Below are 50,937 nucleotides of genomic sequence, written 5' to 3'. Positions count from 1 at the left end.
TTGAGTCTTTTTATCACCTTTGAAATCTACATCACCCTTAAGTCCAGCATTAGCCGTCAACGTTCCTGCTGCTGTATAATTTACTCCTCCAGTCAATAACCCATTAGCTGTAACATTCGCACCAGCATTAGCTATGGTAAGAGTAGTAGCCTTAACGGTATTGCCTAAATTAACTGCTCCTGCACCATTAAAATTTACAGCTAGTAAAGTATTAGTACTACCTATAGCTGCCGAAACTCCGCCGCTACCTGCAAAAGTTAACGTACCATTATTCGTTGCACCAGTATTATTCACGGTACTTGCAAATGTTACTCCGTCATTAAGCAGCAAAGTTGAGTTTTGACCTAGAAAATCTACCTTGGAAAATTGAAGATTGTTAGTAAAAGGGGTGGCTAGAGTAGCAGTTGCTCCATTATTTGAAAAGTTAATAGGACCAAGCTTGGTAAGTGGTAGCAATGTGCTAAGTTTTGATACTGTTACTGATTTAGATACGTTAAGTGTAATAGGATTAGCAGAAAGGTCAACTAATGTTGAAATACTTACCTGGGCATTAGGCTTATCAGCTGATATTTGATTAAAGCCTATAGGTAATGCTGATGGTATAACAAGATTATCTCCATTATTAAAAACACCCCCTAGAACACCTACACCAGTGTTTAAGCTTACATTACCAGTAACTACAAGATCTACACCACTAGCATTAGAAGCTGCTAAAAAAGTTGAGCATAATGAAGCTGTGGCTAGAAAATTTCTTAACGTTTTGTACTTTTTGCTCATATTAATCCTACTTCTCAAATCATTATCTATTGCAAATAATCTTTTTTAGTAAATTTTAATAATTTATTTAAGCGTAGGTTATTAATTGATATTAATCTATTAATTTATATAGCTTCTAGACTGACTTAATAAAATAACGAGGTGTTTTTATCACATTAATTTAATTTTCTTATTAGATGAGAGGCACGAATTTATAGATGATAATTAAAGGAAAGGATTTAAGCTGGGGGGGTGTGTACTAGTTGAGTTTTTAACAAGCTATAAAGCTTAATACAAATGAATTTTTACTTGCTGGTGTTCATATATTTTTAATGGCTTTCGCAGGCTTATCTTTAAATTTATTGATGTCAAGTTTCGTGAAATATGCTATACAATAAACTTGTAAAGCGTTTTGTTGTTATAACGTGAACTGCTCACAATATTTTGAATCCTTTGGTTAAAGTCGGTATCGTTGCATGGAGCATAAAAGTGTCAATATATCATTCATGCAAGACATTATTGCATAGATATCCAGTTGTCATTGCGAACCGCTGCAAGCAGCATGGCAATCTAGAAAATAATATTTTTAAATATCTTTTATTTTTTTCTTAGATTGCCCCGTTGGGATTATATCCCACAACTGTCGAAAGTGTATAAGAGGATCGTAATATCTTCTTTAAAGTTACAACCAATAATACTACAATATTATAGTTGTTCTTCCTTTAATTAGTGAAAATTGTAATAAATTTATTGCTATTTTTACACTTTCGACAGCTGTGGGATTATGTCCCTTCTCGCAATGACATCAAAAATTCGATCCATGCAACAACGCCCAAAGGCAGGAACCCAGGAAAAATACTTAATAGAAATTTATTACATAATTCGCTTAAATATCTTTCTGGATTCCCGTTTGAACTAGAATGCCACCAAAAATTCGATTCCTGCAACAACACCACTTACCCCGTAGGTATTAGTTATATAGGAATTTAAAAGGAAAGAATTAGCAATTTTATTTAATGAAATTCCAGCAAAAACCCAGCATATGGGCATTGAATAGAAATTAAGAAAATTTTGAAAAGCTAAAGGGAAGCTAAGAATGGGTAGTGGTGGGCGATGACAGACTCGAACTGCCGACACTCTCGGTGTAAACGAGATACTCTACCAACTGAGCTAATCGCCCATCATATATATAATATGGATTTATATTATGTTATTATCCATTAGGTAATAAAAGTTTGAAAAAGTTTTTATTAAAGTTAAATTTTCTCTTTAGTCATCTGTTTAATTCTTTGAGATAATTGACTAATTTTTCGTGACGCAGTATTTAATTTAATAATATTTTTTTTCACACCTTTCATTATTTTAGATTGAGCAGTAATAAAAGCAAGATTAGCATTATCCTTTGCACCATTATTAATTTCATGTAAAACTTTCTTAATATAGGTTTTTATTGCACTCGATCTTTTTTTATTAATTAGTGTTTTTTTTATCGTTTGCCTTGCAGCTTTTTTTGCTGAAGAATGATTAGCCATTGTTTAATTCCTTTACAGAGTTATTACTTGTTTTTAACATTTTTTTGAGTATCAATATCTTGACTTGTGCATCCTTTAGCATTGACATCTCTATCAACAAACTCAATATAAGCTATAGGGGCTAAATCACCATATCGAAAACCAGCTTTTATAATTCTAGTATAACCACCTGGTCGGTCATTATATCTTTTCCCTAGAACATTAATAAGTTTCTCTACTGCAACTTTATCTTTTATTTTAGCTAATACACTTCTTATAGTTGCTAAATTATTATTTTTAGCTTTAGTAACTAGTGCTTCTATGTAAGGCCTTAACTCTTTAGCTTTTGGTAATGTTGTTTGTATCTGCTCATGCATAACAAGTGATACTGCCATGTTAGCAAACATTGCTTGCCTGTGGCTGCTAGTTCTATTGAGTTTTCTACCCTTAATTTTATGTCGCATTTATTTTATATATCCTCAAATTAATAGAGATCCTCATAACGCTTAGATAATTCTTGTATATTTTCTGGTGGCCAATCAGGCAAATCCATACCAAATCTTAAATTAACTTTTGCTAGTATTTCTTTAATTTCATTTAAAGATTTTCTACCAAAATTTGGAGTTCTTAGCATTTCAATTTCTGTCCTTTTTACAAGATCACCAATATAAACTATATTTTCATTTTGTAAACAATTCTGTGATCTAACAGATAATTCCAACTCATCCACTCTTTTAAGTAAATAAGGAGAAAAAGGTAAAGATTCCGCTTTATCTTGTTTAGTTTCTTCTTGCTCTTCAAAAGAAATAAATGGTTGTAATTGTTCTTGTAAAATACGTGCAGCTAAACCAAAAGCCATTTCCGGAGAAACACCGCCGTTAGTTTCTACAATCATAATTAATTTATCATAATCTGTAGTTTGACCAACCCTAGTATTTTCAACTTTATAATTAACTCTTTTTACAGGGCTGAACAAAGCATCTATAGCAATTTCACCAATGGGTAAGCTATCTTCATTATTGCTTTTACTAGGTACATAACCTTTACCGGTTCTACAAGTTAATTCGATTTCAAGCTGCTTACCTTTAGCCAAATTGCAAATCACATGCTCCGGATTTAATATTTCTACATCATGACCAGTTTCAATCATTCCAGCAGTTACTACACATGGCCCCGAAACTTTCAGCTTAATAACTTTTTTATCTGCAACATGCATTTTTACTGCTATAAACTTAATATTTAGAACCATGTCCACTATATCTTCTTTTACACCGGGAATAGAAGAAAATTCATGCACTACTCCAAGAATTTTGATAGAAGTTACAGCAGCTCCTTGTAAAGAGGATAGTAAAGCTCTTCTCATAGCATTACCTAAAGTTAAGCCAAAACCTCTTTCTAATGGCTCAACTATAATTTTTGCAATATTGTTCGTTTCAGGAGAACTTTGATAAGCTACCTTATGTGGCTTTATTAAAGAATTCCAATTTTTACTTAACGATAACATCCTATACCTATATTCCTTATACTCTTCTTCTTTTCGGTGCCCTTACTCCATTATGCGCAACGGCTGAAACATCCAAAATTGATGTGATAACAAAATTCTGACCAAATAAAGCTCTCATTGCTGATTCACGTTGTGCTCCTGGTCCTTTAATTCTAATAGAAATAGTTTTAAGACCGTATTCTTTTGCTTCTTCGGCAGCTTTATCTGCAGTTATCTGAGCAGCGTAAGGCGTTGCTTTTCTTGCTCCCTTAAATCCACTTCTTCCTGCAGAAGATGAAGATAGTGCATTACCTTGAACGTCAGTAAAAGTAATAATAGTATTATTAAAAGTTGCTTGTATATGCACAACCCCAAGCGTAATGGTTCTCTTTCTTTTCTTAATTTTAGTCTGACTCATCTTTATACTCTACTCTATTATTTTACAGCTTTTTTCTTACCAGCAATTGCTACAGCTTTCCCTTTTCTCGTACGAGCATTAGAATGAGTATTTTGCCCTCGAACTGGTAATTTACGTATATGCCTAAGCCCTTGAAAACATCTTATATCTTTTTTCTTTTTAATATTAAGGTTAACTTCTCGCCTTAAATCACCTTCAACTTTATATTCATTTTCGATAATATTACGTAAACTAATTAGCTCTTGATCATTAAGATCTTTAACTTTTTTACTTTCCGGTATTTTCGTTTTATCACAAATTTCCTTTGCGATAGTATTACCAAGTCCATAAATATAAGTTAAACTTATTACCAAACGTTTATTATCCGGAATGTTAACGCTCGCAATTCTTGCCACAAATAATCTCCAAAATTTCACTAATAACTAAAAAAATAATATAAAAATCTTTTATAAAGTCAATTTATTTTTAGTATTTTATATAAATCACTTTCTATTTCTTCTTCTTTTTTGTTTGCATCAATAGTATAAAATTCACCATTATTTTTATAATAATTTATTAATGGAGAAGTTTCGACTTTATACTCTTCTATTCTTTTCTCTATAGTTTCTTTATTATCATCTTTTCTATAAGTAAATATACTTAGACCACAGTCATCACAAATATCTTCAACCTTAGGCTTTAAGAAATAACTATTATATATTTTTCCACAATTTTCACAGCTATATCTACCTAATATTCTTTTAACTATGATTTCATTAGAAATATCAAAATAAATAATTTTTATTTTTTGCTTTGCAATAGTTTTAAAAAATTCAGCTTGTTCCAAATTACGAGGATAACCATCTAATATATAACCATCTTTATACTTACTAGATGCCAAAGTTTTTTCAATTGTTTCATTTACCATTTTACCAGGAATAAGCTTCCCTTGTTTTATATAATTATTAATTATAACATTTTCTTCACTTGAGGACATAGTAATCGCTCTAAATATATCACCAACTGATACATGAGGTAAATGACATTTTTCAGCTATTTTTTTTCCTTGAGTTCCTTTTCCTGCACCTGGGGGACCTATAAGAACTATGATCACTTCTGACTCATTTTTAATTTTTTAATTTCACTTTTTTCATTAATCCTTCATATCTACTACTAAATAAGTAAGTTTGGATTTGAGTAAATGTATCAAGCACTACATTAACTACAATTAAAAAACTTGTACCTCCTAAAGAAAGCGATACAACATATTTATTCATTAACAATTCTGGAATAACGCATATCAGACTTAAATATATCCCCCCTATAACTGTAAGCCTAGTAAGCATATAATCAAAATATTCTGCTGTATTTTTCCCTGGTCTCTTACCTGGAAGATAAGCACCATATTTTCTTAAGTTGTTAGCTGTTTCTTCAGAATTAAATACTATTGCTGTATAAAAAAAGCTAAAAAACATTATTAATGTAACATACAGTAATATATATATAGGTTTTCCATGCCCTAAATAGAACGTTAACATTCCCATAATTTCTGAGTTACTAGTAGAAAAATTTGCTAGCGTTGCAGGGAACAATAAAATTGAACTAGCAAATATCGGCGGAATAACGCCTGCAGTATTAAGCTTAATCGGCATGTGCGTTGCTTCACCGCCATAAATCTTATTTCCTACTTGTCGTTTAGGATATTGCACTAATAACTTCCTTTGGGCTTTTTCAAAGAAAATTATTATCGCTATTAGCATGACTACACCAATACAAACAGCTACCCCTACTAAGGGCGACAAAGCTCCTTTACGGGATAATTCAAACATACTAATAATAGCACTAGGTACACCTGATACTATACCTATAAATATAATTAATGAAGTACCGTTTCCTATTCCACGGAGTGTAATTTGCTCACCCAACCACATTAAAAACATCGTTCCAACAACTAAAGTAATAACTGTAGTAACCTTAAAGAAAAGACCAGGTATAATTACTACTGGTCCAGTACCGGTCACAATCGACTCAAGGCTTATAGCTACTCCATATGCTTGAAAAGAAGCTAATAAAACAGTTAAATATCTTGATAGCTGATTAACTTTTCTTTTTCCTACTTCACCTTCTTTTTTTAAGTTTTCTAGAGGTTTGTAGGCTACTGACATCAATTGAATAATAATCGACGCAGTTATATAAGGCATTACTGCTAAAGCAAAGATAGACATCCTACCTAATGAACCACCTGATAGCATATTAAACATACCGAGTATTCCAGATTGATTCTGCTCGGCAACGCTATTTAGAGCTATCGAATCAATACCTGCAATGGGGATAAATGATCCAAATCTACACACTACAAGAACTAAAATCGTAAAAATAATACGATTAAAAAGATCATTGCTATTTTTTTTAGAAGAATTTGAACTCATAAATTACAATATCTGACCACCAGCTTTTTCAATCAATTCTTTAGTTTTAGAAGAATAACAATCTAACTTAAACGATAGAGGTTTAGCAAAATCTTCACTACTGACTGATAATAACTTAACTAATGATTTACTGTTTTTAATTAACCCAATCTCTACCAGTTTTTCTTTAGTAATTATTTCTTTTTCATCCAAACGTCCATCCAGCAATAAAACTTCAATATCATAAATATTTACAATATTATATTTTTTACGAGACAAAGAATTGAACCCTCTTTTTGGTAATCTTTTTATTAGGGGAGTTTGACCACCTTCAAAGCCTTTTATAGCCACTCCTGATCTAGATTTTTGACCCTTCACGCCTCTTCCGCAAGTTTTACCTTTCCCGCTTCCAATGCCTCGCCCCACTCTTTTTCTATTTTTTTTAGAACCAAAATTATTATATAATTCGTTTAATTTCATTTTGAGACTCTAATTAATATTTTCTATTTTTAATAAATGCTCAACTTTCTTAAGCATACCTTTAATTGAACTAGTAGCATCAATAATAACGACCCTACCGATTTTATTTAAACCTAATCCAATTAATGTTTGCTTCTGATCGTATTTGCGACCTATGCTACTTTTAACTTGAGTAACTTTTAGTTTTACATTTACATTTATGTACATTTAGGTACGTTTATGTACATTTAGGTACGTTTATGTACATTTAGGTACGTTTATGTACATTTAGGTACATTTATGCAAATTTAGGTACATTTAGGTACATTTATGTACATTTATGCAAATTTAGGTACATTTAGGTACATTCATGTATATTTAGGTACATTTAGGTACATTTAGGTACAATTAGGCACATTTATGTACATTTAGGTACATTTATGTACATTTAGGTACATTTAGGTACATTTATGCACATTTAGGTATATTTATGTATATTTAGGTACATTTATTTACACGTATGCACATTTAGGTACATTTATGTACATTTATGTTCATTTTTGTTCATTTAGGTACATTTAGGTACATTTATGTACATTTAGGTACATTTATGTACATTTAGGTACATTTATGTACATTTATGCACATTTAGGTACATTTAGGTACGTTTATGTACATTACGGTACATTTATGTACATTTAGGTACGTTTATGTACATTTAGGTACGTTTATGTACATTTAGGTACATTTATGCAAATTTAGGTACATTCATGTACATTTAGGTACATTTAGGTACATTTATGTTCATTTAGGTACATTTAGGTACACTTATGTACATTTATGTACATTTAGGTACATTTATGTACATTTATGCACATTTAGGTACATTTAGGTACGTTTATGTACATTTAGGTACGTTTATGTACATTTAGGTACGTTTATGTACATTTATGTACATTTATGCAAATTTAGGTTCATTTAGGTACATTCATGTACATTTAGGTACATTTAGGTGCATATATGCACATTTAGGTACAATTAGGCACATTTATGTATATTTAGGTACATTTATGTACACTTAGGTACATTTATGCACATTTAGGTACATTTATGTACATTTATGCACATTTAGGTACATTTATGTACATTTAGGTACATTTATGCACATTTAGGTACATTTAAGTACATTTAGGTACATTTATGTACATGTATGCACATTTACGTACATTTATGCACATTTAGGTACATTTAGGTGCGTTTATGTACATTTAGGTGCGTTTATGTACATTAAGTTATATTTATGTACATTTAGGTACATTTATGTACATTTAGGTACATTTATGTACATTTATGCACATTTAGGTACATTTATGTACATTTATGCACATTTAGGTACACTTATGTACATTTAGGTACATTTATGTACATTTAGGAACATTTAGGTACATTTATGCACATTTAGGAACATTTATATATATTTAGGTACATTTATGTACATGTATGCACATTTAGGTACATTTAGGTACATTTATGTACATTTATGTTCATTTATGTTCATTTAGGTACATTTAGGTACATTTAGGTACGTTTATCTACATTTAGGTACATTTATGTACATTTAGGTACGTTTATGTACATTTAGGTACATTTAGGTACATTTAGGTACGTTTATGTACATTTAGGTACGTTTATGTACATTTAGGTACGTTTATGTACATTTAGGTACGTGTATGTACATTTAGGTACATTTATGCAAATTTAGGTACATTTATGTACATTCATGTACATTTAGGTACATTTAGGTGCATTTATGCACATTTATGAACATTTAGGTACATTTATGTACATTTATGCACATTTAGGTACATTTATGTACATTTAGGTGCGTTTATGTACATTTAGGTACGTTTATGTACATTTAGGTACATTAATGTACATTTAGGTACATTTAGGTACGTTTATGTACATTTAGGTACGTTTCTGTACATTTAGGTACGTTTATGTACATTTAGGTACATTTAGGTGCGTTTATGTACATTTAGGTGCGTTTATGTACATTAAGTTATATTTATGTACATTTAGGTACATTTATGTACATTTAGGTACATTTATGTACATTTATGCACATTTAGGTACATTTATGTACATTTATGCACATTTAGGTACACTTATGTACATTTAGGTACATTTATGTACATTTAGGTACATTTATGCACATTTAGGAACATTTATGTATATTTAGGTACATTTATGTACATGTATGCACATTTAGGTACATTTAGGTACATTTATGTACATTTATGTTCATTTATGTTAATTTAGGTACATTTAGGTACATTTAGGTACGTTTATGTACATTTAGGTACATTTATGTACATTTAGGTACGTTTATGTACATTTAGGTACATTTATGTACATTCATGTACATTTAGGTACATTTAGGTGCATTTATGCACATTTAGGTACAATTAGGCACATTTATGTACATTTAGGTACATTTATGTACACTTAGGTACATTTATGCACATTTAGGTACATTTATGTACATTTATGCACATTTAGGTACATTTATGTACATTTAGGTACATTTATGAACATTTAGGTACATTTTTGTACATTTATGCACATTTAGGTACATTTATGTACATTTAAGTGCGTTTATGTACATTTAGGTACGTTTATGTACATTTAGGTACATTAATGTACATTTAGGTACATTTAGGTACGTTTATGTACATTTAGGTACGTTTCTGTACATTTAGGTACGTTTATGTACATTTAGGTACATTTAGGTGCGTTTATGTACATTTAGGTGCGTTTATGTACATTAAGTTATATTTATGTACATTTAGGTACATTTATGTACATTTAGGTACATTTATGTACATTTATGCACATTTAGGTACATTTATGTACATTTATGCACATTTAGGTACATTTATGTACATTTAGGTACATTTATGAACATTTAGGTACATTTATGTACATTTATGCACATTTAGGTACATTTATGTACATTTAGGTGCGTTTATGTACATTTAGGTACGTTTATGTACATTAATGTACATTTAGGTACATTTAGGTACGTTTATGTACATTTAGGTAAATTTGTGAGACGAGACGATAGTGTTAACACTGCAAACCAGTTGTGAGTGTAGCTATCAGAATATAGGGTAATCAGCTGAAGCGTAGAAAATTGGGCCTTTACGAAGTCATGAAGGTTATATCTCTCCAAAATTTATACACTTCATTTCCTGTTCTTTTCCCCATTGACTGATATGTGTCCAAGATTTATCCTTATTGGATGTAAAATGTCGTCTGCTTTACTGTGTATTCGCTATGCTTGTAATACTGATTCAATATTTCGTAAATTTTTACTTCAAAAAATAGAAATAATTCCATATCTAGGTAAATAAGTTTGTAGTAGGAAACCTCTTCCGCTAGGTCTTTGATGTGTCCGGAGTTAACCTGAGAGTTGACTCTAGGCTCGCCCGCTCGTTTGAGATCCAGCGTCATATGCAATGTTATAAGCGAAAGCTTCCATTCCCTTCATTAATTTTCTCTGCTCTACCAGTCGCCGAAGAGCGGCAAAATTATTCCGATCAGAATATGTTTGACGTCTGGGACCTTGCTTTCGTATAGGTTGTCTTACAGCTTTTGAAAAGCCTTCTTAGCGTGATTCAGCCAAACACGATTCTTAATTGGAGGTCCAAAACGCTTTAATTAAAAAGCGAGAAAACCGTTAGCTGTTTTCAACAGTATTTTCTGTAAATTTTCCAACCGAATCTGAAAGAATCGTAGAAAAATTGAGCAAAGTACAAATTTGTACGTTTTTCTTGGCAAAATTAAATAAGGAGAGCCAAAGTTCCTCTAAACTGAGCGGATTGAAATAAAAACATCAAAAATCCTGCCGAGTACAAATTTAGTACTTTTTATCGGAGAAAATAAGCTAAATTTTAAAACTGAACGTTATCAAAGAGCCAGTTAATTGCATTTCGTTTTGAATGCTCTAAGCTATAAGGAGACTCCCGGAAACGAAACAGGAAGCCAAGCGTTTCAAACGGGAGTAGACGAAGGCACTGTAGACCGTGAATACACTTTGAATATTTTCAAGAGCGTGATTGACGGGTCTTATGAAGGAAAGTTGCTTTCTAGCATTCCCAAAGAAGGTGTAAAGGGGGGGGGTGAAGTTTATGTCGTATCAAACGACACATTAAGTGAGAAAGAATTGTTAATGGAAGATGACATGTCTTGGCGACTAAAGCAGACAATTGGCAAGAACGATAACAGTTCAGTCATCCAAAGATACTACTGTCTCAAACTAGGCAAAGGTCGTGACAATTACACAACTGAATTTAAAAGACACGTCTTCACATTAAAAGACTCCATACATCACCCCGTGGTGTACCTCGCTCACTATTTGGGAAGCCAAAGCCTAGGTCAAAGATCAACTGCCGAAAACATCCCTCAAAAAACTGATAAAAGAAAAGGTCCTATCAAAAATGACCAACAACATCTATCTGCAGCAAACGAAGGCCTCTTGCTCAGAAACGAGGAAGAGTTATTTCACATAGATAACACTGAGCTACCTGTCGATAATGGATCAGAGACACATTTTCCTCGAGATTTAGAAAGCAATGATAAAAGGGAAAATATTGAAGACATTCCAGATGAACGCAGGTTAACTAAACCCTGGATTAGTCAAGATTCTCTCTGTTCATTGATGTCCTTGAGATCTACCGTTTTTGAAACCACAATAAATCAAATTAAGATTGACCGTGAACTAGGGGTTATAATTTCAAACCCCCAAGGAATTGAGTTGGCGAAACGACTTTTAAAGAGAAAAACATTTGTCAGTTTGCAATGCATTTATTGTAGTACATTTATGAACTTTGGGGGTTTCAATGTCACCACCTTTTCAATGCGAAATACACAGTTAGAAAGCGATCTGTGTTTTGACTTATGCCACGTCCTTCACGAAAACATATATCCCGAGAACACGTTGAAAAACGTTTGGGAAGATTATTTGTGCAAAGAGTTGCAATTGTTTCAATATGGCGTTGTCGAAGCTGAAATTCCTATTCTCATGCAGTACAGTAATAAGACGTTTTTAGAGTCAATCAATAACAATTTGACCCAAAATAATTTGTTGTTTTGTCCAACACAAATTAGGGATAACATCCGCCACTTTTTGACAAAAAAATATGTGTATAACTCCTCGCTAATTGAAGAACAAATATGCGAATTTATCGAATGCCTAACGTTGCTGGATTTTGACAAGCTGTACGAAAGTTTTTTTTGGATTGGCCATTAGAATTTCAGGTATTTGCTGAAACAATCTTGAAGAATGATCATGGAACCACCGCCCATTTCAAGAAATTTCGAGCTTTTCAAGATAAAATTCCAAACCTGGGAGAAGATTTTGAATACTTCTCGGCAACTTTGAAATTGTTGCTCGAAGACATTGGGAAACTCACGTACGACTAAACTGCTCTGATTTACATCATGAAACCAAAACAAAGAGCCTCGCGTACATTCTTTAAAACCCAAAGTAAAACCGAAACCGCTTGACATTGCAGTGCGAGTCAAATCTGGATCTATCAAAGCCACCGTAGAGTCGGTCATATCGGAAACCTACACCTACCCCGAAAATACAGAGAAGCATTCTGGAGCACCCTTAGTGTCAGATGCCACCTTAGCCAAACTCTGCCTCGAAAGGCACTTGGTACATAAGTGCAATGACGTATATATGGTTTAAGATCCAAATAAACGGTACAGAGTAAATGTTGCCAATTCGAAAAGTGCAATGCCTTGTAGTTGCGGTTCACGTAAAAAATTTACTTTCATTTGTTAGCAGTTACAAACATCGAAAAAGATAATCCTCCTTCGGTTAAAGAACCGTCTATTATTCCTCATAGCGAATTGAGGATGAGTAGGAAGAAAAACCCAAGAAAGGACACTGTACTTTCTTCCCTGGGTGAAGGTGCTGGTTTAATTGATGAAACTGTTGATAAGTCGAAGAATCAGCTATTTTCGACTCCGCGGAGTTAAATGGGCGATAATAAGTATCCGTTCATACCTAGTGGCTTATCTGTTGATGACGTTCTGAACAATTACAAATCTAAAAAGGTCAGTTTTCTTGACATTGAAATGAAAAGTGATTCGTGTGATGCGAATAGTGATAAGGAAATCTGCGTTCAACCGAACAATGGAAAAGGACAATCTTCTGACATTCATAGCTTTTATAGCTACATAAATCTGGATGAAATATGTAGGGACACAAAGTATGAGACCCGAGAAGTCGGAAAACATATATCGTCTCTTATACTAAACAACGCAATGACAACATTAATCAATGAAATGAACGCGAACGAAACCGTATTAGCTGTCAGCAATGACCAATATGTTAAAGGGTTCAATAGCTTCACTAAAAACAAAACAGAATTGAACGATATATTTGGACACTTCTTCGTCAATGAAGCCTGGAGAAAAGAAATGATAGTCGTCCAATTTCTAGGACACCCGGCACAACAGGACATTGGATGTTAGGGCTCATTTGCCTTAACTCAGAAGAGATACATATATTGGATTCCTCAAAAAACGCCGAAAGAAAATTTTTAAGACCACTTTGAAGCGTTGACTGTTTTGCGTTTGTTAGCCATTATAGCTATAGCTTCGAGGAATCAGAGCAGCTTGGAAATAAGTGATTGGAGCTACTTTGATCCCTCGGAAACTTTAAAACAAAGGAACACTTTTGACAGCGGTTTATTTACTCAGGTAGCTATATGTTACCTTCTTAAGGGTGAAGAACCCCAGCCAATAGCTAGTGAAATGGGAAGAAAATGATTATATAAAACGTATAATAACCGATCGGCCTATTTGGACCCAGAAAATGATTCGCTAAAGCCGGAAGTTATCGGTCCGTGACATTTAGGCGCCGCCACTTAGGCGCTGGTTATTTAGGCGCCGCCATTTAGCCGCCGAGACAATTAGGCGCCGTGACATTTAGGCGCCGCGACATTTAAGCGCCGTGACATTTAGGCGCCGTGACATTTAGGTGCCGCGACATTTAGGCTCCGCGACATTTAGGCGTCGAGACATTTACGTGCCAATAATTTTTCCATTATTTCTTCAAAAACCGTAATGACCTCTCAATTTGGCAACCCGTGTATTGTCCCTGTGCGTCACTGCATGACTATGTTCGCAATCCCCATTAAAGGACACGAAAACTTACTGGTTTTTACAAAAAAATCCGAAAATAATAAAAAAAAACATAACCTAACCTAACCTAAGTTGGGAAGTCAATAAAAATAAACAACAATAATTTGGAAAAGGCATATTATTTTGGGAAGTCAAAGAAGATTAATCAAAAATGTCTTGATTAGAATCAAGTCCTAAAAAGTATCGATAAGACTGAGGTTATCACTTGACTGAAGGATCAAATATTAATTTTTTTTTAATTGAAACTAAAAGGCATGCTTAAGAAAAAACGTTCCATTACCGTTTCCCGTTGAAATAACTTATTTTACAGGTGATCAATTTCAAAAATTTACTTATCTCGGGTTTTCGAGCGCAATTCCATTCCCCCAAAACATTTTATCATTACATTAATTACTTTTGAGAGAGTACGTGTATGACATTGAGTTTTAAAAGGTTCCCTCATTTGTGCCCGGCATGCTTCGCAGTGGATACGTTTTAAAACAATGGCGGAAAATTAAGTAGGGACAGTTAGATTTTTACTCGTGGTTATGCAAAATGATGTAATGTCTAGTGTACTTCAGTCGACAGACACACTGTTAATTCTCATAGCTCAGGACATGATTAATGCTGCTCACTATTTCTCTCTCTAGTTTCAAACAATGGTTAGAGACCATTCAGTGCCGCAGGTTGCACATGAATATATTTCAACTACAGTTCACATCAATTCTCCGTGGTCGTACTATTAGCGGGTTAAGAACTAATTTGTTCAGAACATGTCTCGAAAGGGTGCTTGTTGTAATTTTTTAAAACAGTGTTGCCAATGTGTGGGTAATTTCCCACATCGTGGGAAATTTAGGTTTGGTTTTAGGCTCTGTGGGGAAAAAGTAATATTTTTCCGAAATCAATCAAATGTCGGAATTTTCCTGTTCAAGGGTTAATGGTGCAAAATTTTCAAAAATGCATTTCGAAAATTTTATCCGGTTTAATAATTTCAAGCGACATTTTGAAATAAATTCCATATTAAACTTAGTATGATAAAATAGTCCAGATAAATATGACTGTAAAAAAGGGGTGTGGCAAATGCGGCAAATTTTTAAAATGGAAGTGGGAAAATCCACTTTCAAACATTAGCAACACTGGTTTTGGTCATGGCTAAACAGACCGCTCATTCAGTTTTTTATTGTTTTAAAGCTTATTTTGACACGTTATCTCTCAAAAGTAATTAATGTAATGATAAAATGTTTTGGGGGAATGGAATTGAGCCCGAAAACCCGAGATAAGTAAATTTTTGAAATTGATTACCTGTAAAATAAGTTATTTCAACGGAAAACGGTAATGGAACGTTGTTTTTTCTTAGGCATGCCTTTTAGTTTCAATTAAAAAAAATTAATATCTGATCCTTCAGTCAAGTGATAACCTCAGTCATATCGATACTTTTTAGGACTTGATTCTAATCAAGACATTTTTGATTAATATCTGCTCCTTCAGTCTTCATTTTAATTAAGATTGTTAAGAAACTGTTTTACATTTTCAAAATCTACACCAAGCATATATAAAGGGGACCGTAACTTTAGCTCAATCAGTCATTATTTATAATGATACTCCAAAAAATAAAAACGTAACTCATTGAAAGTTTGTATTCTTATTGCGATTGGGAAACCACTAGGAAAATTTTGTACACCTGATTTCAGATTTCAAATGACTTCAATTGAACTATCATAGACTTCATTTGACTTCAAAGACTTCACTAACTGTATTTGATTTCAAATGACTTCAATATAATTTATAAAGACTTCAAGTGACTTCAATATAATTTATAAAGACTTCAAGTGACTTCAATATAATGTATAGACTTCAATATGACTTCAACATAATTTAAAGACTTCAAGTGACTTCAATATAATATGTAAAGACTTCTAGTGACTTCAATATAATATGTGAAGACTTCTAGTGACTTCAACAAAAGTTAGTGACTTCAATAGAATTTATAGACTAAATCCGATTTCTATTTTTTCTCAAGACTTCATTAACTTGCAATAATTGAAAAGTATCTCTGTACTTTGCTATTAAGTACTAAGGTGCCGAATTATATGGCGCAGATACAAGCCCGAATAGTATTGGTCCATTTGATCGCCGCTTTATGTCTCACTCTCAAGAGTTCTGTGGCGTTATAAGAGGGAAAAATATGATCACGTGATCGGCCGCCATTTACGGAAAGAAGATTTTATATGGCATAGCTAACTCGATCATGTTCCTGAGCGCGTGGGCTGTGTTTTTGTAAGTGATTATCGTCTGATTCATACTCGGATTCATGGTTCAGAGAACTAGATGGCGCAATTTTTAAATAGACAGCTTCTATGTCGTATTCTCTGACTTTTTATAATTTTCTTACACGTTTTGAAATTAAGGTTCCCTATTTAGTTAAAGAATAGTTTATTAAGCCAATAGGTGATTGTATAAAGTATTTGGTCTTGCTGAACTTGTTGAAAATAAGAAATCGTCATCACGCCGCGATTTTTTGCGTGAATTGAGTCATGGATACGTGAAGCCATGGATAAAGAATGCGCGAGACGAAATTTGTTTTCAAACTATCCTACAACATGAAAACAAATTTTAAAACTTTCGATGTCCATGGTATTTTTAACAATAAGACTAATTTAGAACATAAAGAGAATCACATGGATATAAACAAAAACTATTTTATTCGGGTGTAAATAATTCCGATAAAATACAGAGAGCTTTCGGCTCGAGAGCCTTTATCAATCTGAGGCGTTAATTTCTAAATTTTAATTTTACAAGGTAAGTTATTTTTTAAGCGCAAAATGTTTTTTGTTGATAACACCCCATAATCCGGACTCTTCACATCCTTCGTCTAGGTTTAAAACACCCTGTTTTTTTATAAACAATCCTTCGACAAACTTCCGTTTGTAGTACCGCCCTTCTTTGTGTAAGATTTTTACATTGTCAAGGTTAATGCTATCAGAAGAAAATAGGGGAAGTGGGTAGCCGTAGCCTTGAGCCATACAAGTCGTCCAGTGTTTCTCACTTACAATGGTCGATTCCCCTACCACCCTTAAAATTTGAATCTGGCCAATCGGCGCGAAGCATAAAATAGTACCAGATTTCATTGCGAACGCCACCATGTAGCGAACTGTGGAACTAGCTTGTGTAGTCTGCTTATATTTCTGCTGTGCGTCAGTTTGAGTTAGGGTTACGTCAGGCAACGGGTTAATGCGGATATTGGTTTAATTAAGGACGAAAATTCGGTTATTTAATAAAATGAATGTCGTTAAGAGTACGCAGTGTGATTTAACGTACAAGGAAACAACCGATAAGAAAACTCAGGCTGTGTTGAAAGGAAAAGTAAGATCTACCCAAACCAATTCCAATGTTAAAAATCAAATAACAACAACTTGGATACAACTTTATTACATTGAACTCTTCCCTATCACAGTTTAAAACTTCGGACAAGTTAATTTTTTCCCTGGAACTTAGAAATAACATTGTATTTAAAAATAAAGACATATTTTAAAATAAGTTATGAATTTAGTACTTACCACTCGATTCCAGCCTCTCCCATTCTGCCTGAGTGCCTCACTGCCTCTAGCAGACGCCTCTAGTCAGTTGGAAGGCGTAGGACCGTACTGTCCACAGAATCACGTCACTCGTGTGTTAATGCGCGTAAAAATCCTATCTCTCTTCACCCCCACGGGGAGGGAAATGGCGCGAAAAATCCGTAAACGGGACGCCTCGCGAAGTTGCCCAAGCTACCCACTTCCCCTATTTTCTTCTGTTATTACTTACTAGTATTTTCAATCCACCATAAGGTCATAAGGTATGTTCCATAAGTTTTTCACCGGTAACTGAGAGTTTGTCTTGAAGTGACGCTGGCAAAACGTCATAGATTCTGTAAAAGGCTTAACAAAGACTAAATAGGAAGATGGACTGAAAAACCGAGTGCACTCAATTCTCGCGTCGTTCGCGATAGCTCTAAGTAAGTCTCTAGCATAAGTTTCATACTTATGGAACATATCTTCTTAACTTATGATCCACCTTATTCCCTATCGCCAGAACATAGTCTTATCTCGGGATTCGTGGAGGAGAGGAACGGGAAGAAATTCATCTGTCGGCTGCTACTTTAGCATACGACAGACGAATTTGCCTATCTTCCAACGATAGGGAATAAGGTGGATTAGCTGGCATCCTTATTGTTTTCTCATTTGAGAATGATTCGCGATCCTAAAGTAATAAATCTAACCTTGATATCTCACAAATGTCTGCGGTAATTCAAATTAAGCTGGGAACCAGTTTTCATTTAAACGACCCTTTATTTAATAAGGATTATGTTAAATTTGTGTAATTAGTCCAAAATTAACATATTGCGAGGGAATTCCAAAATACATGCGAACAGACTAGAAGCCTTCCAGAAGCTATATTAAACCCATAATTCTTCCAATTAGTTGCAACAATTAATTCTTCTTTTCAACAGAGAGACACTTTGCTTGTACGCGACTCTAAAATCACATAACACAAGCCTGCAAAGTACCACGTGACCACGTCCACGTGTTTAGTTATTCGTAAACCTTCGGTTGAGAAACCCAAAATGTACCCAAAGAGAACCGAAGAGTGAAACTTGCTTGTCCACTTTTAAAAATAAATTTAGCCCAAGTCCCAAAGGCCCCACGTCAAGTGATGCTATCTGTCTCTGTTATCTGAACTATTTTATTTCTTTCATGAACTATCATTATATATAAATCCGCCTACAATTCATCACGTAGATTTTCTCGTCAGAAGTAAATGAACTTAAAGCTACGACTCTATGTTAAATTTTATTTTCAACAAGCCGTTAATATAATTTTAAACATATTTAGCCTTATCAAACACAATTAGAAACTCTCCCAGATAATAATAAATACATTTCAACCATAAGATTTCTGGAAATTAGAGCCGAAATTCAAAAATAAAGTTTTCGCGCCACGCTAATCTACTTCTGTCTCCTTTTTTCCAGTCTTTGAACACCCCTCCTACCCCAAACCCGATTTCCATCTGTTTCCTTCATGTACATGTAAAGAACCTACAGTAGTTGGCAGAACAAAAATGAAGGTGTATAATTCTCCCCTACATTCGCTGCACTGTCATAATGGATGACAACCAGACAAGACTCTCTCCTCTCGTTTTGTTGGGAAATCATAAACGCGTGAGAAAAATTGTTTTCTCGCTATAGGATAGGCGACTCCGAGGGGTCGGTCATTCACGAAATCCAACTTAAGAAATCCGAAAACAATAACAAAATCACAAATCCGGAAAGAAATCAAACTTATTTCGCTGATTTCGAAATCTCACAAAAAAAGCGAAATCAGTAACGAAATCACAAAATCAGAAACGAAATAACAGAATGAAAAAACTAGTAAATAATACATAAAATCTGTAAAGAATTCGCGAAGTCCATTACTAAATTCACGAAAAAGTCTCAGAATCCAATAAAATCACGGGAAATATCTCAAAATCCGTGGAAATCACGGGGAAAATCTAACAAAATCCATGGTATTTTATCGAATCTTGAAATGAATCAAAATCCGACTAAATCAAACGATACCCGAAGAAATCAAATTGTATTTCAAAATCCCGTACATTTTATTCAAAACGTCCGACCCCTCGTTCTACTCCTTATCTCGGACGGCAGCTGATGCGATATACACACTGTTCCAGCTTCAGTTGTCAGTAAGCGCAGTGCTAGGTCTCTATGTGAGGTAGGTTTTTGCGTACTGCCAACAGAATAAAGTAATACTGATATTTAGGATTTTAAAACGCGATATTCTGTATAGATAGTTTTCACACATGGAGGATTCATACCATTTACACAAGGAAGACGGGCTATCTGGAGGACAAAAGCAGACGGGTTTTTGTCCGCCAGATAGCCCGGTCTCCTGGTGTAAATGGTATGAATTCTCCATGTGTAAAAACTATCTATACTGAAAAAAATATTTGTTCGTCGTTACATAGAGACCTAGTTTGGCTTGTGCTGATAACCAATGCTGGAACAGAGTACATATCGAATAATCATAGTAGGTTGCCATCGAACGGTTTAAAAATTTATTTACAAAAATCCTTCCTCGTCATTCAAATCAATAAAACCACAGGAACATATGAATCTAATCTATCAAACAACAAAATACATCCTCCTCTCGCAAAGACTAAATAACTCATACTCTTACACAAAAAACTTCTTCTGCTATCAACAAATGTTTAGCCATTAAAACAAAAATTAAAAATAATAAGAATGGTGAAAATGGAGCTTAAAGAAAAAGTTAGGCATTGACTTAAGACGAACCTCAACTTAAACTCCACAAATTAAAACTTAAAAATTATATAAAACCCAAGGTTTACTCGTTCAGCACACGCAAAGTGAATTTGTTTACATTAGGTTCGGTGCTAATAGGTCGCGGGAATCTCAGAGCAGGATTCTAGCTATGTCAATATCAGGTTAATGTCAATATTCATTATGCATGACGTCACGAGTGTCGACTTCTACACCTGCCCCCATTAATTGACGCAGAAAGACCCAGAAAACGGCTGTTTAAGATTCCAAGCAGATGAAATCTATGAGTTCCTCCCAATATATTTGGGGAGAATTCTTAACAAACGCTTAGATTTTGAATTTGTGTCAAACCCTATACGATTGTTTTAGGTATTTCAACAGACAAGTGGGGTCTATTAAACACAATTTATCTAATTTCATGTATATTATAATTTCATAGTTAAAATATTGATTATCAGAATGAAATTTAAGTAATCAGTCCTATTTCTAGCTTAACACTTAAGTTTTGAGCTAATTTGAGGTTTTCAAGTGGGGACCTAAACCGTCTTCCAACCTTATATCTGGGGACATTTGTGTATAAATTTTTAGATTTTGAATTAGTGTCAAAGCCCATATGGTTACATGAAGTATTTCAAGATAATTTTTTACACTTGATAAATTTACAAGTGGGGACCTTGGCTGTCATTTCAACTGACAAGTGGGGTCTTTTAAACACACATTTTCAAATTTCATGTATATTATAATTTTATAGTTATAATATTGATTATCAGAATGAAATTTAAGTAATCAGTCCTATTTCTAGCTTAACACTTAGGTTTTGAGCTAATTTCAGGTTTACAAGTGGGGACCTACACCGTCTTCCAACCTTATATCTGGGGACATTTGTGTATAAATTATTAGATTTTGATTTGGTGTCAAAGCCTATATGGTTCCATCAAGTATTTCAATTTCATTTTTCACACTCTAAAAATTTACAAGTGGGGACCTTCACTGTCATTGTAACAGACAAGTGGGGTCTTTTAAACACACATTTTCAAATTTCATGTATATATAATTTTATAGTTAAAATATTGATTATTTTAATAAAATTTTGGTAATCAGTCCTATTTCTAGCTTAACACTTAAGTTTTGAGCTAATTTCAGGTTTACAAGTGGGGACCTAAACCGTCTTCCTACCTTGTATCTGGGGACATTTGTGTATAAATTATTAGATTTTGTACTAGTGTCGAAGCCTATATGGTTCCATCAGGTATTTCAATTTCATTTTTCACACTCGATAAATTTACAAGTGGGGACCTTCACCTTCATTTCAACAGACAAGTGGGTTCTTTTAAACACACATTTTCTAATTTCATGTATATTTAAATTTTATAGTTTAAATATGATTATTATAATGAAATTTAGGTAATTGGACCTTTTGAAGGCTTAACACTTAAGTTTTGAGCTGATTTCTGGTTTACAAGTGGGGACCTAAACTGTCTTCCAACCTTAAATCTGGGGACATTTGTGTATAAATTATTAGATTTTGAATTAGTGTCAAAACCTATATGGTTCCATCAAGTATTTCAATTTCATTTTTCACACTCGATAAATTTACAAGTGGGGACCTTCACCGTCATTTCAACAGACAAGTGGGGTCTTTTAAACACACATTTTCTAATTTCATGTATATAATAATTTTATAGTTAAAATATTGATTATCAGAATGAAATTTAAGTAATCAGTCCTATTTCTAGCTTAACACTTAAGTTTTGAGCTAATTTCAGGTTTACAAGTGGGGACCTAAACAGTCTTCCAACCTTATATCTGGGGACATTTGTGTATAAATTATTAGATTTTGATTTGGTGTCAAAGCCTATATGGTTCCATCAAGTATTTCAATTTCATTTTTCACACTCTAAAAATTTACAAGTGGGGACCTTCACTGTCATTTTAACAGACAAGTGGGGTCATTTAAACACACATTTTCAAATTTCATGTATATATAATTTTATAGTTAAAATATTGATTATTTTAATGAAATTTTGGTAATCAGTCCTATTTCTAGCTTAACACTTAAGTTTTGAGCTAATTTCAGGTTTACAAGTGGGGAACTAAACCGTCTTCCTACCTTATATCTGGGGACATTTGTGTATAAACTATTAGATTTTGAATTAGTTTCAAAGCCTATATGGTTCCATCAAGTATTTCAATTTCATTTTTCACACTCGATAAATTTACAAGTGGGGACCTTCACTGTCATTTCAACTGACAAGTGGGTCTTTTAAACACACATTTTCAAATTTCCTGTATATTATAATTTTATAGATAAAATATTGATTATCAGAATGAAATTTAAGTAATCTGTCCTATTTCTAGCTTAACACTTAAGTTTTGAGCTAATTTCAGGTTTTCAAGTGGGGACCTAAACCGTCTTCCTACCTTATATCTGGGGACATTTGTGTATAAACTATTAGATTTTGAATTAGTGTCAAAGCCTATATGGTTCCATCAAGTATTTCAATTTCATTTTTCACACTCGATAAATTTACAAGTGGGGACCTTCACAGTCATTTCAACAGACAAGTGGGGTCTTTTAAACACACGTTTTCAAATTTCATGTATATTATAATTTTATAGTTAAAATATTGATTATCAGAATGAAATTTAAGTAATCAGTCCTATTTCTAGTTAACACTTAAGTTTTGAGCTAATTTCAGGTTTACAAGTGGGGACCTAAACCGTCTTCCTACCTTGTATCTGGGGACATTTGTGTATAAATTATTAGATTTTGTACTAGTGTCGAATTCTATATGGTTCCATCAGGTATTTCAATTTCATTTTTCACACTCGATAAATTTACAAGTGGGGACCTTCACCTTCATTTCAACAGACAAGTGGGTTCTTTTAAACACACATTTTCTAATTTCATGTATATTTAAATTTTATAGTTTAAATATGATTATTATAATGAAATTTAGGTAATTGGACCTTTTGAAGGCTTAACACTTAAGTTTTGAGCTGATTTCTGGTTTACAAGTGGGGACCTAAACTGTCTTCCAACCTTAAATCTGGGGACATTTGTGTATAAATTATTAGATTTTGAATTAGTGTCAAAACCTATATGGTTCCATCAAGTATTTCAATTTCATTTTTCACACTCGATAAATTTACAAGTGGGGACCTTCACCGTCATTTCAACAGACAAGTGGGGTCTTTTAAACACACATTTTATAATTTCATGTATATTTAAATTTTATAGTTTAAATATTGATTATTATAATGAAATTTAGGTAATTGGACCTTTTGAAGGCTTAACACTTAAGTTTTGAGCTGATTTCTGGTTTACAAGTGGGGACCTAAACTGTCTTCCAACCTTATATCTGGGGACATTTGTGTATAAATTTTTAGATTTTGAATTAGTGTCAAAGCCCATATGGTTACATGAAGTATTTCAAGATAATTTTTTACACTTGATTAATTTACAAGTGGGGACCTTGGCTGTCATTTCAACTGACAAGTGGGGTCTTTTAAACACACATTTTCTAATTTCATGTATATAATAATTTTATAGTTAAAATATTGATTATCAGAATGAAATTTAAGTAATCAGTCCTATTTCTAGCTTAACACTTAAGTTTTGAGCTAATTTCAGGTTTACAAGTGGGGACCTAAACAGTCTTCCAACCTTATATCTGGGGACATTTGTGTATAAATTATTAGATTTTGATTTGGTGTCAAAGCCTATATGGTTCCATCAAGTATTTCAATTTCATTTTTCACACTCTAAAAATTTACAAGTGGGGACCTTCACTGTCATTTTAACAGACAAGTGGGGTCATTTAAACACACATTTTCAAATTTCATGTATATATAATTTTATAGTTAAAATATTGATTATTTTAATGAAATTTTGGTAATCAGTCCTATTTCTAGCTTAACACTTAAGTTTTGAGCTAATTTCAGGTTTACAAGTGGGGAACTAAACCGTCTTCCTACCTTATATCTGGGGACATTTGTGTATAAACTATTAGATTTTGAATTAGTTTCAAAGCCTATATGGTTCCATCAAGTATTTCAATTTCATTTTTCACACTCGATAAATTTACAAGTGGGGACCTTCACTGTCATTTCAACTGACAAGTGGGTCTTTTAAACACACATTTTCAAATTTCCTGTATATTATAATTTTATAGATAAAATATTGATTATCAGAATGAAATTTAAGTAATCTGTCCTATTTCTAGCTTAACACTTAAGTTTTGAGCTAATTTCAGGTTTTCAAGTGGGGACCTAAACCGTCTTCCTACCTTATATCTGGGGACATTTGTGTATAAACTATTAGATTTTGAATTAGTGTCAAAGCCTATATGGTTCCATCAAGTATTTCAATTTCATTTTTCACACTCGATAAATTTACAAGTGGGGACCTTCACAGTCATTTCAACAGACAAGTGGGGTCTTTTAAAAACACGTTTTCAAATTTCATGTATATTATAATTTTATAGTTAAAATATTGATTATCAGAATGAAATTTAAGTAATCAGTCCTATTTCTAGTTAACACTTAAGTTTTGAGCTAATTTCAGGTTTACAAGTGGGGACCTAAACCGTCTTCCTACCTTGTATCTGGGGACATTTGTGTATAAATTATTAGATTTTGTACTAGTGTCGAAGCCTATATGGTTCCATCAGGTATTTCAATTTCATTTTTCACACTCGATAAATTTACAAGTGGGGACCTTCACCTTCATTTCAACAGACAAGTGGGTTCTTTTAAACACACATTTTCTAATTTCATGTATATTTAAATTTTATAGTTTAAATATGATTATTATAATGAAATTTAGGTAATTGGACCTTTTGAAGGCTTAACACTTAAGTTTTGAGCTGATTTCTGGTTTACAAGTGGGGACCTTAACTGTCTTCCAACCTTAAATCTGGGGACATTTGTGTATAAATTATTAGATTTTGAATTAGTGTCAAAACCTATATGGTTCCATCAAGTATTTCAATTTCATTTTTCACACTCGATAAATTTACAAGTGGGGACCTTCACCGTCATTTCAACAGACAAGTGGGGTCTTTTAAACACACATTTTATAATTTCATGTATATTTAAATTTTATAGTTTAAATATTGATTATTATAATGAAATTTAGGTAATTGGACCTTTTGAAGGCTTAACACTTAAGTTTTGAGCTGATTTCTGGTTTACAAGTGGGGACCTAAACTGTCTTCCAACCTTATATCTGGGGACATTTGTGTATAAATTTTTAGATTTTGAATTAGTGTCAAAGCCCATATGGTTACATGAAGTATTTCAAGATAATTTTTTACACTTGATTAATTTACAAGTGGGGACCTTGGCTGTCATTTCAACTGACAAGTGGGGTCTTTTAAACACACATTTTCTAATTTCATGTATATAATAATTTTATAGTTAAAATATTGATTATCAGAATGAAATTTAAGTAATCAGTCCTATTTCTAGCTTAACACTTAAGTTTTGAGCTAATTTCAGGTTTACAAGTGGGGACCTAAACAGTCTTCCAACCTTATATCTGGGGACATTTGTGTATAAATTATTAGATTTTGATTTGGTGTCAAAGCCTATATGGTTCCATCAAGTATTTCAATTTCATTTTTCACACTCTAAAAATTTACAAGTGGGGACCTTCACTGTCATTTTAACAGACAAGTGGGGTCATTTAAACACACATTTTCAAATTTCATGTATATATAATTTTATAGTTAAAATATTGATTATTTTAATGAAATTTTGGTAATCAGTCCTATTTCTAGCTTAACACTTAAGTTTTGAGCTAATTTCAGGTTTACAAGTGGGGAACTAAACCGTCTTCCTACCTTATATCTGGGGACATTTGTGTATAAACTATTAGATTTTGAATTAGTTTCAAAGCCTATATGGTTCCATCAAGTATTTCAATTTCATTTTTCACACTCGATAAATTTACAAGTGGGGACCTTCACTGTCATTTCAACTGACAAGTGGGTCTTTTAAACACACATTTTCAAATTTCCTGTATATTATAATTTTATAGATAAAATATTGATTATCAGAATGAAATTTAAGTAATCTGTCCTATTTCTAGCTTAACACTTAAGTTTTGAGCTAATTTCAGGTTTTCAAGTGGGGACCTAAACCGTCTTCCTACCTTATATCTGGGGACATTTGTGTATAAACTATTAGATTTTGAATTAGTGTCAAAGCCTATATGGTTCCATTAAGTATTTCAATTTCATTTTTCACACTCGATAAATTTACAAGTGGGGACCTTCACAGTCATTTCAACAGACAAGTGGGGTCTTTTAAACACACGTTTTCAAATTTCATGTATATTATAATTTTATAGTTAAAATATTGATTATCAGAATGAAATTTAAGTAATCAGTCCTATTTCTAGTTAACACTTAAGTTTTGAGCTAATTTCAGGTTTACAAGTGGGGACCTAAACCGTCTTCCTACCTTATATCTGGGGACATTTGTGTATAAATTTTTAGATTTTGAAATAGTGTCAAAGCCTATATGGTTACATCAAGTATTTCAAGATAATTTTTCACACTTGATAAATTTACAAGTGGGGACCTTGGCTGTCATTTCAACAGACAAGTGGGGTCTTTTATACACACATTTTCTAATTACATGTATATTACACTTTTGTAATTAAAATATAGATTATTATGATGAAATTTTAGAAATAGGATCTTTACGGTTCCTTCAAATATTTGAAGATATTTTTTTAAACTCGAAAATTTTACAAGTGGGGACCTTCGCTGTCATTTCAACGGACAAGTGGGGTCGTTAAAATACATGTTTTCAAAATTCATTTTAATTCACTTTTTTAATTAAAATATTGATAATTATGATGAAATTTACATTATATGTAACGTTAGTCCCATTTTAAAATGTGGGGAACTTGGCCATCTTTTTAATGTACATCTGGGGACATACAGTTTTTTTAAATCGAGTTAATGTTTTAAACGAAGTTAGTTTAATGACGCCTAAAGAATTAGGAAAAGTAGTTTTCGTAGGTCAAGTGTAATTAAATTATAAAAAATCACAGTTCGGTCTGTGAGATACAAGATTTTATATTGTTATCGCTGAATAATGTATATTTTGTATTTTTAAAGTAGCGACATCTATCTGTGCTTATTGTAATGAAAACCCATTTTTGTGCCCCCACATGTACGCCGAAGAGACCATATGGTCCTCATTTCGTACAACTGGGTACCCGGGTGTGTGAAAACCTCTGGCGACATCTCTCGGATATGTGTTAATTTCCATGGTCCCCACTTGTAATGTGAAAAGACCAAGTACCTTACAAGTGGGGACTTTTTCAAAAAAATTAATTTGGGCTCTAATTAATCTAATTATATCATTTATCTAATTACTTACATGTGAGGACTTTAAAATGTCCCCACATGTAAGTCGGGTCCCCACTATGTGGGTGAAAAGATTGTCAGAATCCCCACTTGTCAATCGTATGCAGACGCACCCTAACACACACACAAACAGACACACACGATCGTTACAGAACCTCTCCGTGACATACGTCACTCGGAGAGGTAAAACAAGTTGGGAAAGCCAAAATATTACCTCTCCGAGTGGAGATGACTATCACTACCCCTTAAACCACCTAAATATATGCATCTATCGCTTTTTTTATTTCTTTGCAAGTGCAGCAATTCAATTTTAAAATAGTCAATTGTTCAAGCCTTTTCAATATCTCTCAATTGCTGTGGAGACTCTACTCTCTCGCTATACCTCAACCGTATTCTTAGTCTACCAGTATGATTTGTAACATTTGTCCATATCAAAGCTGAATCATACCTCGCCACACAAAAAGCAAATGTCCCCAAAACATGGAAGCCACAACGCAATCACACATAAGCTAGGCTCCCACTTAACAAAAATAATTATTAAACAGTTAAATACTCACAAAGATTGGCAAAATCTCCTTCAGTAACACGTAGCGCTTAAATATATTATTTTCGGAACAAAATTAATCGAGCAAATTTAACGCTTAACTTCTTCTCTTGAAATTCGATCAAAGAGTGATTCAACTGTTTAAAAAAAGGTTTTTTCCCAAATAGGGCGCTATCATATCAACCGCAATTCCGTCATATTTAAAAAATATACATTGCCAACAACTTTTTTAGACACAATAGTGGAAGTTTTAGCCTCATTTAAAACATGTAAAACATTATCTCATCTACAAATAGCTTACACATGTCTTTTTTACCAATACCTAGCCGTTTGGATTTTTCTAAAGCAATCTTAGCACCAAAATATTTTTTGATACAAAATAAATGTTCTATATTCTTCATTTTTGAAAATATATTTTTAAGCGTTTATAATGATTACTCTCTACACCTACACTAACCTTACACAAACAAGGAGTATAAATCCACTAGTGGAAGCGGTGTTTTTATTGAAAATATATATTTTTAAACCTTTACTATGATTACGCTCTACAGCTACACTAATCTTACACAAACAAGGAGTACTATAAACCCACTACTGGAAGCGGTATTTTTATTTAAACGTAAAACAATTTCGCTTAAGTTAATCATCTCTAGGCATCGTTAAAAGTGTCTCTATCACTCCTAGGTAACTAATGGTGGAAGCCCTGCCATTGGGAGGCTAGAAGTTTCTCGTAACCCTAGCCGATCGCCGCGTATATCTTGAAACCAAACGGTGACGAAGGAAAAGAAGCCGGAATGGACTGACTGGCGTCCATGTGGAATGGACAAAGACCTGAAGATGGTGGTGCATAGAAGCTGGTGTCAATGTGGAATTGACGAAGAACAGAAGATGGTGGTGCATAGAAGCTGGTGCAAGGTGAAATTGACGAAGATCAGAAGATGTTTGTGCTAGGAAGCTAGCAAGTACAGACTAGTGTCCATGTGGTGGTGTTGGAACTCAAGTAGAATTGCCAGAGGAGACAAACCCAAATTTCCGTGAACTGTCAATGCAGTCCGGAAATTGGGAACACGTTTGCTCCGATACGCAAACTGCGAACGCGGTCACGTGTGGCGTGACAGACAGACACACACACTCACGTCCAGTGTAATACCTCTCCATGACATACGTCACTCGGAGAGGTAAAAAGAAACCCTGTTTGCTTTTCTCATATCTGGTGGATTTTAAACAAGGAAACTAAAATGTAAAAGACAACGACACGCAGTGTTCCTAAGTGGTCTCCCTTCCAAGTACTGTCTGCGCTCGACGCTGCTTAACTTCGGTGATCGGACGAGAACCGGTGTTTTCAGCGTGATATGGCCGTTGCCGACAACTCTCGAGTTTTAATCTAATTAGAGAAATAACCCTTCTGCATGTTTTTTAAAAAAAAACTCAGTTTGCTTTTCTCATATCTGGTCGATTTTAAAAAAGGAAACTAAGGCACTGACTGCGCTCGACGCTGCTTAACTTCGGTGTTCGGACGAGAACCGGAGTTTTCAGCGTGATATGGCCGTTGCAGAGTGGAATAGTTAATTATTCGAACCTAAAACCAATTACAGAAATTACCCCTCTGCATGTTTTTTTTAAAAAAAAGAAACTCTGTTTGCTTTTCTCATATCTGGTGGATTTTAAAAAAGGAAACTGAAGTGTAAAAGCCAACGGCATGCAGTGTTCCTAAGTGATCTCCCTCCCAAGTACTGACTGTGCTCGACGCTGCTTAACTTCGGTGATCGGACGAGAACCGGAGTTTTCAGCATGATATGGCCGTTGCCGAGAAAACTAGTTAATTATTCGAATTTTAATCTAATTATAGAAATTACCCTTCTGCATGTTTTTAAAAAATAAAAAAAGAAACTCTGTTTGCTTTTCTCATATCTGGTGGATTTTAAAAAAGGAAACTAAGGCACTGACTGCGCTCGACGCTGCTTAATTTCGGTGTTCGGACGAGAACCGGAGTTTTCAGCGTGATATGGCCGTTGCAGAGTGGAATAGTTAATTATTCGAACCTAAAACCAATTACAGAAATTACCCTTCTGCATGTTTTTTTTTAAAAAAAAGAAACTCTGTTTGCTTTTCTCATATCTGGTGGATTTTAAAAAAGGAAACTAAGGCACTGACTGCACTCGACGCTGCTTAACTTCGGTGTTCAGTCGTGAACCGGAGTTTTCAGCGTGATATGGCCGTTACCGACAACACTAGTTAATTAATCGAATTTAAAACTAATTAGACAAATTACCCTTCTCCATGTTTTTAAAAAATAAAAAAAGAAACTCTGTATGCTTTTCTCATATCTGGTGGATTTTAAAAAAGGAAACTAAAGTGTAAAAGAAAAAGGCACGCAGTGTTCCTAAGTGGTCTCCCTCCCATGTACTGACTGCGCTCGACGCTGTTTAACTTCGGTGATCGGACGAGAACCGGAGTTTTCAGCATGATATGGCCGTTGCCGAGAACACTAGTTAATTATTCGAATTTTAATCTAATTATAGAAATTACCCTTCTGCATGTTTTTAAAAAATAAAAAAAAGAAACTGTGTTTGCTTTTCTCATATCTGGTGGATTTTAATGAAGGAAACTAAGGCACTGACTGCGCTCGACGCTGCTTAACTTCGGTGTTCGGTCGTGAACCGGAGTTTTCAGCGTGATATGGCCGTTGCAGAGTGAAATAGTTAATTATTCGAACCTAAAACCAATTATAGAAATTACCCTTCTGCATGTTTTTTAAAAAATAAAAAAAGAAACTCTTTGCTTTTCTCTTATCTGGTGGATTTTAAAAAAGGAAACTGAAGTGTAAAAGCCAACGGCATGCAGTGTTCCTAAGTGATCTCCCTCCCAAGTACTGACTGTGCTCGACGCTGCTAAACTTCGGTGATCGGACGAGAACCGGTGTTTTCAGCGTGGTATGGCCGTTGCCGAGAACACTAGTTAATTATTCGAATTTTAATCTAATTATAGAAATCACCCTTCTGCATGTTTTTAAAAAATAAACAAGTTGGGAAAACCAAAATATTACCTCTCCGTGTCGAGATGATTATATAAACTTAAGTATCCAATGAAAACGTCGACCTTTTTGCCCTCATCCTTTCCCGCGCTTTGCGCTTCCGCATTTCATCCTAACTCTCAACATTATGTTCCTCCATTTTACATACAAAAATCAAATACTCACAAAAAGAAGCGGCAAAAAACTGCTGGCTCTTTATAACGACTTAATTTGACTTAATATCCAACTTCCAAACACAAATATTTTCTGGTAGATAACAACCTACAAGCAAAGTAAATTCTCAAGAATGTCTCCTGCAAATTTAAAAGGTCTATTTTCAACTACGTTGGCGTATCTGATTAGATTTAAAAAATGTATTTTTGAAATTTTTGGTCTGGCTGTTATCTACACCTACATGGTTTTCAGTGAAACAAACAAGGAGCATAAACACAATAGTGGAAGCTTCAGTCTTATTTAAAACATGTAAAACAATTATCATCTCTGCAAATAGCTTACACATGTCTTTTTACCTCTCCGAGTGACGTATATCACGGAGAGGTTCTAATTTCGACGTGTCTGTGTGTGTGTCTGTCTGTCTGTCTGTCTGTTGTTATTGACTTACACCCCAGGGGACCGCGTTCGCAGTTTGAAAATCGGAGCAAACGTGTTCTCAATTTCCGGAAATTTCGGAAATTGTATTACACTTGCAGGCTATTACTCCATTGCCTGTCTAACACCACCAGCCTCTGGTCTTTGTCCATCCCGCATGGACACTAGTCTGTACACACTGGCCTCTAATCACCACCCTCTTATGGTCTTTGTCTATCCCACATGGACACCAGTCTGTACTTACTGGCTTCTAACACCACCATCTTCTGGTCTTTGTTTTTGTCCATCCCACATGGACACCACTCTGTACACACTGGCTTCAACTCCATCATCATCCTTAAGGTTAAGACATACGCGGCGATCGGCCAGGGTTACGAGAAACGTCCGGCCTCCCTAAGGTGGGGCTTCCACCAAAGGTTCACGCAATTGCGCTGTTCTTATCCATAGCTGCGATTCGAAACCCTTATATACTACCTATTTAAGTAAGGGGAAGCAACCGTCGTATGCTTCATTTCAAACGCCAATATTAGTCAAGTCTCTCAAGAATGTTTAATTGTTCTTTTTTAAAACGATGTAACGCTCAATAAGGCGAATAACTAACGAAGAAAATGTTAAATATTAATTATATTTATTTTAATATTTAAGATAATCTTGTTTCTCAATTCAAAATTAATACGGAAAGAATTAAAAAGCAGTCTATGTTTTAGTCTGTGTGTGTCCGTCCGTTGTTACAGTAGTGCGCTGCGTTAGAAGTTCGTTTTGTTTTGATGTGTAAAGAAATCCTACAGAACCATAATATTCCCTTTATCCTTAATATAAAGTGAATATGTGGAAATATTTTTCGTAATTATGATGCATTTAGTACTTTTGTAGCTTTAAAGCTCTATTTCATTTTGATATTCCAAAGATTTTTTTTAATATTATTATTTAAAATGGAAGTTTTTATATTACTTAAGCTATACTACATCTGTTTATAGCATTATCCTTTCTATAGTGAATACAAGAACAACGCTACTATGTTGGTCAAATGAACCAAAAAGTAAACGCTTGGGTTTGGTTTTCGTTTCTGTAATGCAGAGATATTAACGGTTCAGAGTGAGCCGAAAGTTAAATACACTTTTAAATTATTAGGCTTAGGTTTTATAATCACGGGGGAAATCTGGGCCGCGTTCAGCAGAGCCCAGCGCTGTTAGCAGTGTCCTACATAACGGGATTTTGTTTTTGAATTTTGACGTCACGGTGGTTAGCGCTGAGCTAGCGCGGTCTTCCAAGAAAATAGTTGGGTTTTGGATAACGTGGCGTAAAACGCGTAGTTTTCAGCTTGGCGAAAAGAACATGGAGGAATTAATACAAATAGCTCTTGCTGATTCTGATGGGGCTATAGCTATTCATTTGACGTGAAACCAGTTGATCACGCGAGAATTTTAAGAGATATGTTAGTTTCTATGTTTAATTATAAAAGTTGTTCTTATCAATCTCCATAAATATGTTATCATACAATTTTTGTTAAGCCTTTGTACCTTGCACGCTTTATTGCGCTAGCTTATTTTTAAAACACCGATGACCGGAGAAAAGCTATGACGACAGATCTCACCGGTAAACGTTTTCCAAAATGTTGTGAATATGGCTTTGAACATAGAGGATATACAGTTGAGGAGTAGCAAATTGGGCCTTTACAAACAGGTAAAGGTAATATCCCTCCAAAGTTTTATCTCTTTATTTCCCGTTTTTCCCCCATCGGATGATTTTAATGTGTACAAGTATATCCTTATTGGATGTAAAATGTCGTCTGATTTACAGTATATTTGCTATGCTTTGAATACTGCTTTAATATTTCATAAATTATAACTTCAGTATTTGTTCATAAAAAAAGAAGAAACATTTCCATATCTGGGTAAATAAGTTTGTAAGTAGTTCTTCTCTTGACTTGGAGAGGTAATATTTTGGTTTTCCCAACTTGTTCAGAGCTGTGCTAATTAGCTGACAACTAATTGAATTAGAATTAGCAATTAGGGAAATATTTATGAACTAATTAATTAGCCAATTAGCAATTATACATAGAAACTAATTCAATTCAATTAGAAATTAGGCATTTATTTATCAAACTAATTAATTAGAATTACTAATTTCTAATTAATTACTTGTCTAATTAAGGTAAAAAATAGACCTTAAGTAAACATAAAAGTTTAAAAGTGCCCATGGATTTAGTACTTTGGTAATGCAAAGTTTAATGTTTTAATGCCATTGAACAACGGGTACGGAAGCCATGAATTATTCTCGAAAAATGAGACAAGCCTCGAGCCTTCCGCCATGTTAAAATTTGTCTCATTTCTTCATTTTCTTGCCACAGTTCCTATAATGGACTCCTGAGTAGTAGATACATGCGCACTGCTATTAATTCGAGTAGGTAAAACAGTCAAAATTTCGAAATGGGGCAGTTGCGAACGACGAAGTTTTCTACTAAGTTCAGCTAGCTAATTGGACCAAGTCATCTTGCGACTTATTGCCACTTATCTAACGCCTTTACAATGCACTAGAGGGGTGGTGGCTAGCCCATATGCCACAGCTAACCGACAGCGCCCTATACTAACTATTACCGTTAACCTCTAAGTTTTGATGGAAAGGAGAAACCGGGTTAGACCGCGGAGGAAAACTCCTTTAACAAGCGGGGAGAGAACTTGCAAACTCTACGCAGAAGGATTTCTTCCCAGACTTTTCACCCGGTGCCACAGTCCGGGATCGAACCCGGGATCGTCTTGCTGCAAGGCGAAAGCGCTAACCGCTACGCCACCCCACTAGTACTAGTATTCCTCATGTTTGAGGAGCTGAAAAATTTAGAGTAGCACTAAGGTTTCCTCATCGATATAATAAGGCTTTTTCATATTCAAATAGATGAATCAAGAGTTAATTCCTCGATTTACAACAAATTGGCGTAAAAGATTAATTGAAAATTCAATTGGCTAATTAGTTAATACTAAATCTAATTAAATTTTAATTAGATAATTACCTTTCCGGTTCATACTAATTAATTAGAATTACTTCTCAATTAGCACTAAGGTAATTAAAATTCAATTACCATTTTCAATTAGTAAATGCTGCTAATTAATTAGAAATTCAATTAGCTAACTAATTAATTAGCACAGCTCTGGACTCTTTTTTACCAATGCCTAACCGTTTGGATTTTTCTAAAGCAATCTCAGCACCAAAAAATATTTTTTGATACAAAATAAATGTTTTATATTCTTATTAAGAATAAAACAAGAGGATAAAAAAGGTCTGTCCTCTCGTAACTTTTTTAAGCTTTTATCATGATTACTCTTTACAACAGTAACAAGGAGTATAAACCCATTAGTGGAAGCAGTATTTTTTTTTCGAAACAATCTCGCTTATGTTTATCCTCTCTAGACATCGCTAAAAACGTATTACTCCTACGTAAAATATTAATAGACAGGCAAGGATTCATACCATTAAAGAAGGAGCTCAATATTATCCATATTTTCATTTCATATACAGAGAAAAGAAATTATTATGTTTCTGAGAGGAGCTTCCCATTTTGGTTGTTGTTTTGAAAAATATATCACACTGCACGGGCCTTGATAGATATAGGAGGCAATGAAGGAAATATATCGCATGCACGGGCCTTGGTAGATATAGGAGGCGATGATAATCTCTCTCTTTGCACGAGAGGTTTATCTTTAATATTTAAATAAATATAATTATTTTTAATTATTTTAATCTTCAATAAATAACAATAATAATAGTTTAATCGTTTAAAATATAGTTATACCTATTATCATCTCAAACTTTGCTAATATTGACGTTTAAAGTGAAGGGTACCCCTCTTGCCCGCTTTCTTCAAATTTTGGGGTGTATATACGATTCGTTTCCATTATAATAGTAAGGAAAAAGCGCAATTGCGAAAACCTTTGGTGGCGATCCCACCTTAGGGAGGCTTGACGTTTCTCGTAACCCTAGCTGATCGCCGCGTATATCCTAAAACCAAACGATGATAATGGAGTAGAAGCCAATGATGCAGATTGGTGTCTATGTGGAATAGACGGAAGACCAGTGGATGGTGGTGTTAGAAGCCAGTGTAAGTGCAGACTGGTGTCAATGTGGGATTGACAAAGAACAGAAGATGGTGGTGATTAGAAGCCAGTAAGAACAGACTAGTGTCCGTGTGGGATGGACGAAGACCAAAAGATGGTGGTGATTAGAAGCCAGGAAGAACAGACTGGTGTCCGTGTGGGATGGACAAAGACCAGAAGATAGTGGTGTGAGAACTCAAGTAGAGGAGCCATTTCCGTGACTGTGAAAGTAGTTCGGAAATGGCGAACACGTTTGCTCCGATACGCAAACTGCGAACGCGGTCACGTGGGTGTAAGAACAGACAGACAGACAGACACACACAGACACGGCCGTCACAGAACCTCTCCTGGACTATGTCACACGGAGAGGTAAAAACTAGAAATGGGCCGATACCAGTTTAAACCGATAGCGATATGATCCGATACTTGGGAAACCGATACGTACCGATACCGATATTTTACCCGATCCTTCGATTAAACCGATATCAAACCGATACCGATATGTTATCGGTATCGGCCCATCTCTATAGATGATTCTCGATCCAATTTCGGTACTTGAAACTATAAAACTGGCTTTTCATACGAAAAACCCATTTTAGACACTAGTTACGTTATCCAAAAATAGATGAAAATCTGTGCTGTGTCAGAGTTTAGGTCTTATGGCGCCATCTACTCTCAACATAAGTATTTATTTTCTTCAAAAAATATCGGGTAGAAATATTGGTTCATTTTTAACCGATACCGATATATCGGTTAAAGCCAAATATCGGTATCTATACCGATATGGTATCGGTATCGGCCCATCTCTAGTAAAAACAACGCCCATTCAGGCATACTTCTTCTTAAAAAAATTCAAATTTTTTGTCGCGTGTTCGCGTGACATCACAAGGAGACGATTTTTCAAGCTTTCACAGCAAAAAGCAAATTTGGATGATGTAAAATTCTGAAAATACCTACTACGTATTCACTTTTTGCGCGTTGGTTACGTACTTTGTAACCCCTATTGGACACAAGGTTATTTTACAGAGGTTAAGCTAATAGACCTTTCTTAAAAAGGGGTGTCTGGCTATCTACCCAAAAAAGTCTATTTGGTTTAAGTCATATCTAAGGTCTTTGTTGTACACATTCAAAGAAAACAAGCTGGGCAACCACCAGACTAATTATTTTACCTACAACTTTTGAAAAGGTTTTGGTTCTGTAATGTTTCACGCATTCTGTTTTAAATACCCTTGATCCACGAACCTTTTATTTCAAAGAAAAACCAGCTGCACGCTAAAACTCTTCATAAGAATATCTAATTTGCATATACCTTTTTTTTGGAACTTTCACATCTTGGCGCCTTGGGTGAAATGATTTACAAAACAGTCACGTGGAGAATATAATAAGATCAAGGACGGTGCAAAAAGGGACTTAAATTTTTTATATTATGTCCCTATCATAACTTTAGATCAAAGAGAATATTTAGACAAAAAAAATTATTATTTTTTGATATTTTAAGTTAACTTTAGCTTTTTAGCGTTAGTTCATGAGAAGATGGCGTTGGGGTATTTTTAGGATGACTTGTTACACATAGGCCCAACGCATAGACTCTAACTAATAAAGTTTTGCTGGGACATTACACTCAAGTAGTAGATACACCGTAAGAAATATTTTGCCAATCTACAGCCATCTTGGAAAATGGCAGACACTAATGTAAAACAAAACCTGTCTTAAACATAGCTGATAGATTATCATATTCGGAAAGCAGGAGCCCTTATATTGACAAATAGTTTGAAGATCATTTTCAAAACTAGCATAGTCTACTTTATTTAGGGTTAAGACGGGACATTGATGGGTATGTGGATACAATGACTTTAGATGGGACTTTAAGGCTACCAGTCCATTCTTTTTGAAGACATATCCAACGTCTTTGTTGTTCACATACCGGACGTCAAACAAAAGACTCCATTTTACCGTATACTTTTGGAAAAGGTTCTGTTTCGGTTCACCAAACTGTATTAAGAACAAACCCGTAGCTAAATAAATAAAAAGTTCAAGTGGATCTAAAATTAAAAGACTTTTTGCGTAGTTGGCAATTTCCAAAATGTTCCATTCTTTTTTTCACGAATCAGTAGGTGCACTGACGATAAGAAGTGATGCTTTAAAAAATATCTCTCAAAGATGAAAGAGAAAATAGAAAGGAATCCATAACGTTCTGGAGATACATGTTCGAGACTCTTAACTCAAAAGTTCGGGGGCTTTTGAGGGTCAACTCAAAGTTTCGGTATTTGAAACCTGAAACTGAGAGGCATCCTTTGGGCTTCCACTTTTAAGGAGTCAAACTGTATCAAGCAGGAAACTGCAAAAAAGAAAAGATTCTATGCTCTTTTTTCTTTGAATGAAGCTTTCGTTCAACGTTTCAAGTTTTCACTCATTCCATAATATGATAAGTTTATAATATAAGTTATGTTCCACAAGTACAATGTATTCCAGGAATTTGTATTTAAAAAAAAGAGTCATAGTTAACGATTCTATTCTATGTGACGCTGGTACTAATATATACATGACGCTTTCCTACGTCACTCCATGGACAAGAAGCTCTCAGTTACTTGTGTCTAACTTATACAGAACCTTTATTTTATACTTATAAAAATATCGACATATTTTCGTCTATATCTTTAGGCAAAAAGCCTTGACAAGACCTGATAAGGTTTCCATGAGTACACACTTTTGCTTGCAAATATGGCAAGATCACGGATACAGCCCAATTCTATCTTCTCGGGTGTTATATGGATATGTCGCACCCACTAAGTGTACAAGGCTACTCAATATTTTACGATTTCGTCAAAGATCACGTGATCTCGTGATTTCACGAGAAATGTAATGTGTTGAGGACCTTTCGTTGTAAATTTCCAACTCTCGCAACTTGTTCGTAAAATTAATTATTACACTACGGAGTTTTGACCTAAGTTATGCTTTTAGAGGGATTTGCGCTTGGGTGCATAGTTTTATTTGTTTCTTCTTTCGGTTCAAATCAAGTTCCCTACTTATCACATTAGTTGCGGGTCCCTAAACAAATTATCGGAGCCGCGAAAAACAAAAAAAAAAGTTCAAACTTCAAAGTAACTTTTAAATTTTCAATTAAGCAGCGATGCGTACAATCTGAGATTAAAGAGAAACGTACCTTCTGATGCAAAAACAATTTTTTCTGGCCGTTTTCCTTTGCTTTCAATAGATGGAAAGCGTACTTTTCCTCATATTCAATTATATGATACAATCCCTTTAACAAAATATAATTATGAAAATAAAACCGTCGTGATATTAATTATACAAATAACCTCAAACAATTTTTGCAATAACAAATAAAGTAAGTCTTTAGAAAACGCCGTAAAAGAAGTAATACCTTAGAAAAAAGGATGAATCTCTAATAGATCAATATACAGTCGAAAAACAGACCAATTCGAACGATTGCTGATCGAATTTTCCCACTTTACCTAATATAATAGTGTTATGATCATGTGCCAAGAAAATGTTTCCCTATAGTTGACACATGGTCAAATGGAAGTATATTTTCATTCGTACAAAATGCATTCCGTTCAATTCATAAAAAAGTGTAACTCTGCCAGAATTATTACCAATTAAACGGTTTTTGATTACTGTTCGCGATCATTAGAACATAATATATTGCTAAAATCAACCCCACTTAAATGCAATACACTGTCCACAGATCTTAAGAAGTACATTGCATAAAATAGATCTTATTGATCTTAGGTAATTGTTACAAATGATCAGGGAAAAATCTCTCCTTTGCCGAAGAGACTAGCTCTCAGAGAATTAGAAATTTCCAAAGTCTTTTCTATTAGATCTTTAAGAACTAAGAAAGAGTTTGGAGAGAGAAATTTCTTTATCGACAGTTTCCCCCTTGTACACTTGCTTTCCTGTTTAATTAAAAACGGAAACTATCGACGTCTTCGCGAGGTATTTGGTGAGTCCTTAAGAGATGCATCCATTTTTGAATAAAGTTATCGAGAAATCAGTCGCGCCAAGAGAAATTGGAAACCCAAGATTTTGTCAGGTGGAAATTCCTGGTGAAGTCAAACATGAAAAACTCGATCAGTATCGATCTTCATGGACTCCTAATCTGGGAGTCCACCTAGATGATACTTGACTTAAGAAAGCCACATTTCTGCAGTGTCAAAGTAGGGGAGTTTCGGGTGCGGACGCCTAAAAATGCATTTTTTAAATTTAGAAGTCCATTTCAAGAATCTTTGGGAACTTATTCGCCAGATTGGATTTTATTTTTTCGCGATGAGTTACCCAAATCCTTTTAGATTTATAAAGTAAAAATGGAGACTTAATATTATACTTTTTTCTTGCAGATTACCTTATCATCATTCGACATTCTTACTTGAAAAGGACAGATTGAAGAATTTGTGAGGATTTAATTACCATTCAATTATTTTTCAATTAATCTAATAATGTGTTGAGAAGAATATTTGTATACGTATATTTGCTACAAATAATTGCACTAAGATACTATGTTTGGAATAAATAATAATAGACATTTATTAATAGTACAATATGGTTAAAAGCTAGAATCAGAATGATAATTTAATACTACAATTTGTTATTTATTTAAGAGAGAATCAAAATATTTGAATATTTAAAAAGCAATTTATAACCATTCCGTCAAAGGACTTAGTTGTACGTTTAAAAGTATACCAAAGGCTAAAATTTTTAATCGAAAGAGCGTAAAAATAATGAATGTATCAATTGGAACCATGTTTCTATATACAATATCAAAGGAGATACGAGTAATTAAGTTTCCGTAATGCTGCGCATATCAGTTTCCGTAATGCTGCGCATATCAGACCCTAAGTAATAGACTTTCCCACAAAGCACTCACTAAGGTGTACCCCCATTCGAAGAATTTTAAGCCGTTAAAGTTTTAGATTAAGATTGTACATAATTATCAAACTTTAGGTATTTGTGTATTTACAATCCTGTTTGTTTTAGCAGAAACGTTATGGTGTCATCCAGTTTAAGCACCAGAGTTGTGCTTGCTTAACATTAGAAGTGAGAATTTCGTAATGTTAATTTAATCTTAAATTATCATTATTTAAACCCGAGACACCCTTGTTTTTTGAAGATACCCAAGTGCCGTCCAAGAAGATCATTATAATGTAATACAGAAAAAGGGTATTCTCTATTTATCGATAAAAGGTGGGATTTTATTCCATTTCCAAACGAATGTCGCGTGGTTTCGATTTCGGTTCCTTTTGTAGTATTTTACCGATAATCATTTCCAGGCATAAGGTTAAGCAAGCGATTCCAATTCCCCAAGACCAAAAGTGAAACATAATGGATAGTTCCTGAATGGTCGTCACGGTGATTTCATTCAAGGTGGTTCCTTCATCCGACGCTACGAAACGATTAATCCTTAAATTGAAGTAAATCATATATCGATGAGGCTGACCAGTTTCAACAAACCGACTTGTCCTATGTAAGAAACAGACATTTTGAGAACGCGTAATTATTACGGATGATACATTTGGGCTTCATTCAGTAAAACTCAACGGACACGAAACCCTCCCCAAGAAGAAATGACTTTGTTTGTTCAGACAGTTACCAGACTTAAGTTTTTTTGGGGGGGGGAACTAGTTTTTCTACTCGAAGCCAAGAATAATAAAACTGCTGACTTTGGTTTTTCTCTTCAATAGAATTTCTGCCTAAGCATGTTAATGAACTCACTAGTAATCAACATTTTCCAGAATTCTGCGCGGTAGCTATTTATTAAAAGGGATCGTCCCGAGATCCGTATAATAATTCTTTTTTCCAATGTACAACTTAATGCCGTTGTTTTCCAAGTACTCGCGGAACTGATGGTTACTAACTATGTATCATTGTAATCCCTGGATCTCGTTCAATAAGGCATATTTATGGGTACCGTTTGGAAAAGAGGAGGACTCAGTGCTGCCAAATTTGTCGTAGTACGTAGCCTCAGTCGCGAATCGAGCTATTTCTGGAGTAAAACTATCGCGTTCCAGAAACATCGATACAATCATCGTATCCCTTCTTATGGCTGGTTTGGTTCCAGGAGATTTCAACAGGTCGTCTAACGTATTAATTCGAATCGATCTGGAGACCATAATTTCGCTCTTCAAATTCCCCGTGTACGCTTTGATCAAAACTGACGCGCCCAGTAACCATCCCGACAACAACAACTTTGTCGAAGTTCTTCGCGGAAATACATCCGGAGCTGAAAAAAGTAAGAATTTCTTGAGCGAGTAGTGTGCAACTGACCAGAGGCTATTATTTTCAAAAGTAAGTTTCGAGAAGAAGCTTTATGGTACTCTAATTATTTGTACATTTCCTGACTCGCATCAAGTTACGTTAATTGTCAGTGGTGCAGCCGAGGGAGTGTTAGTACCTTGGCGCAATGCTGTTTATTGTAATATGTACAGCCACAGCGGACAAACGTTTTTAAGACATTAACTTAGAAATGCAGTTTTTGGTGACCTCTTCCTTAACATAGTAGGAATTTATTTCAAAGGCACCACCTGAGGCTTGTGGGAGCTCAAGGCCTACATGCACTAACGACGAATTTGCTTTTACTTCATGTAAAGCTACCGCGCCCGCAAGCCTTCGGCGATGCCCTTTAAAAGAAGCAGGAACAAATAGCAGGAGTCAATGGCTCCGTCACGGGACGGGACCAATTTCGAAGACTGAATATACGTTTTTGCCATACCCTAATCCCAGTCTTCAAAACATAGATTTAAGAGATCCAAACGATACTTTACAAATTTCATACTCTTAGAACTCTTCATTTGGTTATGATTAAATAAAGATTTACTGTTTTACTGTGTGTTTCATTCTCGCTTCTTTCTTTGTCTACACCTTATCAAGCTTTATACTCAACGGTTCTGTAATACGTTCGATGTGTAAAACCAGACATATTCCAAACACAAAAACTCTTTCCGCCAAGGGTTGCGGATGAATTTCTTGAAGATGACCGATAATATTGACAGGAAGACGAGACAGCATATTGTCGTTAACCAAATAGATCCGCCAAACCCACTAAGAGATAATATTTTGCCTTCGATGTTCAACTCGCTCGCTGGGCTTACGAAAGACATTATCTTGTTTTCAATGAATCGGAATGCGGGTGAATAATGATACGCGTGTGGCAAATATGGATTTAAGGATCCAGTATACATGTCCGCAATCTGAAAAATGAAAAGCTTGTTCCATTGATAGATAAAATTCGAACCGAAAAAAAAACATGAAGTGTGGCACTGGTTGGATGAAAGCATGTGCCCAGTATAATGGATTCTTTGTATTTATCATCTTAGGTAGGCAAGTCAGTGCTTTTCAGGCATTCGAAGCCTTAGAATATCTTTGATCCTTGATGATCAATTAATTCTCTATGGAATCCTAAAAACGTGATACTTGGCTTCCATACTCGCGCTACTATGCCTTATCCTACTCAAAATTATAGGCTACTGCGAGGAAGCAGTTTGTGTCATCTACACTCTCCTCATCATTCACTTTGTTTTGTTCTAACTATAACTAGTATACTAAACTTACCCCGTAAACAACACTTAAGTATCTCGGAATACCTTCCTTATTTTCCCATGTAGATCCTCGAAAAATATATTTCAAGTAAATTGGGACATGATCAAATGGCACCATGACAAGACTTAGGAAATTCCCACCATGTAATTATACAAATTTTAAAATAGTAAGTTTAATTAAAACCATTGTGACACTTTTTATACGAAACCCAGATCTCTTATTTTCACGTTACCTTAAGTTTACTAAATTTAGCAAAATATACTGTATCGCCGAATCCACAATGTTATGTGTAAATAGCCCTGCTATGAATTCCTGAAACTGCTCCTATGACGTTGGAGAATTTGTCTATTACAAAAAAGTGTATAAGGCCTACAACATTTAGTCATTTCTATAAATTGAAACTCACTGCAATTTTTAGAACGTACTTCCCTGACGAGTTCATATTACTCTATTAAGTTATTTTTGCAAAAAAAACGTTTCGACGTTGCTCAGAAGTTGGTAACATACAACTCAAGGTAATTCGAGAAAATCGTACCCATGAAAAAATGTAACCGAGGTTTTAGTTCAAATTAAAAATATGGGCCGCTATGTTATTTCGAAAGCTAGACGCGTGAAGCCAAAATGAAAAGTAGTATCTGATTATTCTGAGGTGCGAGTAAATAGTAATTATTTGGCCTAGGTTTTATTGAAACTAAGCATGCGGAACTGCTTAATTATTTAATCGAAAGTAAGACGCGAAAAGGCACACGAAAGCCGGAAATATCAGCTGCAATACGGTTCGTGGAAATCTTACCCTTGACAAAAATGTTACCGAGATTTAAGTTCAAATTAAAATTATAGTCGAAATTAAAACCGTGCATACAAAAATATATTTTACTATATCTTTAATTATTACTAGCGGAATATACAGAAACAAATATTGATTCTTGTTGAAAAAGGCGTTAAAGCCAATTAGCTTTAGAGTATCCATAAAGCAGTTTATAACTTTCTCGCCAAAGCACTTAATTGTACGTTAAATTATGTAAACAAAGTAGGTAATATATTTTGAGTTAATATATTTACATTGTCAAAAAGATTCAACTGGTTACCATTTTCCGTGGTAGTCGCGGATTAGAAATATTTAATATACTTAATTGCGCCAGCGTTCTCAGTCCGTTCAGTTTCGCTTTTGCAAAATTAATATCTCTCACAAGCTACATTTCGGTACATTAGGTTTATGGCGATTTCGGGAACTAACAAATCAATTCGAAGTTCCGTTTTTAATTAAACGTTTGGTAAAAAATGTATAAGAGGTACAGGTAGATTAGATTGCAAGAATGGGACTATAATGACCAGCCGGCGCCGCTAAAACTGTCACACAATTCCCTTGCCCCCGACACGCATCCCCCAAACTCGAGGGATTGCAACATGTAACAATCGTTTAATCTACCTAATAACAAATTTTCTATTCAAAGGCGTTCGTATATTTTATTTGTATCAGTTTGTTTTTGGTGCAAATGTAAGTCTTTATATCGAAGAAGAGAGAATATTTCACCTTATGATCTATTTTTATAAAACTTTCTACTTTTTAAAGATGTAATAGCATATTAGTATTGTTATTTTTATTATTATTATTAATACTCGTTATTTTACAACATTGCTTTATAATTATTGTAGGAAAGTTGTCATCGTGCACACAAGTATAACTTGTGCGTGGACAACGAAGACCATTCAAAATAGATACGATGAGGTCATTACGCTCGAGCAGCTATTTAAATGTTAAAATTTGTTTAAGTTAGCAAATTTTCATTTTGAAGAGTGCTTTTAAACGTTGCCTACGTTAATCAGCGTTTTAAATCATATATACACTATAACCATATATATATACATATGGATTGTTTTATATTGTTCTATATTAGTTTTTTATTTTAGTTTAGCATATAGACTATTGAATAATTTTATAATAGTATATGGTAAGACATTTTTGATTAATTTACTATGAAATAAAACTTTTATGTTTAACTTAACCGAAGTCCATTCAATTACTTAATCGAAATTAAATAGTCGGGACAACAAAACGCGGTATCTACTGTTTCAGTCCGGTAGTTATACGCCATCAATGACCAGCCAAAAGCTCTCCCAAATCACTACGGTGGTATAATTGGAACCCATTATTTCTTATACAATTATTTAATCGGGTTGTCGAAAAGGTTTATGAAGTGATTAACTTAATATTTTGCTAATCAGAACTACAAGGGGACGCCGAAAGTTAGATGATTATTACTTTAGACAATTAAACCGTAGTTAATATCCGACTGACGTAAATCAAACTGTAAAATTTAACTCAACATTAAAATAGTCTTTGATATGTAACTTGGTGTTTTAGATTAAGTTTGCACATATTTATCAAACTTCAGGTATTCGTCTATTTACAATCCTGGGTATATGATGCCAGGAACTGTCTGTTTTAGTAGAAAGGTTGGCGTATCAACGTGTTTGCCCAACACAGTTGTGCTTTTTTTACATTAGTTCAATTGAGGATGTCATAAATTTCATTTAAGGATAACTTAACATTATTTAAATCCGAGACACCCCTGCTTTTTGTAGATTCCCAAGTGTCGTCCACGAAGATCATAATAATGTAATACAGTATTAATCGGGAAAAGGTGGGATTTTATTCTATTTCCAAACGAATGTCGCGTTGTTTGGATTTCGGCTCCTTTTGTAGTATTTTAACGATAATCATTTCCAGGCATAAGGTTAAGCAAGCGATTCCAATTCCCCAAGACCAAAAGTGAAACATAATGGATAGTTCCTGAATGGTCGTCACGGTGATTTCATTGAAGGTGGTTCCTTCATGCGACGCTACGAAACGATTAATCCTAAAATTGAAGTAAATCATATATCGATGAGGCTGACCAGTTTCAACAAACCGACTTGTCCTATAAAAGAAACAGACATTTTAAGAACGTGTAGCTATTTCGGATGATACATTTGGGCTTCGTTCAGCAAAACTCAACGGACACGAAACCTTCCCTAGTAAGAAATGCTTTTGTTGAGACAGTTACCAGACTAAAGTTTTTTTGGGGGAGGGAACTACTTTTTCTACTCGAAGCCAAGAATAATAAAACAGCCGACTTCTGTTTTTCTTCTCAATAGAATTTCTAACGAAGATGAAAACGAGTTAATAGAACAAAATATTGACCATTTGATAAAAAAGAAATGGTTATAGCATGGGACTCTTAGCTAATATTCAATGCGAATCGCAAATAGTCAACCATCTTTGTACCCCTGCTCTTACATTGCCCGTATTATGAACTATCCCACTACATTAACCACTATTAATTTAACTGAAAGAAAGTATGCTAAACGAAGCTTACGATTACTTTTACTAAACGCAACCACGTGGTAATGAACTCACAAGTAATCAACATGTTCCAGATTTCTTCGCGGTAGCTTTTTACTAAAAGGGATCGTCGCGACTTCCTTAAATAATTCTTTTTTCCAATGTACAACTTAATGCCGTTGTTTTCCAAGTACTCGCGGAACTGATTGTTAATAACTATGTTCCATTGTAATCCCTGGACACCGTTCAATAAGGCGTATTTATGGGTACCGTTGGGAAACGAGGAGAACTCAGTGCTTCCAAATCTGTCGTAGTACGTAGCCTCAGTCGCTAATCGAGCCATTTCTGGAGTAAAACGTTCGGGTTTCATCAATAACGATTCAATCAACGACAGTCTTCTTATGGCTGGCTTGGCTCCTGGAGATTTCAACAGATCGTCTATCGTATTAATTCGAATCGATCTGGACACCATCATTTCGTAGCGTCGGATGAAGGAACCACCTTCAATGAAATCACCGTGACGACCATTCAGGAATTATCCATTATGTTTCACTTTTGGTCTTGGGGAATCGGAATCGCTTGCTTAACCTTATGCCTGGAAATTATTATCGTTAAAATACTAAAAAAGGAGCCGAAATCCAAACAACGCGACATTCGTTTGGAAATAGAATAGAATCCCACCTTTTCCCGATTAATACTGTATTACATTATTATGATCTTCGTGAACGACACTTGGGAATCTACAAAAAGCAGGGGTGTCTCGGATTTAAATAATGTTAAGTTATCCATAAATGAAATTTATGACATCCTCAATTGAACTAATGTAAAAAAAAGCACAACTGTGTTGGGCAAACACGTTGACACGCCAACCTTTCTACTAAAACAGACAGTTCCTGGCATCATATACCCAGGATTGTAAATAGACGAATACCTGAAGATTGATAAATATGTGCAAACGTAATCTAAAACACCAAGTTACATATCGAAGACTATTTTAATGTTGAGTTAAATTTTACAGTTTGATTTACGTCAGTCGGATATTAACTACGGTTTAATTGTCTAAAGTAATAATCATCTAACTTTCGGCGTCCCCTTGTAGTTCTGATTAGCAAAATATTAAGTTAATCACTTCATAAACCTTTTCGACAACCCGATTAAATAATTGTATAAGAAATAATGGGTTCCAATTATACCACTGTAGTGATTTGGGAGAGCTTTTGGCTGGTCATTGATGGCGTATAACTACCGGACTGAAACAGTAGATACCGCGTTTTGTTGTCCCGACTATTTAATTTCGATTAAGTAATTGAATGGACTTCGGTTAAGTTAAACATAAAAGTTTTATTTCATAGTAAATTAATCAAAAATGTCTTACCATATACTATTATAAAATTATTCAATAGTCTATATGCTAAACTAAAATAAAAAACTAATATAGAACAATATAAAACAATCCATATGTATATATATATATGGTTATAGTGTATATATAATTTAAAACGCTGATTAACGTAGGCAACGTTTAAAAGCACTCTTCAGAATGAAAATTTGCTAACTAAAACAAATTTTAACATTTAAATAGCTGCTCGAGCGTAATGACCTCATCGTATCTATTTTGAATGGTCTTCGTTGTCCACGCACAAGTTATACTTGTGTGCACGATGATGACGTACAGTTTTATTGTATAAATAACGATTAAGTAAATCTTCAAAAAATTCTTCGGGTCTATACATTTTTACCTCTCCGAGTGACGATGACGTCACGGAGAGGTATTGCACTGGACGTGTGTGTGTGTGTGTCTGTCACACCCCACGTGACCGCGTTCGCAGTTTGCGTATCGGAGCAAACGTGTTCCCAATTTCCGGACTGCATTGACAGTTCACGGAAATTTGTGTTTGTCTCCGCTGGCTATTCTATCTGAGTTCCCACAACACCAGTTTTGGTTTTCGTCCACTCCAAATGGACACTAGTCTGTAATTGCTGGCTTCCAAGCACCACAATCTTCTGTTCTTCGTCAATTTCACCTTGACACCAGCTTCTTTGCACCACCATCTTCAGGTCTTTGTCCATTCAACAAGGACGCCAGTCAGTACATTCTGGTTTCTTTTCCTTCGTCATCGTTTGGTTTCAAGATATACGCGGCGATCGGCTAGGGTTACGAGAAACGTCTAGCCTCCCAATGGCAGGGCTTCCACCATTGGTTCACGCGAATGCGTTTTTATCTATTATTGGTTTCAAGATATACGCGGCGATCGGCTAGGGTTACGAGAAACGTCTAGCCTCCCAATGGCAGGGCTTCCACCATCGGTTCATGCGAATGCGTTTTTATCTATTATTATAATGGAAACGAATCGTATATATACCCCAAAATTTGAAAAAAGCGGGCAAGAGGGGTACCCTTCACTTTAAACGTCAATATTAGCAAAGTTTTATTTTAAACGATTTAACTATTTTAAAGTTATTTACTGGCGATTAAAATAATTTATATAATTTATATTTAATTAATTATTTAAGATAATTTTATTTCTATGTAATGACACAAGTGAGAGTTTATATAGAACGAGTAATGAAGATTGCATCCGAATCGAAACACTACACGCACATCAAAGTTAATATAAAGCGAGTATGATGATAAGATCTCTTACAAAACGATAACATTTCCTTTTTGCAGAATATTAAATGGAAATGTTTTAAATATTTTTCGGCATTACGATTCTTTAAGTAGTTGTGTAGCTATAAAGCTCTGTTTCATCTTAATATTCCAAGAATATCTTTCGATATTAACATTTCAAATTTGGTGTTTACTTTTTAATTCAGCTTTACTTCATTTATATATAGTGTAATCGCATTTTTTATATTCATTATATAATATGGGTGTTAATTCTTCATCTATCCACAAGTGTTGAAACGATTGGGTCTGTGAAATAAGATACCCTAGATTTAAACTAGAAATGACCTTGTTTTGCCTTCTCTTATAGGAGGTGTTAACGGTTCAGAGTGAGCCGAAAGTTAAATACACCCTTCAGTGATACATTTAGGTCCTCATTAGAATTATTGAGGATACAAAGGAAATTGTTAAAGACCTTGGCAAAATTTCGCCAATTTGAACTATGTGTTTCCGGTTTTTCTCATTGGCTGGTGGACCTGTGTTTAGAAAGTAAATTCGTCTCGGCTCGGAGAGGTTTATTTTGGTTTCCCAACTTGTTTTATTTCAAGATGATCCGCAATCGAGGGCAATAATATAGAAATGATGACAGTAATGTCGTTTTTTTCTTTTGATGGGAGCTTTGTAACTTTTAGATTTAATCGATAAGGTCAAATTGAGGGTGAATGAATATTTTGGGTTGAGTTGGTATACGGGGATTGGGAAGGCTTTCATGGTGTGATAAATAAAGTTCTTCTCTATCTAATGATAGTTAATAATTAGTGCAAAAAAATAGAACAGACTTCGATATACTAAGGTTTTTAAAAATTCCTTTTTAGACCTCCATTATGGCACCAAGGGGGAATTAAGACAAAGTTTGGGAAACTTTTGAGTATATTAAAGATAAAATTTTCCACCTCCTGGTATTTGGTAGCCTTGTACCTGGAAATGCAGGGTTCATACAAACCAGGAAAACTCAGGGAAATAAATAGTTGACAAAAACACAAGGAAAACTCGGGGATTTTTTTATTTTTATTAAAATTCAGGGGAATCAGGGAAATTTGTGAGGTTTTAGCAAGCCTACTCTTGCTCTATAGGGGTTGCTTCAACTTTAAAAAACAACTCCCGTTGTTATTACTCCAAATATGGGAAAAAACCTGGAAAACTATAGGAAATATATGTGAAAAAATTCTGGAAAACTCGGGGAAATATATGGGAAACTCCTGGAAAACTCAGGGAAAA

At 34.4% G+C, this 50,937-nt stretch overlaps 1 non-coding gene and 3 pseudogenes across 1 annotated transcript; all 4 read right to left on the bottom strand.

Moving 5' to 3' along the window:
* Positions 1-29,707: 29,707 nt before the first annotated feature.
* LOC149637201 (5S ribosomal RNA) lies at positions 29,708-29,826 on the bottom strand. The gene has a single exon (XR_016372522.1). It is a non-coding gene; the product is annotated as a 5S ribosomal RNA (ribosomal RNA).
* Positions 29,827-30,151: 325 nt separating this feature from the next.
* Positions 30,152-30,270, bottom strand: LOC149637200 (5S ribosomal RNA; annotated as a pseudogene).
* A 554-nt stretch (positions 30,271-30,824) lies between these two features.
* LOC149637199 (5S ribosomal RNA) lies at positions 30,825-30,943 on the bottom strand (annotated as a pseudogene).
* A 347-nt stretch (positions 30,944-31,290) lies between these two features.
* Positions 31,291-31,409, bottom strand: LOC149637198 (5S ribosomal RNA; annotated as a pseudogene).
* Between the last annotated feature and the right edge of the window lie 19,528 nt (positions 31,410-50,937).

This window comes from Phalangium opilio, unplaced genomic scaffold, assembly GCF_054372755.1.
Source record: "Phalangium opilio isolate 3A_F unplaced genomic scaffold, DU_Popi_V2 ptg000095l_1, whole genome shotgun sequence".
In the NCBI taxonomy this organism is placed as follows: Eukaryota; Metazoa; Arthropoda; class Arachnida; order Opiliones; family Phalangiidae; genus Phalangium; species Phalangium opilio.
This window is presented reverse-complemented; position numbering and strand designations above follow the sequence as displayed.